We start from the raw sequence: 72,089 nt of genomic DNA on the forward strand, positions 1-72,089 counted from the left end.
CAGAATACGAACGAGGGGAGTTGTAATCTTCCAATGGATATTGATCCCATTCTACATCAAAGGTCATGATATCCTACTTTTGCTTTACTTCAAATGGACCTACAATAATGAGCCATACCTAGGTCTTATTATGTTGTTTCCTCACTCTGTCATATTCAGATGAGAGTTGTCTTGCAATCTGCAATAAGATGAACCTATCTAATGGATACCTTGGGAGTTTCTTCAGATTCACCATTGTACCAACTACCCTTAGGTAAGTGAATGTCTTGAACTAGATGTAGTAGGTGCCAATTTCTACAATCCTGGATGTTGCCTCTACTAACATCCTTTTGGCATAATCACCCTCTATGAATCAGATGATTGCAAAAATGAAGGCATCATTCACTATCTTGTATTCCTTGCTTTGGTTTGATAGCTTCTTCACCAGTTGGGGGTATACCACATAAGGCCAAGCATTAGCATCTTGCATGCTTCCCCTCTTGAACAATCCTAGATAATCAGTTGTCCTTACCACTAGTAAATACACCAAGTATGATTTCATGTAAAACTTGGGGTCAGCTTTGACTCCTACTAGTTGCTCATCTAAGTTTTCACTTAGTATTGTGGTCCAATCAATTGGCATTTTAGTTATTTTAATGGTCTCTATGAAATGTACCATCCAAATGTTGAGATGTCCCACTACTGGTAGACTCGTGACTCTTCTCAGAAGTACAATGGAGTATCTAGTATCATCCTTCATATATCCTTTAGTCATATCTACCTTGCCTACTCTTCATCCCACCGATGTTCTATCAATCAAGAATGATGATTGTATGATTTTAGTTGCCTTCTTCTCATTCTCCCTATACCATCTTTCTACTTGATGATAAGTTATCCTCACATATTGATCCACTCTTGGGAGATGAAAAACTTTCTTGATGTTCCTCAGTCTTAGGTCTAAGATGATCTCCCTTATGATACTCTTGACAACTCTTTCTTCTGACACGTAGTTTTTTGCTAATGCCATTACAAGCTCTGAAGATTGTACTAATGCTGGATGTGATGCCACATTTACCAAACCTAATTTGATAAGTTCCAAGATCATCAGGGACCTCTCATTAGGTTTATTGCATAGTACCAAGAATGTGTTCCAGTCTATGTGTCCCAACTCGGTATCTTTAATCTTTGAATGTGCATCCTAAAAGAGTGATTTCTTTGGTGCACCTTGAAACTTGAAATTTTTTAGTTTTGGAGCCATCTTCTCTACAAGTGAGGATGATGAGGAATTCATTTTATCTACACAAAACATAAAAATATTGGTCTAAAAAGTTGATAGTCAAACCCTAATTACTAAAAAATAAGACCCAAAACACCAAAACTTAGCAAAACAACTCAAAATCCCCTTTTATATCTCTAAGAAACAAATTGGCACACCTTGCGCACCTTGAAGGTGTGCTAGGTGTTCTTCATTTGTTTACTTAGCCAATTGAGTGTGCAGTATTAGACTTACGCAGGTGCACACCCTTGTGGAATGCGCACATGCACATGTGTGCTACTGCACACATTTGTTGTGTGCAAATGTGCAAAGGGGAAATGAGTTTGTCTTGTTAAGGTTGTGCACATGCACACCTTGGTGGGGTGCACATGTGTGCACCCTTACTTAGACTTAGCTTAGTGTTTTAATGGTGCACATATGTGCACCATTACTTAAGCTCTTACTTAGGTTATGAGAAAGGTGCACATGTGCACACCTTGGCAAGGTGCCCACATGGGCACCTTTCTTTGGTTTGCCTCAAGTTTTTTGCATATTAAGTTTTTTAGTTTGAATAAAGGTGCTTACATGCACACCTTTGCCTCTAACTTGTTTGTGCTTTCTGTGCAGGTTGGCGAAGTGTCACACCTTTGGAGGTGTGGTTATGCGGTCCCAAGAGCAAAAATGAAAATAATGATAAAAGTAGAGAAGGGGTCCCAAGTATTTATAGAGTTAGGACCATGCACACCCTTTGGAGGTATACACTTGCACAAGTGTGCATCTCCAAAGGGAGAAAGCGCGCACTTGCACATATAGTGCACTTGCGCACCTTGGATAGGTGTGCATGTGCACTAGGTGCGCTAGTGCACTTCTTAGCACTAAAATCACCTTTTACCTCTAAATACTCAATTCCAACATCTGGGTTTTCCCAGTCAGAGGCCAAAACATGACCCAAACCCTAGGTAGAGCCCAAAAAATGGCCCAAGCCCTGGACTAGGGGTCTAGGAGACAAAAAATTTACTAGGGGGTCCCCATTTCTAGGAGAAATGGAGCGTGCATTGTAAAATGACAACATGAGCGAGAGTAGAGTGAGAGAGTGAGAGGGGTTGGGGTTTATTTATAGACCCTGATGATGTGCCCAGTGCACATTCTTGCAGGTGCACACTTGAAGCACATATAGAGTTCAAAAACTTGATCTTTCTTCTCACTAACTTCTTGACTCATCTCGATTAGAGACCTGGGTTTGACCTAGACCTACGAGAAGGTCCAAAATGGCTAAGGCTCCATACTAGGAGCCTCATAGGGGAATTTAGAACTAGGGAGTTCCCATTTTCTATGTGAAAATGGGGTGTGTGTTGTGAAACCACAACACCACCCTTCCCAAGGATCCACTTACAACCAAGTCTAGCTATGGATTTGGATTTTTAGACATTGTTCCAAATATGAGGCCCTAAGATGATAATGTCAAAATTAAGGAAGGTTTTCAAGTTTTCAAAGTTAGTAAGATATTTCTTTTTCAACATAGCATCCCACTCTTTTTCATCTTCGTAAATTATCCAAATTTGTTTGACTAGAAGGGCCTTGTTAATAATTTTGATCTATCTAATACCTAGACCTCCTTTATTCTTAGGCTTACAAACATCTTCCCATTTGACAAGAGGAAAGTGATATTTCACTTCCATGCTCAACCATAAGAAGGTTCTTAGGATTTTTTCAATGACTTATGCATATTTTGTTGGAATAGAAAACAAACTTAAAGCATATATAGGTAAATTCTACAATGTAGCTATGAGAAGTTGAATCTTGCCTTCCTAACTAAGGAGGGCACCATTCCCGTCTACCCACTTAGCATTAAACATGTCAATTATTTTTTTCCAAAAAGAAGCATCCACTTTCACACCCAAAGGAAGCCCTATATAAGTGGAAGGAAAAGAATCAATCTTGTATTCCAGAATTCTAGACCTTCTCAATTATCTCTGCTTGAGAATGTTTAAAAAAATATAGAGCTTTTAGACCAACTGATTAATTTCCCAGTAGCTTCAATGTACTTGGAAATAACTTCTTTGAACATTTTGGCTTCTTAGATAGAAGAAACACCCATGAGGATAGTGTCATCTACAATTTTCTCACGAGAACAAGTTTTAGGATCAAAAGAGGGGTGAAACCCTTTGATTTTTCCTTAATGAACATATTAACCAATTAGTCTTCCCAACATCTCAACCCTAATTTCAAAAAAAATGGGTGAAAAGGATCAACTTGTCTGAGACCTCTAGAAGGTTAAAGAAGTTGGAGGAAGACCCATTCACTAGAATAGCATCAAATAAAGAAGATAAGTTGACATATTATTGGTAAAAAAATTTGTCACTATAAAAATGGCCCAATGGAGTGCATGTGGAAAACTATTGACAATAGTTGGATAGGCCCTTGATATGTGACCTTCCTCTGTGTTTAGAGGGGCAACTCCCTCATATGATATAGTTTTGAGGTTTTTCAAATAAAAGATGAAATCAAAATTTAAAAGATGAGAAAGCTCATGATGAAGAATGCACCACATGACTTCAAAGCTTTCCTAGACTAACTTAAAATTGCTAATAACAAAATCAAGATCTACACTTGAAAACTATTACGAGCACAATGTTGATCCAAAGACTCACAAACATCTGCACAATATCGCGAGAATGCTAACTATAAAGATAATCAACATTTATAACAATTTAGATTCAAAAGGAGAGAAGTCAAATTGCACATTCCTTTATTTTCTTGCACCAAGAACCTAAGTGGAATTCCTGATTACAAAGATAAAATTTGTACACACTTTCCAAATATCATCTTCTCATCAAAATTTTAGCATAGTGTTCCCTTTTCCTAAAATCCAAAAAAAATCCCTTACAAAGCCAAAAAGACTCTTTATATAGGCATTGAGGTTAATAACTACTCCTCTATGGTTAATAACCACTTCCTAAATACATGATTTGGGATAGGTTAATTTACCTCAACAAATTTAACCAAGAATGGTCATTTCCTGAACATAAGGAGAAAAGTGATAAAATCACCATTTTCAAACATGGCACTTTTATAGTCTTAACTTTGATGAAGAATCAAAACTATCAAAGAATTTCTTCATCTAAACTTTCATTATATATCCACCATTCTTTCGTGATGAGAAAATTACATGAATCCATTGCAGCTTTTCTGAATTTCACATGGGTAACATTGATCATTCAATTAACCATATTCCAATTATTATTTTTTTAGAGAAATATATCTATCTGTATGTGGTGATCAATTTCATTTGATCAATTATCACATGAACATCAACTTCAAACCACAAAATGTTTTCCCTCCGATGTGCCAAATAGTTTCTAACTCATCATAGAGCTCACCATTCAACCAATCATCGAAATGCATCAACCTCTAACTCCCATGTGTTTTTCTTCACAACCTGTTAAAGAATTCTTCTAAGTCTATTAGAGAAGATGCTTGATGAAATTCATCAGAGAAACATATAGTATCATAAAGCTTTCTTCTTGTGAATCCCAATATACCAATGCTAGAGAATTGGCAAGACTTTCATGATATCACTATAATGTCATAATGGAGGTCAAGAATGATAATCAGAGATGTGTGGGATTAGGATCATTTTATTTCTCAAATCTTCCAAATAGGTTTCTACAAATTCTTGTAATTACATGACATAACCACTCTTCAAGATAGTGGCTCCTCCTGTAGCTTTACAATGGAATCAAAGGATAAACTTGATGTCTGTGGTTATGGCCAAGGTGATAGTTTAGCATCCATGCTTGTATTGAACCTTTGAAGAAGTTGAGTGTGAAATTAATTTGATTAGCTCCGAGATAATTGATATGGAAAATAAGCTCCTCTAGAAGGTCTTGCTTGTTGTGCCAAATAATCCATCCAATTCCTGCATAAACAAGGCCATATTTGTGCCAACTCACATTGATGCTCCTCACCAATGGCAACCTAAAATACCACTCCACATTTGAAAAAGTTTGCAAAAATTTTAATCTCTGACTTATTTTTCTTCAATCCATGACAATCTGAACCACACATTGTTCCAGTATCCAGTTTTGAACTGGCAAGTGGGTTAATTTATTACAAATTTAAATCCATTCATTGTTGATAGCATAGGCTCTTTTGATTCATTTGTATTGTTCATCATTTGATGGTTGAGTGGAGATTAATTAACCACCTTCAAAATGTGTATTTTGGAGGATAACCTTAACCTTTCAAAAGGTTAATTTTGCAAGCATATCTTAACCTTTTTAGAAGGTTAATCTTGCAAGCTTTTCTTAGCCTATTTTTAGAAGGTTAATCTTGCAAGCTTTTCTTAACCTCTTTTTAGAAGGTTAATCTTGCAAGATTTTCTTAACCTCTTTTGTTTTAAAGAGAGGTTAATGGTTAATGATCTAATTTAAAATACACATTTTTGGTTCCTTTGTTAACCTGCGACAACGTTTGACTCAGAAGCTAGATTTCAAAAATTCAAAGTGCTAGATGGAGTTGGTGATTAGCCAGAGGATTTGAAATCATAAGACTACCAGGAATTGGATAAGTCTTCGAACACTTTTAAAAAATTGAATTTTTATGTCCTCCTACACGTTTTGATTAATTTTTTTGAAATTTGGGTATCATAAATACCAGGGCAATAGCTGGCTCTAGCTGGGGACAAGGACTGACAAGGACAAAGTGTGAATCCAAAGAAACTAGAATAGTGCCTTATGTATTGGGCTATAGAGTCACCTAAGGAACCACTTTGCAAAAGAGGGAACAAACACCAAAAATAGGACAGCAAAAAAGGAAAACCCAAAGCAACACAAACTCCTAACTAGACTATGTATAAGGTAGGTTTACCTACCTACAGTGAGTCAAGGAATAATCATGCAAATCCATTGACTAGATGGGGAAAATAAATACCGTGGCATGTTAACATGTGAAAATTTTCAGATTCTTGTGGACTAAAAAATAAGTTGGCTCCTAGAATTCCAATTCTGAGATTCATAGCATGTTTCACCTCTCTAGATAAAGGGACACATCCAAATAACCAGGCTTCATATAAATTCTCAGACTTCAAAATCAATTTTGCTTCATGTTGCATGGCATTGATAACTTCATTTTCAAAGAGTTGAAGTATAAGATTCTCAAGTTTCTGAATACATCTCTGATCTTCTCCTCTACTTGGCAATCCCTCTAGTTGAATTTCTAGTGATTGATCATCATGAAGTCTTGAACTCATTTCTGACACTAGACACTCTTGCTTTTCCATGGGCATGATCATGGTTGACTCCTCTGTAAAATTATTCCAACCTAGATGCACATCTGTGTTAGATTGAATCTTCCCATGATCCATTTCTTCTTCCTCATCTTCTAAAAGATTCTCTTGAATCTTTAGACACTTCAAAGTTACATTGATACAATCTTCAAAATTGCAGGTTAAAACTACAAGTTTCATCCCATTAATATCAAAATTCTCTATTTGGAGGATCTTTAGATGGTTAAGACGAGAAGGTCTCAAAGCTTGTGTTGGATTTATTTCATACAATGTGTGGTGTGAAGTAACCTATAGAGTTATAGCCATTGAACCTTGTCTTTGAATACCAACTTGAGAATCATCAATAGAAATGCCTTCCTCTAAGAATAAAGGATTAAAGTAAACATTTTCTTCATAGAGGAAATTAACATCCAAGGATTTTGAGCACAAGGTTGGAGCAACTACATCATAAGAATTTTCTTCACTAGATTCCTCCATGAGATCCCCTGCTAACTCATTACTTTCTTCATCATGGTTATTCTTATCATAGAAGCTCTTTAGCATAGGATTTCCTATTTGATGAAAAAACTCAAAAAGATGATTTCATTGAACTTTGAATGATCCATAGGATTTTAATTGCACTTTAGTTGGATTAGAGGAACTTGTCTTCATATCCATATAGCTTTCATCTTCAATACATTCAATGATATCTATTCCCTTTTGAATCATCATTTCTTCTCCAAGACATTTTTTATGAAATGTGAAAGTTGGCATGCATGATAGACAATGAAGGCTAGATAGTGTATCTTCTGCTCTTTGAAGCTGATTTTTAGCTTTTTCATCAACCGATCTTCTAATCACAAGTTCATCAATATCATCAAATGTAAAGGTCTCCATTTCCTAGAGAAAGTAGATATTTGTAGAAGTTCATTAGTGCTTTTATCTTTGTCAATGGTACTGGTTTTAGATTGTACCATAACATTTGAAGTATTGATGTCGTTAATAGATTCATCATCTTGAATGATCATGGAAGGATGAATGGGAAGATCTTCTTCACATAGGAAGTCATGGTCTAAAGCATCAAGGCACCAAGTAGGAATAAAAGTATTATGAAATTCACCTTGATCCACATTTCCCTCATCTTCAATTATATATTGTGTATTTTCTTGAGATTTTGATATTTGTTTTTGTTTCTCATTAGGATTGAGATGATTAAATACTTTCTCCTTTGTTTTGAATTTTTCACAGTGATAACTTGATACATTACTAGACCCTTCTTCTTCTATAGGCACCATTTCTTGACCATCTTCATTAGACATAGGATCCCCATCTTCTTTCATGCATGAAGATTTAGATGAATCCTTTCTAACATTTGGATCGAGAGATGTTCTACTACCAATAAAATAATTCTTGTATGGGTCTTCTTTCTCAAGTTTTTGTAGTGTTTGAAGTAAAGAAGGATGTACTTTGTCAGGATCTAGGCGTGCATTGTCGTAGAAGCTTTTTAAAAACTCAACCTGATTGGGATTAATGGAAGTATGATTTTGATGAGAAGTAGGTAGAAGTGTTGGGACACTTTTTATACCACCATTGTCCATCCTTGAGTCACATGAATCATTTTTCTGATCAAATTCCTCCTTATAATTATGCGTTGAACTTCTTTCTAAACATGGTTTTGGCTTGTGAGAGAAAAATTGAGTATCTTTACCATCTTCTTCATCTATCTTTTGCATGGTTTGGAGCAAAGATGGATGGATTTTTTCTAGATCTAGTTTCCCTCCACCATAGAAACTCTTCAAGAATTTAGCCTACTTAGGATCAATGAAAATCTAGTTTTGTTGAGATACAGGTGCACGAGAGACATTTTTAGTAGTCCTCATTGCTAATTTAGATGAAGCACATTTTTCGGTAGGGCCTTCTTTATCTTTATATGCTGAATCTGTTGGAAATATTCAGGATGAAATGTGTTACTGAGAGGGGAGGGGTGAATTAGTAACATATAAATTTTTATGCATTTTAACCATTTATCATTCATTCATCTAATCTACTACATAAATGAAAGATCAATCATTCATAACACATGAACACAATGATTTGGTGACCCGAAAACCTTCCAATTAGAAAGTAAAATTGGGGTGGGGATGATGGCCACAAAACTTCGTTACTGCAATATGAAGTTGGCCGGTTAAAGCTTACAATGATCACTTCTGGTGATCTGCCCTATTAGGAGCAAGTAGGACTACTAGATCCACCTTGTTAGAGGATTTACAAACATACAAAGAAGTATGCACTCTGTTAGGAGATTTACAAAAGACTGTTAAGTCTACCTTGTTATAGGATTTAAAAACTGATTCACCTATTAGGATGAAAGAGTGGATCTACTTATAACTTGTTTGTTGATAAGATCCTTTTGCATTGATCACCTGATGTGATAGATATAACTTTTCTACTCCTTATGTTGACCTTGTTTTATTCCTTTTGCTCTACTGCTGATAGCAATACCTTCTTTTCATGTGAACAATACTTTCTTATTTCATGCCCATATGTTCATATTCCAATTTTTTTTTTTTAATCTTTATTCCAAAAATGATATCATACATTACATATATACCATTCCAATATTTACAGTTACAAGGTCGGCCAAAACACAAGTGAACAAAACATTACTGAGTCGCCCCATTAGTAAACTTGAGTTCACTGAATTGACTCGGTGACCTTATGATACTCGGCATCCACTACGTTACTCGACATCGTCATGCACTCGGTAGAAGTAGAGACTCGGTTCATACTAGTCACAGAACATTGCTTGGAACTCGGTAGCCATTGGTGACTCGGTAGATGTAGTGTTACTCGGTAGAAACTATCTTCTTCGTTTACCTTGCTTAGCTCGGTAAAAACGGAATCCTTTGTTTACCTTTTTCACTCGGTAAACTCTGCTAATCTTTGATTACCTTTTTTTACTCGGTAAACTCTGTTGATCTTTGATTACCTTTTTTTCACTCGATAAACACTGCTGAACTTCCTTTACCTTTTTCACTCAGTATCTTTTGGAATGCTCGGTGAGAACTGTTTGCCTGTTGAACTTATAAGGTAACCACTGAATGCTCAGTATATACTTGAGACTAAGTGATGAGCAAGATAAGCATTCAAGATAGAATAAGTGTTTGCACTAATGACAAATATATCATAATTCCAACATAATCTTTTTCCAAAAAGGATTCTTAATTAGGAAAAAGAAAACCATAATCCTTTCCATCCTCTTCTTCAATCTTTCACAAAACCTGAAGTAAGTGGGGATGAACCATTTTAGGATCTGGCCTCCTGCAGCCATAGAAATTCTTCAAGAATTCAACTTGTAGAGGCTCATCAAGAATCTGCTTCTTGGGATATGAAAAGTATTCATCATCAATGTTACTATCATTGTAACTCTCAACTTTTCCCTTGTACCAAACCATGATTTCTGAATTGCCACCTTCAAATAGAGTCATTGATAATCAATCTTTAAAATAGAGTCACCAACCTTCATTTTAGGGAAGGTAGCTTTTAAACCATGTTACTGATTATTGTTCACTTGGTCTTGGATGTGACCAAGATTTTGCCTATTTCTTCTTGGAATAGCAACTATTCTTTCAACAACTACAACGTTTTGACCAATAGGAGCTCTTCGCAAGATTTCACCGAATTCCTCTTCTTCTAGAAATCGATTCACCTAGTGGTATTGTTGAGCACTTCATCTAGACCTCCAAGCTAGAGTGTTCAAATCTGAAATAATATCTTCTTGTGTGTCCTGGAAGCCAAGATTCGGTTGTAGAACTAGAAACACATTCTTGTGCAACAATACCATCTTGCTCCATTACAGGCGATTGAATAATCTTTCTTGTTTGATCCCTAGTATAGTAGCCAAAAATCTATTGGTAAACAAATTTGTCACTATAAAAATGGCCCAATGGAGTGTATGTGGCAAACCTTTCACAACAATTGGATAGGCCCTTGATATGCGACCTTCCTCTGCCTTTAGAGGGGCAATTCCCTCATATGATATAGTTTTGAGGTTTTTCAAATAAAAGATGAAATCAAACTTTAAAAGATGAGAAAGCTCATGATGACGAATGCACCACATGACTTCAAAGCTTTCTCGGACTAACTTAAAACCACTAATAACAACAATCAAGATCTATGCTTGAAAACTATTACTAGCACAATGTTGATCCAAAGGTTCATAAACATCTACACAATACCGTGAGAATGTTCATTGCAAAGAGAATCAATATTTCTAACAATTTAGATTCGAAAGGAGAGAAGTCAAATTGCACATTCCTTTATTTTCTTGCACCAAGAACCTAAGTGGAATTTCTGATTACAAAGATAAAATTTGTACACACTTTCCAAATATCATATTCTCATCAAAATTTTAGCATAGTGTTCCCTTTTCCTAAAATCCAAAAAAAGTCCCTTACAAAGCCAAAAAGACTCCTTATATAGGCATTAAGGTTAATAACTACTCCTCTGTGGTTAATAACCACTTCCTAGATACGTGATTTAGGATAGGTTAATTAACCTCAACAAAATTAACCAAGAATGGTCATTTCCTGAATATAAGGAGAAAAGTGATAAAATTACCATTTTCAAACATGGAACTTTTATAGTCTTAACTTTAATGAAGAATCAAAACTGTCAAAGAATTTCTTCATCTAAACTTTCATTATATATCCACCATTCTTTTGTGATGAGAAAATTATATGAATCATTGTGGCTTTTCTAAATTTCACATGGGTAACATTGATCATTCAATTAACCATATTCCAATGATTATTTTTTTAGAGAAATATATCTATCTGTATGTGGTGATCAATTATCACATGAACATCAACTTCAAACCACAAAATATTTTCCCTCTGATGTGCCAAATAGTTTCTAACTCATCATGGAGCTCACCATTCAACCAATCATCAAAATGCATCAACCTCTAACTCCCACGTGTTTTTCTTCACAACCTGTTAAAGAATTCTTCTAAGTCTATCAAAGAAGATGCTTGATGAAATTCATCTAAAACATATAGTATTAGAAAGCTTTCTTCTTGTGAATCCCAATACATCAACGCTGGAGAATTGGCAAGACTTTCATGATATTGCTATAATGTCATGATGGAGGTCAAGAATGATAATCAGAGAAGCGTGGGATTACAATCATTTTATTTCTCAAAGCTTCCAAATAGGTTTCTACAAATTATTGTAATTACATGATATAACCACTCTTCAAGACATTGGCTCCTCCTGTAGCTTTACAATGGAATCAAAGGATAAACTTGATGTTTACGGTTATGACCAAGGTGATAGTTTAACATCCATGCTTTTCTTGAACATTTGAAGAAGTTGAGTGTGAAAGTAAGTTGATCAGCTCTGAGATAATTGATATGGAAAATAAGCTCCTCTGGAAGGTCTTGCTTGTCGTGCCAAACAATCCATCCAATTCTCGCATAAATAAGGCCATATTTGTGCCATCTCATGTTGATGCTTCTCACCAATGGCAACCTAAAATCCCACTCCACATTTGAAGAAGGTTGCAAAAATTTTAATCTCTGACTTCTTTTTCTTCAATCCGTAACTATCTGAACCACACTTTGTCCCAGTATCCAATTTTGAACTGGCAGGTAGGTTAATTTATTAGAAATTTAAATCCATTCATTATTGATAGCATAGGCTCTTTTGATTCATTTGTACTATTCATCATTTGATGGTTGAGTGGAGGCTAATTAACCACCTTCAAAATACATATTTTGGAGGATAACCTTAACCTTTTAAAAGGTTAATTTTGCAAGCATATCTTAACCTTTTTAGATGTTTAATCTTGCAAGCTTTTCTTAACCTCTTTTTAGAAGGTTAATCTTGCAAACTTTTCTTAACTTCTTTTTAGAAGGTTAATCTTGCAAGATTTTCTTAACCTCTTTTTTTTTTTTTAAAGAGAGGTTAATAGTTAATGATTTAATTGAAAATATGCATTTTTGTTTCCTTCATTAACCTGCGACAACTTTTGACTCAGAAGTTGGATTTCAAAAATTCAAAGTGTTGGACGGATTAGCCAGAGGATTTTAAATCATGAGACTACCAAGAATTGGATAAGTCTTTGAACACTTTAAAAATTTTGAATTTTTATGTCCTCCTGCATGTTTTGATTGAAATTTTTGAAATTTGGGTATGATAAATACCAGGGCAACACATATGATATTGATCACTCTTTTATTGAAGACAAAAGATTTAAGAACCTTACACAAGAACAACCAATCAACTCTTTCATAGGCTTTAGATACATTCAAATTTATAATGAATCCTTCTTTATTGATTGTTTCCAAAGAGTGAATATTTTCATGTACAGTAATTATAGAATCTAGGATTTGTCTACTAAGAACAAATCCATTTTGCTAGTTAGAGATTATCCCAGGTAGAATAGAGAGAATTCTAGAAGTTAGAACCTTAGATATAATCTTGTAAAGAGAATTTCATAAACTAATGGGTCTAAAGCCATCGACAATATCAACTCCTAGAGTTTTAGGAATAAAAGCAATGAAAGTTGAATTGATCTCTTTAAGTAAAGATTGAGATCCAAATAAGTCATTAACAACATTAGAGATATCACTCGAGATAATTTTCCAGAACCTTTGAAAGAACAAAATGGGGAATCCATCTAGGCCTGAGGACTTTTCTTTATGTAGGAGCATCTTGGGCTTGCTTACAATCTTGCATGATTGGAGGGATTTTGGCTTGGAGTTGTGGACTCAGTCATTAAAGAAAGCCTAAACATACACTAGGAGCTTGAATTACCCTATGGTGCTCAACATTCACTAGGAGCTCAACAATGCTTGAGAATATACTAATGCTTGGCTTCGTCTTTTTGATGTTCGGCTTGGTCTTGGTTCCTATAGGTGTCAATTTGTTTGTGAGCCAATTTTGGGTATTTAATTTGTATTGCAGTTGACTTGTGGCTCAACATATACTTAATGTATGGGTTTTAATTTAACTTGTAATGAATTGGGCCAACTTATGGCTTAGTTGGGTATAAGTAGGGGGTTTGGTGGAGTCTTTAGGCATTATCATCCAGCTTGGAGAAGAGGATGAAGTCTAGATGCTAACTTTGAAGAGCTAGTAGTTGTGGCTTGAAAACCAGAGGATTTCTTGGTGGACTTGAGGGTACAAGTGTGGATTCTTTTTGGTGTTCTTATTGAGTTGTGGTTTTGGACTAGTTGGGATTGGGTTTGTAAGTTGGATCTTGTTGGATGTTACAAAACTATTTTATAATTGTTGTTGTATTTAGCCTTAACCAGAAGGCCTTACAGTTGGGCATATTGCATGTAAACAGTTATATCTATGAATAAAGTGTTGTGAATTGGTATTAGACCTTGCATTTGTGTTTTTGTTGTTGTGTTTCCACTGTTTGGTTATTTTTTGGGGGCTAGGACATCTCCTTTGGGGATTCTTTTGTCATGCACCGCATCATTTCCCCTTCAAAAGAGAAGGTCACCTCTTTTATCTCTTGCATGGTAGGGATTGTAGTTAGCTTTTTGTTTTGAGGATCAGAGACCCTTTTTGGAATGGATGATAGAACATGATCTCGATAGTGACAATTTAAGATAGAATCATCCTACAAAAGATTAGAGGAATAATCCACCATTTCATTTTTAATGTTCTCATCCCTGTCCACTTTTCATGATATTGTTTTGATAGAATCGATCATGCTAGCTACTTTATGTTTCAACAAAGTCATATGAATATATTTTGTGTTTATATCACCAGCTTCCAACCACAACACTCTAGATCTTTGCCTCCAGAAGGATTATTCTTTCATAATTATGTCATGGTTGTCAACCATAAAACCACTTTCAGTCTTTTTGAACTAGTCAAAGAAACTATTTTCTTGGATCCAGTGTTGACCATTCTTAAATTTTACCACAGTTTCATTTTTGTCTTTTAAAATGTCCCCAAAAACCACTTTGTTTAATTTCTTTATCATAGTGTCTAGTGGTAAAATGGAAGCACTTTAATAGGATGTAGGCCTCTGCTTTACACGACACGAAGCCATTCAAATATATGTGTGTGAGGGAAAGATGGGGATTTCCAAGTACAATTCACTTATGATCCGAATTAGATTAGCTAGGACCTAAATGAAGAAGGGTACTAATACTAAATTTGGGTTGTAAAGAGGAGTGCAATACCAAGAAATACACTCTCTTTGGCCCTTAATAGGATATTGTGAATGTGAAATTGAACTAATTGCTTAAGAAATGTAAATCTAGATGTTATGTAAAGATAATTAGCCTAATTAAGATACAAATCTAGGGTAAATATATGAAATGAAATGGAATATAAAAGACTCACCTTGAAATGTGTAGAGGAAGATATATTTTCACTTGATAACTTTTGAATCTAAATCTTTTATGAACTTCTCTCAGTGAATCTTGGAATGAAATGACAAAAGGAACAAAATCCATAAGTGTCCCTGAAGTCTGAGACTAAAGGACTGGGTCAAGATGGAAGGAAGTCCTACAAGTAAGTTGATGTAGTTTGTGGCTTCAAAACTGATGACTCCATAAATCTTGTGAGCTATAGATGCAATTCTTTTCACTCCTAACTTGCAAATCACCACGGAAAAGAAAGGTTTGGGGGTTGGGGTTTGATGAAGGCTTACTTTGGTCAAGCCCTAGGTTAAGGAATTAATTGTAAATAAAAAATATAAATGTAAATGACTATAAAGAACAAGATAAATGTTAGGATTCACCTTGCCTATGTGTATGTAATGTAGATATTGAATTAAGGATGTAGGATATCTCCACACTTTGCAATGGATCTATCATAACTTCGTCATGGTGTCATGGATATGGATATGCATAAATGAAGAGGAAGGATGCTTCAATATGGATCTCCTCCCTTGATGGCCAATAATACGCTAGATCTTGAAGAGGAAATGCTCACAAAGGATTCTCCAATGTTAGATACAATCTCCTTTCGAATGCTTAAATACTTGAACTCCTTGAATGATCAGGCTAAAAATCTTCACTAGAGAGTAGATCTTGAGAATGAGATGCTTGAGATATGAATTAGATGTGGAATAGATATGAAATGAAGCCTCTATGACTCCTTATTATGAGGTTTTGGGCAGGAAAAAAAATAGGTTGACTGGATAATGGTCATAAACTAATTAAACCCTCGAGGACTTTCAAGCTCTGAGATCAAAAACTGTTAGGGACTAGGTCAACCTGGGTTGACCTAGTCTAGGACTATGTCGACCTTGGAGGAATAGGTCAACCTAGTCCAAACTAGGTCGACTTGAGTCGACCTGGCCTAGGAGGATAGGTCTTGGGTGCCATAGAGAACTAGGGCAAATACTAGAGAGATAAGGTGGAAATATGGAAGAAAGAAGAAGAAAAGAAGGAAAAGAAGAGTGAGCACGAGCATATCCATGGTCTGAAGAGGGAATCATGAAGAGGAGGGAGCTCAATGGTCTTAAAAGCCAAGTGTGTCCATTTTTAAATGATACTTTAAGCCCCCACTTTAGCGGGAGTACGAGTTCCCTCAAACTCATGGTAAAGTAGATCAAGAGCAAAAGAGGAAATCTTATTATGAAAAACAAATCATCAAGACCTTGATAGACTTGAGTTTTATCACATCCAGAGTCAAAATGAGAGAGATAGGAGCTACAAAATAAAGAGGTGTAGTTACTTTCCCAATAAGGTTTGTATGCCTTATTGTGAACCACACAAGGAAAAGGAAAGAACTAGGGGAAAAGGTCTTTGCAAAAGGGGATGGTGCTGGTCTAGCAAGTGTGTGTGGCATGCTAGTTAGTCCATCAAGGGATTTAACTTCAAGAGGACTCCATATACTAGAAAAGAAGAATCAAAAGGAGATTCGGGCATAAGGATATGTGTGTCCTTATGGAATCAAGACCGGGCTTCCCAAACTATTAGTAGTCAAAAGAAGGGTCGAAAACAATGATCGAGCCTCCCAAACTATCAAAGTTTAGAGAGAGATCCAAAAAGAGACCAAGCCCCCAGGAATTATCAAGAGTTCCTAGAAACTAAAAAGGAAAAAGAAAAAAGAGAGAGGATAAAAAGGCATGAAATAACAATGCATATATTTGGGTATACCTTAGAAATCATACCAAGCACTAAGGTTGAAGTACTCCAAGATATACACAAAATCCATATTTATATTCCGTGGAAAAAGGATGAGTAGAGTGTATACCCCCATGTTAAAGTGATTGCAAATGCCTTAATGAGAGCAATAACTTCAATGGAAGCGCACATGCATCCACAAAATAATGTTTCCATTATGAGATGCCCCCAAGAGGATAAACATATAAAGGGAAAATGAGCACAACAAAAAGATAGAGCACAAAAAGGATCTACTAACTAAGGGGTCAATAAGATCATGTGATAATATGTAACATTGTGTCAAGTATGAAAATATCATCATTCCCTAAAGGAAGTAGAACTGTGAAACAATGGAGGAAAAGACACAAAAGAGAGATACAAAGAAGATTTTTTTTGGGCTAATAACACAAAGACCAGAAAGAATCAATGCTACCATATCATAAGTGACCAAGAAGACTAAAAAAACCATTGGAATGAACAATAGAGCATGCACACCATAACATAGAATGGCATATAGAAGAAAAGAGATACAAATAGAAGAATGCCAACAAAAAAATACAACATAGGAGAAACACAACACAAGAACATTGAAAACTACCATTATGGATGAAGTTCATGTCAAACATTCCATGTGTCCCCCCATCTCAGTTTGAAATGCTAGGGGAAGGATAGCGACTCATGAGACGAACCATATCCATAATAGTAGGAATTACAGTGAGTTCTAGGTAAGGACTTTAAAAGTCACTATTCTCTTTACTATGAGTGATTGTAAGTTGAGTATAAAACATGTTAGGTAAATCATTATCTATAATAATCAAATCATCATCACATTATCATCTAAAATATCTTCCATAACTAGATTAATAGAATCTAAAATATGAACATAATCACCATATCTATCCAAATGCATAGTGTTACCTTGTTGAAGCTCCTCCAAAGATGCACATAGGGTGTAATCAAAGGAAAGTAAAGGTTGAGATGAAGATGTATGGTGAGAAGCTAGAGGATGAGCTTGAGACTCAGCTCTAGCTTGACAATTCTTGTGATGTTGATGAGTATGTTGATTATGGCCAATTTATTAGGGATAATAGAAGGATTACGATCAACTACCACAGGTTCCATAGAAGGAACACCAACGGGTAAAGATGCAATAGCAGAAGGAACATATGCAAAAGGTGCATATGAAGTAGGAAAGATAGGTAGAGGTAAACAACCCTTGGGAAGACTGAGCTCCATAATCTTAGCTACTTTATATTGTTGATAGTTTATATAAAGATGATCAAGACAAGTAGGTGGTTCTTCAGGATGAGATGGCCAATAAAAATAAATCTCGACACAATCTCTAGGACGTGATGGTTTATAAAGAGAATGATGAATAGTAACAATGACTCATCATGATGAAATTTAAGGAATTTATGAATAGGAGAAGTAACAACTCACATGACAGAAATCCATGGACTACCAAGCTTAACTTTAAATTGATCAGAAGTAGGAATAACCACAAAGGTAGTAAATATAATTTTATCTAAAAGAATAACATATAAAGTGATAGAACCTTGAGGTTGGTAAAGAAAACCATTACAAGTTTGAATCCATATAGGAGTTGAATCACAAGTGTCTCTATGAAATCCTTTATTAAAAAGGTGTTCTTAAGTGATAACATTCACAATAGAGAAGGGATCAACCAAACTACCATGAGAAGGAATATAAGCTACTTTAACAATAATGTAAAGAGGACTATTAGGTGCCTTAAACATATTAGATTGACTAAAGCTAATAATAAGAGGTATTTGTTAAGGATCATGTGAAGAAATCAGAGGTTGAGATCTAACTCAACATGATTAACCACGTGATTCACTTCTTCTATCTTCTCATCGTAAGAAATATGGCAATAAAAAGAAGAAGGATGATTAATGACATTCACTGAGTGTGAAGACAAAGAATCAGTGTAAATATGTAAATTCTAATTAGGCAGTGCAATAGACTTATTCATATGATTAACTTGAGCATCAATAGAAATAACCTTAGAGTCAATAAGGTCTTGAATAAAGTTCTTCAAACCATAACCCTTTTGAGTATCATGACCTGGTTGATGTTGACATTGACAGAAAGCTTTAGAATTAAAAGACTTAGGCAAAGGTTTACTAGGATCAATAGGATGAACGCGAGGAAGATTAAGAACATGAGCATGAGTCAACTTAGTCATCAAATCAAACAAAGGCTCAAATAAGTTAGTATATTGATGATTACAATGAAATACATAGGAAAGTGTAGTTGTACCTTGAGATGTTGAAGCCTCTTGATCACCATCTATATGTGGAGATTTGATTTTGATAAAGTTGTTAGATTTATATGAATTTTTTGAATGTCTGGTGGCATCACTTTTATCACTAGAAATAGGAGCCATCAGAGTAGAGCTCTCAAGTTGACTCACTTGTAATTGGTAATGGTGAAACACTGCACATAGGTGTGAAAAAGAGGTATACTGAACAAAGAGAATCACTAATGTCTTTTTGTAAATTAGAAATAAAAATGTGTTGAATATCATGATCAAGCACATGAAAAGAAATTTGACCATACAATTGTTTAAATCTACCAATAAGATTAGTAACTTTCTCTTTAACATTAATTTTACAATGCATTAAATTAGTTAAAGAAACTTGTGGACCAATATTATTCTAAAATTGTTGAATTAAAACATTAGCAAGAGTTTGAAAAGAATCAGTAGAATAAGGAGGTAGAGATCAATACCATTGCAAGGCTCTATCCCTAAAGGTGTGTGGAAACAACTTAGCCATAAGCCTATAGTCATGAGCAAAATCACTACATATATTTTTGAAAGTTTTAACATGAATAATGGGATCTCCCTTACCATTTTAAGTCTCAAGATGAGGTACCTCAACATGTTGTGGGATAACAACACGAAGGATATATAAGGAAAGGGGATTCACCACATCACATGCATGAATATTGTACTTAGATTGGGTTAAATGAGCAAGTTGTTGTTGTAGAGAAGAGATAGTTTGAACCAAGGTACTAACACTAGGATCAGAAGACACACTAGTAGCCACAGGTATACCTAGGATGGATTAGGAAAGGTATAAGAAGTGGAAGGAACATGTAAGGATGTCGATGGAGGATGAGAAGGAATGGGTAAAGGGTTTGAATTAGTAAAAGGAATTGCAATATATGAAGGCAATGAAGAAGGAATTAAAGTAGGAAGAACACTAGTGGGAAGTGAAAGACTAGGAAGACTAACACTTGAAGGAGTGGAAAATTTTGTAGAAGTAGTCATAAGAGGTGGAGCATATGTAGGTATGCTAGAAAGAGTGGTAGAAATTGGGATAGAAGGTTCAACAATGGTGGAGGAAGGAGGAGAGTATCCTAACTCTTGAGCACATTCCATCAAAGACATAGCACGAGTATTGATAAGATGAGATATACCACACAAGATAAAAAGGTTATTATTATCATTATTAACAAGCTTCTTAAGAGATTCAACAAAAACAATCCTATCGGGATTCTGATTTTCTTGAGCAAGCCAAGTTTCCAATTTATCAAATTCATTAGAAAGCTTATGAACTTGTGAAGGAGGAACTCTTAAAGAATCATCCTCATCATGAGATGAGTGAGAAGAGTCATGTTCTGTGATAAGATTAAGATCATGAGAAAAAAATGTGAGAATCATCAAATGAACCCATGAGTCTATGGCTTCGCCTAACAATAATGCTATAGGTAGGGTTTCATATAATTAAGCTCATAAAAAGAATAGATCATAAAAAAGAAAATCCCAATACAAGAGGAAAAAGATATGTAAAATAATCCAACACCAAAAAGATAGGGGGTTCGTAAGGTTCACCAAAATGTTTGGTGGTAAAATGGAAGCACTTTAATAGGATGTAGGCCTCTGCTTTACATGACACCGAGCCATTCTAATATACGTGTGTGAGGGAAAGAGGGGGATGTCCAAGTATGATTCTGCTTATAATTCGAATTAGATTAGCTAGGACCCAAAGGTAGGGTGCTAATAATAAATTTGGGTTGTAAAGAGGAATGCAATACCAAGAAATACACTCTCTTAGGCCCTTAATAGGATAATGTGAATGTGAAATTGAACTAATTACTCATGAAATGTAAATCTAGATGCTATGTAAAAAAAATTAGCCAAATTAAGATGCAAATCTAGGGTAAAGATATGAAATGAAATATAAAAAACTCATCTTGAAATGTGTAGAGGAAGATATGTTTTCACTTGATAGCTTTTGGATCTGAATCTTTTTCGAACTTCCATCTACGATTCTTGGAATGAAACGACGAAAGGAACAAAACCCATAAATCTCCCTAGAATCTAAGACCGAAGGATTAGGTGGACATGGAAGGATGTCTTACAACTAGGTTGACATAGTCCATGACTCTGAAAATGACAACTCCAGAAAGATTGCTAACTGCAGGTTCCAGATCTGCAATTCTTTTTGCTCCCAACCTACAAATCACTATAGAAAAGAAAGGTTTGGGGGTTGGGGTTTGATAAGGGCTTGCCTTGGTCAATTCTTAGGTCAAGGAATTAATCATAAATGAGAAATGTAAATGTAAATGACTGTAAAGAACAAGATAAATGTTAGGATTCACCTTGTTTACATGTATGTATTGTGTATGTAATGTAGATCTTGAATTATGGATGTAGGATATCTCCTCGCTTTGCAATGGGATCTATCATAACTCTATCTTGGTGCCATGGATATGGGTACACATCAATGAAGAGGATGAATGCTTCAATGTAGATATCCTCTCTTGATGGCCAATAATATGCTATATCTTGAAGAAGAAATGCTCACAAAGGATTCTCCAATGCTAGATAAAATCTCCTTGCTTGAATGCTTGAATACCTGAACTCCTTGAATGCAAGAGGCTGGAAATCTTCACTAGAGAGCAAAGCTTGAGAATAAGATGCTTGAGATATGAATTAGATGTGGATTAGATATGAAATGAAGCCTCCAAGTCTCCTTCTATATGTTTTTTTTTGGGTAGGAAAACAATACTTGTCGATTGGATAATGGTCATAAAATAATTAAACCCTTAAGGACTTTCGAGCCCCGAGGTCAAGAATTATCAGGGACTAGGTCGAGTCAACCTAGTCGAGACTAGGTCATCAACCTGGTCCATGAGGATAGGTCCCAGGTGCCACAGAGACCTAGGGAAGATACTAGAGAGATAAGGTGGAAATATGGAAGAAAAAAGAGGAAAAGAAGGAAAAGAAGAGTGAGCATGAGCATATCCATGTCCGAAGAGGAAATCATGAAGAGGAGGGAGCTCAAAAATCTTAAAAGGAAAGTGTGTCCATTTTAAGATGGTACACTTAGTTTTGGCATTTCCAAACATTTTAGAACCCTTAACATGGCAGTTCCCTCCACATCTATATTCCACCATTCCTTGATTCTAGACTCCAGATTAGGATGTGCAAGCCACATCCTTTCAAATCTAAAAGGATGATTGGTCTTACTAGTTAGAGGATCAATGATAAAAGAAAGGGGAGACTGGTCAGAACCAATGTGAGGAAAAGAAGATAGATCAATGAGTACTAGACAACCAATCCATAGAAAGAAAATCTCTATCAAGCCTTACCTGAATTTGTTTTTCCCCACTCTCCTGTTGGACCAAGTGAAATAATTTCCTTGAATATCCAAGTCAAGAAGATAATTGTTATTAATGAACTATATGAGATCCAACCTACTATCAATGTCAGGAGCAATCCCTCCATACTTCTCCAAATCTTTCAACAGTGTATTAAAGTCCCCAATCACCAACCATTTGTCAAGAGGGAAATGATCTTTAGCATTTTCAATCTTTTTCCAAAAAGATTTTCTACCATTCTTAGAATTAGGAGCATAAATGTTAGTTGCAACCCATTCAAACTTGTCCCTTTTATGGAGAATCTTATGGATATAAGATTGTTGTCAATATGGATTGGACTACCTTCCACTTGGTTAAGATTCCAAAAAATGGTAGTTCCTCCAGAGGCCCCAACTAAGTCACTTCCTTCCACACCATAGTTTCTTAAAAAATAAAATTTTCCACTTTTTCTTTTAGCATTTTAGTTTCTTGAATCATCACTATATCTGGTTTATGATCATGCACCAAATTTCTAAGAACATCTTATTTATGAGGATTGTTCAATCTTCTTATATTCAATGAGACAATCTTCATCTTTTATTTTCTTGGCAGGCCTCCTGTATGGTAATTTGTTTCCCATCTGCTATATTTTGTTTACTTTCTAATTCCCTTTGTTTTCTAGCAGAAAATCTCCCTGCCCCTGATTTTTGATATCCCACATCAACTTTCATTTGTCTTGTTAGAATACCATGAAATTCCTAGATCCCCCCCTTCTTGCTTGTTGGTTTAGACCCTCCATTTTTCTTATTCTTGACTAGAATCCAACCCTCTTCCTTAGAATCATTATTGAGGCATTTCTCCTTTGACCACACCACAAGCTAGGTTTGATTGTTAATTTGCTGAGAAGAGATCTCCTCTATAATAAACTCCTCTTCAATATCCATTGTTAGGTGTGTGCCAATGAGTGTATTTGTATATTTTTTAAAACTTTGATACATCCCTTTTATAAAGACATGCCACCATATAGTGGTTTTACATTAAACATTGTACTCAATTTTCTCCCAATTTGGTTAATACTCATGTTTTATCTTGGTACTCAAAAACTTAAAATACTATTAATTTTTTTACTAGAGAATATGCATCCACATATGTCATTGCATATTTTCTTTATTTTTTTTATTCACTTCATATTAGCTCATAAATTATTGATCCAAATCTTCCATTTATTTATTTGTTATATGCTAAAATCTCAAATATGTATGACAATTTAATGCCCTGACAAATCTATACATAAATTGTTCACCATTGAGTCCATTATTCAAAAAGACCATTTAAAATCCTTTCGTATTGCTTTTACTAAGTCAAAAAAATGACAAAGATCACATGTATCAATAATATAACAATCAAAACATATCTATTAATTGAAAAAATAACCAAATTATTGTAAGAATATTGAAATAATGCAAACTAAACACTTATAAGCACAACAATTATATATGAGATATATTTTTTAACAATGAATATTTTATGTGATTATACATGCTCAATCACAACTACCATACAATAATGAGCATATTGAATATTCTTAGGAACCAAAACAAAATCAATAATTTAGTGTTGTAAATGTGAGTTTTTGATCTAAAGGAAGTTAAGGTAGTAAAACTTCCTAGACTAACTTCATGATGAAGGTTATGCAAAAATTTACAAATCACAAGAATAGTTATGAAAACTTAAAAAAAAAAACATAAAAAATATGCATCTAACAAAATATTTATTTACACAGGGAAAAAACCCACACTAAAAAACTCACTCAATATTATTCAAAAATTAATAATGAATTACAATATACTTGTAGAGAAAACTCTTCTCACATGAGTATCACCAATAGAGATCTAGAGTCAATTCAATACCTACTAGACTCTTGAAATATATAACAATACATAGCCATTCAAGCAAAATGCACAAAATATCCATTGTTAGATTTGTGTCATAATGATGCATTATCAAGATTTAAGATGATAAACTATCCATAAATGTGGCTTTTAGTGGTGATGCCACCTATGCTTGCAACCCTACACTCATTTATCAATAATAACATTTGACTATTGTAAGGTTGAGACAACATGTTTCATAATATTAATGTGTTGTCGGTGTTTTATTTTGGACAAATACTTATATTATTTATAGTGTTGCAATATTTCTATTGAATTGATATTCAACTCAATCAAAACATACAAAGTCTTTATATATATATAAACCCTTTTTTTTGTATAAATTTAAATCACAATAAAAATGTATTATATAAAAAAAATGATCTAAAATTGGTATTATAATTTAACAAGTGACAATGCAATGAAATGGGCAAGAGAAAAAAATTAAACATTACATAAAACAAGCCCAATTTGTATCTTATAAAGAATTGAATATAAAGTCTATAAACTACAATATAAATATAATACTACTGTTATAACACTTTGCAATAAAATGGTAGACTTATAATTACAATTTAAATCATAATTTTTTTTTTCTCATCATATATACATATATTACATTACATATATATATATATATATATATATATATATATATATATATATATATATATATATATATATATATATATATATATATGAATTTATTTCTTAATTTTATACTAGCATTTATATTTATTTCAATAAGTTATATTGTACATGTTATTTAATCTACAAAGTCAAATGACATTTGGTACAATGGTACAATCATGTTGTAAGCACCCTATTGAGTTCAAATCAACTCAATACAAAATATATGTGTAAAGGTTTCTCCAAATAAAAGGATAACTATGTTTGTAAAAATAATTGTTGATTATACAATGAATTGAACATTATTCGTTTAGATATCATAAGATCAATATTTTATAATAACAATAATACAAACTCAACTTTTGAAATCACAAAAGAAAGTGATCCAAATTAATGATATTCAAAATTTTTCATACACAATTAAATTGAAAATATAAAATAAAGATAAACAAAACAATTTAACTTCGTTTCTATAAATTTATTTTAAATAAATTCTAATTTTATTGACTAAACAACCATTTCTTAAACTAAATCAAAAACCACAATTCTTCAATTAAACAGAAATAAAATGTTGTTACCATTTAATTGCACCGTATCATACCAGAAAGGCAGAAAAGTGACCAAAAGCAAGAGTTATTTCACATATCCCCTTCTCTTCTTTCTCACACCTTCTCTTCCTCTCTTCCCTCACCCCGCCTAGCAAGGTTTGTTTCCTCCTATACCCGATCAGGGCATACGCCGGACGAAAAGTACTGCGAAATTTCTGTATTTGTTTTTTTGCATATCTTCCCTTCGTCAGATCGGGACTTTGAATCCATTGGCCTTCATATCTTATTGTTATTCCTTCTGTGAGGCTTGCTGCAGTAAAAAAAAAAGCAGGGCAAACAAGATAATGGCGGAAACAGATGAAACTACAGCTCGTTTGCAGGCAGTTACTGATTATAGAAAAAAGCTCCTGCAACACAAGGAACTTGACAGCAGAGTTCGCACCGGTATGTGATGAACATAGCATGGGACGCAATATGTTTAGGTTTTGTTCTAGGGTTTCAATTCCATGACCATTGATTGCACTTTTCTTTAGTTTGTAAGACTTTGTCTTTCTGTTTACAATCTTCGTCTTAGATGCTTTGCACAGTTGGTGCCTCTTGCCTTGAAATTCCCCACGAGTAGAGCACGATTCGTGATTTACATGGATGCTTTATTTTTCTTAATTTTGTGGTATAATGAGTTTTAATGGGATTTAAATTTCTTATGGTTTGCTACTTTTGTTCATAAATGCGTATATAGTTGGCTGATTCATTTTATGCAATTGTGGGACGTAATAGTCAGCAGAGATTAGGACTTCTTACTGCATCTGGAAGAAAAGTGCTATTATAACTTTTTATATAGCAATCTGTCGAGTCCTTGCCGTAGATGATATGTAGTTTTCCCCTCTACTATATCTGAGACTTGCAGCGGAGTTATTTCTTATCCGCATTTTACTAATTTCATCGTTTTTATCATAAAATCTGGGGTTGAGAGCGCTGGTCCGAATAAGAAGCTTATTATTTTTATCATCTGAACTCATCCAAATTGACATTGCTTGATAATGTTTGAATATAGTGTTGTTTATTTGTTCAACTTTTTTTACCTTTTTTTAAATGTCTATGAATATTTTTGAATCCCCGTGCTCAACGAGAAACTTAAAATGTTATTTAAATGAGTTTTACGCTCTACATGTTGTTACCGTAGATTCCTTCATTATGTGGGCAAATATTCTAAATCTCTATATTCTGTACTTGTTATGTAAGGACAAGTAGTTGCATTATTGAATGGGCTCAAGTAGCATTTATGAGTCTTCTTTAATGTGGTCTCTGGACTACTTGGGCCACATTATTTCTTTGTAAAGATTAATCATTAATCATCGACTCTTATGTATCCTATCTTTGTTGTGCCACAACCTTGTATATACACTGGATTCTCGGGCACTTATTTCAGTGAGGAGATTTAGACAAGTGTTACATTTCTACAAGTTTCTGCCCATCACTAGCATATGGTACATTACTACTTGTTCTATAGAGGTAGTTGGCAGGATTCACAGCGGTAAGATGTGTTATGTAGGGTTTTAGAAGCCCTTTCAATTTTGGTTTTAAATCCATCAATGCATAAATTGATAGATTGTGCCTAATTTACGGAGTATACATCCATCAAATGATAGATGCTTTGGATAGATATAGATACAAGAAGAGTGGGGAAAAAGATATGTAGGCAGCTGACATAGCTAAGCATCAGTCTCTTTATCAGGATTTTCACAAAAGCTCAGTTTTTGTGTAATGCATGGTTTGATTTTGTTTGAGTGTAAAGATTAAGTGACAATCAAGGATCCAACTCAAAAACTATATCAAGAAATCCATCCCCAATTAGTTAAGCTAAGCTTTATTGTGATAGGTCTACGCATGAAATACAGATACTGATATTGAAGCCATGATAGGTGAGTAGGTGGGACTAATACTTGGTGAAAGTGTAGTGAAAACGTACTTTGTACAAAGCTACTAGGATACTTTGAAGGCCAAGAGTGAATGGCATTGATAGTCTTGTCTAATGGTTATGCTTTAGGGGTTGCAAATTGATAAGCTCCAGATCCATAGCTTGCAATAATGACAAAGGATCCTAACTAGCTAGATTATTCTTTGGAATGAAAGAATAGCCAGTTGCCAAAATTGGAAGTATTATGCGAATCCTAGACCTGCTAAATTGAATGGGTGGAATTTAGTTCTTGGGGTCCATGCAGATGGAAGTAAATCTTGATAATTAAGGCCTGGTTTTTGACTTTGTGTTAGTTTCAATAATGAGCAAACACACCTAAAATAATACAGAAACAAAATTAGAGCCTGTCTTCTAGAAGCTCAATTAGACCCTAGCGTACCATTTCTTTTACAGTTCTTCTGTGAGACACATGGCAACTGTCAGAAAGAGAGAAAGAATTTATTCTGTGAGACACATGGCAACTGTCAGAAAGAAAGAAAGAATTTATCAATATCCCTGAATAATGAAACTGTGATGTCTATGGAACTCAAAAGTATATAGCAACAATAGCAAAAAGGAGTCAAAGCTAATGTCCCCTTTCTGCAATTAAATTTATTAAATTATAAAAATAAATAAATAGTTAATAAATTTTAATGAAAAGTCAAGAGCATGCGATGAAGAGTTGTGACTTCATAAAATGTTTGACTCCTCATCTCTCGTTGGGAGATATATATATATATATATATATATATATATATACACACACACACACAACAAATTGACCACTCCAAGAGGAATCAAGCAGGGTTAATACAAGTCTAAATAGCAGACAGCATTGAACCAAAGAAAAGAGAAAATAAGAATCTATTTAACTTATTGAATGTAGAAAACAAGAGTAGGGTTTTTGCTTTTAGAGAATCTTTTTAACTTGCTGAATTTAGTTGTGAGTTTCAGAATAATCTTGAGAAAGACCATGCCTGACCTGAACTTCTAACAGCCCCTATTGTGTTAAACACGATGTCATGTTAGTTGAGCTGATTTTCCCATCCAGGCACTGCACCATTACATCTTCCCAGTTTGTGATATTTTCTGCAATTCCTATTTGGTATGAATGCATAATCACCCTTAGTCTTCATAAATACTAAGATGGCAGGCATTTTCATTGATCTGTTTCATTATTTCCTATCTCACAAAATAAGATATTGTTACTATACACATGTGCAAATCACCTTCAATCTAAATGGAGGTAAAGATGACATCAGATGTTATTTGTGCAGACAGTTCCCAGAATGAAGACAGCCAGGAATTTTAGGGCAGAATGAGGACCTAATTAAGGTAAATCCCAAAAATGGGACATTATATAAAATTTTAGGTTAAACATATAAAAGAAATAGAGGCTATATCATAAAAGCAAAGCACAAAATTATAAGTTCTTACTATCTAGGGGGGATGGAAGGTGAACCTAATAATATCAGTAAACAGAGTGTTATGTATTACAAACCTTACAAATAATCACAGGACTATCACATGAAAAATTGATGGCAATGGATATTAGGAAATTTGAGATAATTTGCCAATACTTATTTTTGTTATCGATTATGGTTCTGGTGTGGTTTGTATATTGTTTGTGTATAATGACATCAGATGATGTCTCAAGTCTTCCACCACGTTTGATATTGTTAATTATATAATAGTTAAAATTTAATACATTGCAATATATTATATACTTGGTAGCAGTATCATTTTGGACCTATATTCTATTTATAGTATCATTTTGGACCTACATTCTATTTATAGGTTAATTTTGTTATAGTTCAATGGTGGATACAAATTTAAGGCTTCAAAGAATGTGGGAACAGTGCTATAATACAATGGCTGGTGTATAATGAATCCTGCTTTACAACTATTCATTTGCAGGAGATAGAATTGATCTTCCTCATTATAACTTTACTAACGGGAAATACACTCTTATCTGAACCTGCTCCAACTTTGTATTAATTTTGCACAAGAATCAATTGTTTTTGTGCTTAAATGATAGTGATTGCAAGTTCTATAGGCACATAATACTTGTGCATGTGGAGAGATTTTCTTCCACACACACAAGTTAATTCATTATTCTCACTGTCCTTATTCCAAATAAGTTTAATAGAATGTTTGTGACAGATGCCTTTGGTGTGAGGCCAATCAGACTCTGTTGCTGGATTTGAATAAGGAGCAGGATGACATGGCGAAGACTACTATAAAAAAAGGCCTTAGGGTTGTGGGTCGGGGCCTTTTGTTCAAACAATTCCATGTTTTTAATTTTCATTTTTATAAGTAGAAAATGAAGAAACTCGTTAAGACTTCTGAACTGGAAAGATGGGATTTTAAGTGCTCTGAAAACTTTGAATGTTAATTAGAAATCAAGTTGAAGCCCTGCAGATTGTGGTGTATAGCCCCCCAAATTACCAAATCCAGCTACAAAATGCTCTTAGTCCTAAAAAAGGTCTTGTGCAATATGCAAGGTTGCACGGGTATGTGGGTACGGGAACGGGTACGGGTACGCATATTTTTCAAAATAGGGGACGGGGGTACGTGTGTATGCCTATTTTTTCTATATTATTAATATTTTATAGAAAATATAAAAATCAAAATATATGTCATGAGTTATGACATTGAGCATTCAAAACAAGAAATTTGAAATATATATATATGCTATTGCTGAATGTTTAATGTTTAAAGTATTTTTCATAGTAGGGGATGGAGGTACTTGGGTATGTCAAACTTATTTTAAAATTATACTTTTATATTTATAAAAAATCTGAAATTATGAGTCATGACAATGGTTTTTCAAAACAAGAACAGTGATAAAGTTTGCAAATGTAATGTATTGTTTTCAGTTTCAGATTTGCTATATGTTTGAAATAATAATACATGATAAATGCTTAGATGCATAACAAAGAAGGCAGACTTTAAACATGAACAAGAGGATCCTAAATCATATAACAATGACATATTGCAAATGATAAACTTATGACTTGAACAGTGATAAAGTTTGTTGTTAATGAGTATCAAAGTCTCAAACTGATTTGGTATTGAATTAAGTTTGATAAACAACAAGCTAATACAAAAATAAAAAACCAAAATCAGAATCTTTATCAAGGTCCTTAGCTATGATGCTCTCTACCGAGTACCCGGTACGTGGGATACGTGTACCCGGTACTTGGGTACGTGGGTACTTGGTGGGTACGAGTACCCATGCAACCTTGGCAATATGAAACAGAAAGTAATTTTTTTTTCTAAAAATTTGTTCGTAAAATATTCAAACACAGAAAATGCTCTGGCTCCTTCAAAGAAATCTTGTGCAGATGTGAAAAGAAACAAAAAACATCAGTGACCAAAAAATCACCCCAACTACTTGAGTGCTCTGAAAACTTTGAATGTTAATTAGAAATCAAGTTGAAACCCTGCTGATTGTGGTGTATAGCCCCCAAAATTACCAAATCCAGCTACAAAATGCTCTTAGTCCTAAAAAATGTCTTGTGCAATATGAAACAGAAAGTAATTTACAAAAAAAAATGTTCGTAAAATATTCAAACACAGAAAATGCTCTGGCTCCTTAAAAGAAATCTTGTGCAGATGTGAAAAGAAACAAAAAACATCAGTGACCAAAAAATCACCCCAACTACTTGAATACTGGTCAAATACTGGTCAAATTCACAATTTTTGATGATTCAGAATTTCAGATGAATTTATTCTGATTTTATTGCTATTTATGGGAAAAATTCACTAAAACATTGCATTGGTGTAGTCATTTTTTAAATTGTGAACTCACTAAAGCATTGCATTGGTCAAGTTATTGTATAAATTGTGATTTAGCAAAATTGCTGGCTACAGATTTCTTATTTTTAGTTTTGAAAAACTATTGTTAATGTGAAATATAGGCTAGAAAGCATTTGTTAAGCTTGTTGAAAACACATTGTTTGTGAAGATTAATGCTGTTGGGTACTGGGTTGCCATTTTGATTTTTTCCTTCACTGCCCCTGTCTTCATACTGCAGCTTCACAAGTATGTATAAGATATATAAAGTTAGATTCCAATTAATTTAATTTTAGTGAAAAAACGAATGTATAGTTAAAATTTATAATTTTTAGAAACTTCTTTTGAGAGGCGAATTCAAGGAATCTATTATTGAGCTCTTTCCCATAACCAAAAGGATTCATATCAATTATGAAGACGAGGAGGTGAAACCTTCAATACAACTTAATCCAGCATTGCTTGAAGAAGCGAGGGACAATAAAACTACTCAAAGCTGTAAAAGACTTGCAACTGAAAAACAGTAATAATAAACTAAGAAAATGAGTGCCATCCTCTTGAGAACTTCCAGTTTCCTTTAATGGATGAGAAAATAAATTAACAAGCAAGTCAAGATAAACCTAAAAGAAAACTTCCTCAGTCTGCTGATTGCAAGCACTAATAGCATCACTTGTCATACGTTCACCATTCTCAAGTTTTAAAACTAAAGTAAGCCAGTTATATTCCCTATTTACAAGGTTTTCAAAACAAAGAATGCCAATCTTCAAATGAAAATACACCAACTGTATTCACAGATAACCATTCTCATTTTCGAATTAATGACAGCAATAATTGCGATTTCCCTAGGCAACAGATCTAACTGCTATATAGTAACAGCAGTGGGAAATCTGAATGGTAACCTGTATAGTTCAAGGTGTATAACTGGAACCAATTTATAAAAGTTCTAGGTAGAATGATGCCTATCGAGGGAATCTTTTTTTATTGTGAAGTATAACTGGAACCAATTTATAAAAGTTCTAGGTAGAATGATGCCTATCTAGGGAATCTTTTTTATTGTGATATATAAGGAAATATATTTGCGATTTTTTTGGTCAAAATTGCAGTCAAATATTATATGTTAAAATATTTTCCGGAAAATTTTGGGAACCCTGCCAAAGAAAGTTATATCAAAATAACGTGGAAATAATTTTTTTAAAAATCTTATTTATCATGCCAGTGCCTATAAGTTATAACATGTGGACAACACTAATGATTGAAGGGTGACTGTCAGCTCATGAATTGTGGTCTTACTTCTTAGATTAACTTTGTAGTTATAAAAAAACCATGCGAGTCCCTGGGCTTTAAATGAGACCTTGAAATCCTATACTTCTTCGACTTTCACTACACGACTTTGTACATCATTTGCAAAGTTTGAGCAGACATTTGAATCCCCCTATGACCATAAGATGTTTCATACGCATCATATACAAAAATTAAAACAAACTCAAACCCCTCTATACATTCTTGTGCATAGAGCATTTGTAGTCCAATTGTTAAAACTTTGCACAATTACCATAGCGATTCTACAAAAAATGAAAACATCCCTCACCATCGGACATACTTTATTCCTTCTTGCTTTTCCCATTGGGCCGTTGAACTCATAGTCCTCAGGTCCAAACTCTAACTGCTTACCTGGCTTCTTGTCAGAGTCCTTCATCTATACTTCTCCAGTTCTGGTGTCTGCAGAAGGTCCTTGAGTGCTTCCCACCAAATTCACACCTTTTCCTTGCATCCTTCCTTGTCACTTAAGCAACTAGAAAGGGTTGTAGATGTGTTTCCAAATTCCCCACATTTAGCCAGTTGCTATACTGGGCTCAAAATTCCACCCCAGGTTCTGCCATGGCTAGCAATGGTTTCATGCCAAAGCAGCACTCCTCACACATTCCTGCATCAACCATATGACTAATGGGCACTGGAGCTGGGCTTTGTTAGCAGAGGTTTGAAGCTTATAATTACTATTATAATTCTTAACCAAGGAAGTTTTAGTAAAGGCCAAATGCTAGAATATTGTTGCAATATCGACGGGAAGTACTTCTTATAGTACAATTAGACTCGTTCTATTGAATTTTCCTGGCGTATCACTTGTGCCTCTCTTGGTTGACCCACTATGCTTGATTCACAAGTCTTTTTGTTGACATTTGTGTTTTCTATTCATATATGGGTAGAGACATAAAAATGTTAATTCTGTTTGATCTTCAAGATCCCTTTATGGAATCTGCTGCAGCCTGTTATTGATGCAACTAGATTCATGCATAGTTATAAAGGGCCCATTGAGTGATTGATGCATTTGCCATATTATGATGTTGATCTTCATATGGGCAATATAGAATACTGGAGGGAAGTTCAACTCCACCAAGTGCTGTCATACTGTATACTGTTAATCACTAAAAGATGCAATGGGAGTGTGATATTACATAAGGCAAGGAAGCCATATAGGTTTGAGAATAAATCAGCTAAAATTAATACCTATGCCATTACATTTAGGTCTCTCAAAATAATTTTGTATAGGACAATCTGTTTACTGTCATAAACTGTTAATCATTACTTTGTGGATACCAATTAAGAGTATAATAATGGAGAGGCATTGCATTTCAAACATTTCTCCTATCTATGTTTGCAGATTCATCTGCACTGCTTTGCCACACATTACAAGTATATACGATGGATCTATGTATTAACTATTTTGTGGGAACTTACAATCATTTTTTTGGTAATCCATGTACAAGAAAATTGCAGAAAACACAATGATCACTATTTTCTTTGTCTGGTCTTCACGGATTTGCCTTTTTATTCTTACACTGCTTTTTAAATTTGGAGTTTATTGCCATGAATTACAATTCTCAGTCACTATTTTTGTTCCATAAGATGTGAAGCTCTACTGTTTTACATTAGTTTTTATGGTCGAATGAGCTAAACAAAATTGTTCAAGAGTTTGTAGCTTGCATCCTATATTTTCTAGATGGATTTTGTGATTCTTGTCCATGCCTACGCATGGACATATGAATTTAGAAGCTAAATGCCTTAAGCACGCATTGGAGTATAGTGAATGCATGAATGACTCGGCTAGACTAATTGTACGAGGCTTTCAGATTTATTAATATTGCAATCTTTGTCCATTATAAAGTTGCATAAATAAGATGTGAAGCTCTACTGTTTTACATTTGTCTTTATGGTAGAATGAGCTAAACAAAATTCTTCAAGAGTTTGTAGCTTGCATTCTAGATTTTCTAGTTGGATTTTATGATTCTTGTTCTGCCTATGCATGGACATATGAATTTAGACAGCTAAATGCATTAAGCAAGCATTGGAGTATCATTAATGCATGAATGAATCAGCTAGACTAAATGTATGAGGCTTTCACATTTATTAATACTGCAATCTTTGTCCATCATAAAGTTGCACAAAAATGGCATGGAAATGCAAGAAGCTTTTGTTGTGTTTATAATGTTCATTCATCAACAGTTGCTGTTCTGTGGTGTCAACTTATCATTGTTTTTCTTTAAGAAAAAAGAAATCCAACATTTTCAATATAACTTATGATGTATTGTAATATTCTTTTGCATTCCTGCTCAATTGATTGGCACATATTGTATCTTCCATATCATCCATAATATAATACTCAAATTTTGAAAGCTTTCCAGAATAAATAGGAATCTTGGTTCATTGTCTTTACTTTATATGATAGTAGATATTCTGTTGCTCAAATGATTTTCTTTTAGCTTGAAATATCAGCTTAGATCAGTTTGTTCAATTTTTTTAAACTGAAAATCTTGGTAAAAACTATAAAATGCAGTTCGTGAGGCTTTGAGGAATGCAAAGAAGGAATTTGACAAAACTGAAGATGATTTGAAATCTCTGCAGAGTGTTGGCCAAATAATTGGAGAAGTGCTTAGGCCACTTGACAACGAACGCTGTGAGTATTTTCATCCTCCTCAGAATCTCTCTGCTTGTTATGAGAATAGTGATAACTAATTGGCTGTTAGGTCACAGTCAAGTTTTTGTTAGAGTTTAGAAGGTGACAAGTCAGAGAGAATTACAAGATGACTTTTAAAAGTTTGTTTGTGTTCATGGAAACATAATTTTTGCATGTATACCACAACATGGGCAGTGTTTGCACAAACTGATTGGCTACTAGTGCTGTTTTTGAGATACTATCTGGGTGCTTCAATGGGGAAGCTCTTTTTCATGCCACGTTAATTTTGTGTGTAACATGATAAAGTTACTTAGGAATTTAATTATTAGAATTTACCAAATTCATTTTTCCCAAGAATTGTTGTCAAGAAGCTACTAGTCATGTGTAGAAGTATTTCAGTGCAGTAACTTGTTATGTATTTCTGTTGTAATATATTTAGAATGACTGTTGTGTTTGAATAGTGTGTTTATTTATTTCAATGTTAACCTGCATGTGCTGCAATAGTATTTTTAATTTGTGGATGGGTACTTTTTGCCATACATGCCGATTTAACATTCTAGCCCTTGTTGTTGAGTTCTATTCAATTCTTTCAAGGTACACATCATAATAGTCCATTTTCTTTGATCCTATTTTATGAAAGTGTGCCCTAGTCCTTTAGTTTATGTATGTGCTTATTATCTATATGAGTTTCAATATAGCTCTGAGCTTGTTATTTATTCATTTTTGATGTTGTAATAAGTGTGGGATAAATTTGCTGGGTTTTACTGTTCATCATGTCATAAAGTTGGCAGTTTAATGGTATGGATGTGGGTTTAATTGAGGATTTGTCAATTTCCTTGATTTTGGTATGGCTTGGGTATTTGTCCAGTTATAATAATTATAAAAAATGTAAGCAGAGCAAACCAAATTAATCACAATGCACATTAAAAAAATACAGAACACTACTGAAATTGACGATCCGAATTTTAAGTGAGGCATGCCATAAGGTCTATCGCTTTTGATAATGCTGTTTGTTCAAAATAGGAAAATATTAAATACTCAACGGACAGGTTCAAATAAAATAAATATTTGAACGAATTTGTATTGCTCTTTGTTGAGAGTGTCCAATTTAGCAATTGGTTTACTAGAACTAGATGCTGTAGGAGTAACAGCCAAGCCACTCCCTCTGCTCTTCTGTGCAGCTTTTGCTTACAGCTCTTTATGGTTGTTTAATTGTGTGCATGGATTGTAATGTGTTGTAACTGCTTTTCTTAAATTTTTATCTTGTTTTTTTGTAGTATTATTATGAAAGTTCAGCTCTACCTGGGTGCTTGGCACGTGTAACATTTCTGTAGCTGGGAGTTGCCTTGTCTGGCCCTGTGATAATGGAGCAACCTGATAGGTACATTCTAGGTACTTTGACAAGTATTAGTGCCAAATTATTCTGGCATGGATTATGGGGGTCTTCACTGCAGTACTTTGTAATGTAGAGTCAAAGTTTGACATGGAGATTTTAGTAGTATCCCGCAACATGCAAAGTGGCATTTGCCTTGCCCCTCTTCGTGTGGTCTGTGTCCCAATTTAAAAGGTAGCCATATGTTTGTTAGGACTAGGGAACTAGGACTTGATCATCGTTGGAGTCCTAATTGTAGATGAATTATTTGATATATGTATAAAATATATTAAACAATGTGCTCACATGGAAATTTGTGCTCCATTTAGATGGAATCTTACAATTCCATTTTTGGTGCTTTGTATTATGTAACAGTTGTAAGAAGACATTAGATAGGGAGTTAGTAGGTGGACTATGACTAACATTTAGATCAGCAATTTATAGCTTCAATTGTAAGAGGTAGCTAAAAGATACCATGCACCCCTATGTGGCACTTCGGAGTTAAATTGGACACTTTTAGTTGTAAGTGTGAATTAACTATTTTCCAAGTTGGGAGGAGTTAACTCTTGTATGAAGTGCATGAATTGGACATGGACCATTTGCGATTTGTAAGATATTATTGCACCCACATGGAGCATTTGGAAGTTATATTGCACCCCTTTGTATATACGAGTCAATCAGTCAATTGGGGAGATACTTTCTATGTTGCAAGGAGACACTTTTGGAGGTGGGTGCAGAAGGATTTGTCAATTTCCTCGATTTTGGTATGGCTTGGGTATGTGTCCAGTTATAATAATTATAAAAAATGTAAGCATAGCAAACCAAATTAATCACAATGCACATTAAAAAAATACAGAACACTACTGAAATTGATGATCCAAATTTTAAGTGAGGCATGCCATAAGGTCTATCGCTTTTGATAATGCTGTTTGTTCAAAATAGGAAAATATTAAATACTCGACGGACAGGTTCAAATAAAATAAATATTTGAACGAATTTGTATTGCTCTTTGTTGAGAGTGTCCAATTTAGCAATTGGTTTACTAGAACTAGATGCTGTAGAAGTAACAGCCAAGCCACTCCCTCTGCTCTTCTGTGCAGCTTTTGGTTACAGTTCTTCATGTTTGTTTAATTGTGTGCATGGATTGTAATGTGTTGTAACTGCTTTTCTTAAATTTTTATCTTGTTTTTTTGTAGTATTATTATGAAAGTTCAGCTCTACCTGGGTGCTTGGCACGTGTAACATTTCTGTAGCTGGGAGTTGCCTTATCTGGCCCTGTGATAATGGAGCAACCTGATAGGTACATTCCAGGTACTTTGACAAGTATTAGTGCCAAATTATTCTGGCATGGATTATGGGGGTCTTCAGTGCAGTACTTTGTAATGTAGTCAAAGTTTGACATGGAGATTTTAGTAGTGTCCTGCAACATGCAAAGTGGCATTTGCCTTGCCCCTCTTCGTGTGGTCTGTGACCCAATTTAAAAGGTAGCCATATTTTTGTTAGGACTAGGGAACTAGGACTTGATCGTCGTCTGAGTCCTAATTGTAGATGAATTATTTGATATATGTATAAAATATAGTAAACAATGTGCTCACATGGAAATTCATGCTCCATTTAGATGGAATCTTACAATTCCATTTTTGGTGCTTTGTATTATGTAACAGTTGTAAGAAGACATTAGATAGGGAGTTAGTAGGTGGACTATGACTAGCATTTAGATCAGCAATTTACAGCTTCAATTGTAAGAGGTAGCTAAAAGATACTATGCACCCCTACGTGGCACTTCGGAGTTACATTGGACCCCGTTAGTTGTAAGTGTGAACTAACTACTTTCCAAGTTGGGAGGAGTTAACTCTCGTATGAAGTGCATGAATTGGACATGGACCATTTGCAATTTGTAAGATATTATTGCACCCACATGGAGCGTTTGGGAGTTATATTGCACCCCTTTGCATATACGAGTCATTTAGTCAATTGGGGAGATACTTTCTATTTTGCAAGGAGACACTTTTGAAGGTGGGTGCATAAATTGTAGTTGGACCCAGCTAGTGTGTTATAGTTCGGAAAATCAGAGTTTCTTTGGCCTTCTTTCTCCTATATATTGAAGGCTTGAGATGAAATATGTTCAGTTTTATTCAGGGCATGTTGCTTGGATTCCTCTATTTTCAGACAGTAAATCTTTTGTGAAAAATGAAGTATCTGCTATTTTATTGGAAGACTTGTTGCTGGATAATACCTGGTTCTGTGCTTTTTAATTATTAATCTGTTTGTGTATTGTTCTCCTAATTGGATTAGGTAGGAGTTTTACAGACTTTCTTTCACCTTTGAGTGCAACATGTCTGTTCGAGCATCCTTCTTCTGGTCTACTGCCTCATAATACATGATTATATTATTTAATTACTTGTCAAGTTTTTGATGACTTCACCAATATGTCTGTTCGAGCATCCTTCTTCTGGTCTACTGCCTGATAATACATGATTATATTATTTAATTACTTGTCAAGTTTTCGATAACTTCACCAATGCAAAATATTATAAGTTTTTTTAAGTGGCTGAGTGCTTTTGGGAATCTAGTTCTACACTCGACTGTTGAATCCTTCCAATTTTATTGTATATATTTTCCACAATTGCTGCCAAGCTGGTGGAGAGAGTATCTCCTCTTTGTAGCTAATGACCTTAGCGTCAGGGTTGTCTATGTTACAGTTAAAGACAAAACATTCCCATGCTATACTAGATGATGAAACTTGCTTTTGGAAAAATTTAGAATATTTCAGGTCAATATTTCAAAACAGAGAGTAGACATTTTTATTCTAAAGCTTGTTTTATCATATGCTACAGTTGCTCTGCATGTATAACTCATTATCTTCTTATTTGCATTCAAGTGACATTTGTCTCCAGGCATAGCATCTGAAACCACCAAAAAGTGTGGTGATTGTGATGAATTGCAAACTAGCTTCAGTGTCATATTTGACTGTAAAAATCATTAGTTTTTTCCCTTGACATGGCTGGCATGATATTTTGCTGTTATTTAACTAAGGATTACAAAATGGGAAAAAAAAAACCTGGAATAAACATGTTTGAATTGTGATTAATTGAGTTTGATAGATTTATTGACATTTTTCACTTTTTATTGGCGAATTGGCTGATATTTTTAGCAGAAAATAGATTTAAAAAAAAACTCTTTGATCTTTCTAGTTTTTTCCGGTGAAACCTGGGGACTTGTATGGATACTTACTATTTTTAGTAAGTAAACAGAGCTCAGAATTCTTGGTATATCAATGTTGGTTTGGAAGTTTCTCGTCGAGAGCTTTCCAACGAGCTATTGCACGTGCTTATTTGGGTTCATTTGGTCAGTTATTTTGAGGCCTGATGATTATATGGTTTACTAACTAAGTGACTTTTAAAGTTCATTTAACTTGTCACTTTATTTTAAAAAGGTACTATGTTCATTTAAGTGAGTAAAGGACAAAAAATGTGCTTTATCCCACATTGCTTAAAAGAGTGTGCATCACATTGGGAAAAGTGATAAAGGTACAACAGGGTCCACACGGGGAGTTATGAAGATTATAATATTTAAAACAAATATTAATCTGGGAACTGGAAATAGTTACTTGTTATCTCTTCAAGGACGCAAACCCTTGAAGACGCTTTGGAGGTTGGACGCAAACCTAGCCTTCCCGCAGGTTTTATCTACATTTGCCAATCTGATTGTTATTTCTTTTTATAAGATTGGATTACTTGGATTGTTGCATGTTATTGTATTGCTGTTATATAATACAGTAACGTATTTTGGTAGATTGTTGTGTTAATTCCTGGTTTATGTATGTACTTCCGAATATTGGAGGAATAAAACAAACTTTTTTGAGTTTTTTTGTATGCAAATCTGCGGGTTGCAAATCAATTAAAGTTTTGGAATTTATATCAAATATTGGCTTTCTGTTCGGTTTTAAATCTGCACATTTATACCAAGGGTTTTTAGTAAAATATTCGGAAAGGGATATTACAGTGGTATCAGAGCGAAGAGTCCTGCCATCCTGTGGAATCACACAACACAAAATTTTATGAAGTCAAATATCAGTTCTCACTGTTTGCATAAATGTGATTGGAAATACCAAGGATGAAAACCCTTGGAATGTGTGTGCAAGGAGCCTGGACGTAGCCCCAACTCCATTCAGTAATGTTAGTTACATTTTGCAAGATTTCCAACAGTGGCAGATTTCTAAGTTCCTAGTATCTTGAGCTTCTGCGGTTTTAGGAGTTACAGGTATTGGGAAGCTCACGTGGGTAGTACTTTATTATTTCAAGCATGCCTCAAGATCATTATAGAGGAGAAACCCAGCTTGAGAAGGTAGAGTTTATTGACACCATGAGTACCAACGGCTAGTATAAGCATTGGGAGAGCAAGCCAAGTTTGGGTAACTGGAACGTGCAGAATGGACGAGTAATACCCAACATACTCTGTAAAAACATAACCAGTAGGTTGTGGAACTAGTAAGTAGTCGACATCCAGTCCATGGAGCTGAGTGAGCCAACCCTTCCTAGCATCATGCCAAACAGCCAAGACACTAGTTTGGTCAGGTGGACAATTGCGGATTTATTCCTGTGAGGAATTTCAGTTCGGGTGCACTCAGCAGTGGATGGAAGCAATTACTTTTGCCAAGACTGTGGTTGCCTGCATTACCTATCCGCAGGTCTGTATGTGACACAGATTTACCTAGTAAAGCTAGGACTTTGTCGTGGATGCTCATGTGACTTGGCCAAAGTTACAAGAATCAGAATCATATCGGAATCGGCACGGCCGAATTGAATCGTGAATCGGCAAATTTGAATAAACCCTTTAAATGTAGAGATTTTAACAATTTAAGACTTAAACACACTATAACATCATCAAATAGAAGTTAAAACTTAACATACATAAACATGGAAGTTTGTGTTTACTGCATGGGGTAAAGAGTTCTTATAAGATAGCTGCCTTAGTTATTATAAGACAGGTTCACATCCAACACCTACTCCAAGTGCTTCAAAGTGTATCACCCCTCTCGAAAGGCTTGCTCTGTTGTTCTCTCCACCACAGACACTCCATGCCTGCAATAGCTTCAGGTCTCATCAACTGGTGAGACTTCCCACGACTGATAATCGCAGCGACTGGGGGTCTAGGGGGCAATGCCCGCCCCCACGGGGTCTATGCGCGCTCGTTGTCGCGATACAGGGTGTGGGGTCGAGGGGCAACGCCTCTGCTGCCAAGACCAAATTAGCACTTCGAAACCCACACAAAATTGCATGGAACACAGTATTTTTGTGATTTTTTTCTGATCCCACACTCTTTCTGGGAATTGCTGATGTTTTACTACCTGATTATGTCTTTACCTTCCCTTGGGCATCGTCCGTTATGCATTCTAAACATTTTTTATTTGTCATCGTTTTTTTTATAAAAAAAACCTATGGTTCTTTTCTCTTCTTCTCTCTCACTTTTCCTCTCTTCTACTCATGCTTAACAATTAGAAGGCCCTTTAGGGTTATAACAAAGAGGAAAGGTAAAAAAGAAAGCAAAAAAAGAAGTGATTTTTTAATTATTTCCAACTAAACATAGCAAAAAAAATAATGATTTTTTATTATTTCCAACTAAACATGCTTGCTACCGCCAGCCGATTCACGTCGATTCATGTGGCCGATTTTGGTGATTTTTGGAGTGAATCGCCGATACTGGCGATTTAGGCAATTCAGCCGATGAAATTGCTGATCACGATTTCTGACACCAAAAAAATCGGGGTGCATGAATTTGATCGCCGAATCGGTGATTCACGCAATTTCAACGCGATTCTCGGAACTATGGACTTGGCATAACGTGGCGACCCACTTCCACTATTTTTGTCCATCGTTACATTCTTCTCCTTGGGAGTTACATTGTAACCTAGTGGTCACGTTGGCATGCTTTCTCCTGTAACATCTCCTCTCTACATATGTTGAGGATGGTATTTGAAGCAACAGGAGAATAGTAGGAGGATTCATTCATTCATTCAACAAGTTGTTTGAGCAAGGCTGGGCATAGGAAAGGAACCTAAATTAAAGAATTGGAGATGCTTAGGTGCTAGTAAATATCATAAGGAGGATCGAAATTGTTATAGCTTAGTTTGGTTTTAATGTGGGTGAATTTTGGAGTTGGAACGCATTGACCAACCGCATTGGATTCCTTATTAGCGAGAGCCAACACAGTTGCTTAGTGCAGATGTTGTTTTGCATGAACGAATGGTGAATACTCTACCGTGGGTGATATTGAGCGGGTGCACATAGCAACTGTCGTGTTATAAGTAGTTGGGTGAATTCCAATATCAATCACGCGACTTCTCAAGTCATTGAATGAGTATTTTACATCCTATAGGACCAGTTGGATTAGTATTAGTGATTCTTGACATTTGATTAGTTGTGTTGCATCGGATATTTTGGCGTATATAGAAACTCTCATCACACACATGCATGCATGGAGGTAAATTTGGATGCTTATCTGGTGATCTGTTCCAGTATGGAGGAGTTACAAATCAAGTATGATATAAATTACTGGAATTTGAACCTCTAATATAGAAACCTTATACAATTGTATATTTTTAATTGGCAGGAGCTTTGCAATTGCAGCCTGGAACTTCTAATAGAGAAACCTTATACAATTGTATATTTTTAATTGGCAGGAGCTTTGCAATTGCAGCCTGATTTAGGATGGATGAAGCGTTTGGAGCAAATACTTGGTTGGAAGCATGAGCGCAATTTGCATGCTATTTATTGTCTCCATCCAACCTTGGGTTGTAAGCCAACTGTTTGACCAATTACCCAGTTACAGATTAGAACTCTGTGATTAGAATTGACCAAGTATTATTACAGTGGTCAGTTGGGAGTCTAAGTTTGGAATAAGGAATGAGTAGACTTTAAAGCAGCAAGATCATAAATTTTTGTTGGTCGATTCAGTTCTTATACGCTTCCAGACGAGATTCCAACACCCAACATAGTTGGGCCATAACAATAGTGACTGTTGAGATGAATGTTATCTGCAAGTTCTATTTCATATAAAATGTGATTAACACATCAAGATAGACAGTTGCAAGTTCACCAGTTACCATGGTCTTGAACTATTTAATCAGAACAGTTGGAGATCATTACAGCATTTGAATCGATAAGTAGTGGTATTGGGATAACTATTTGAGAAGCAGAGTTGAAGATTCCACTTACAACAGATACGCAAATATAGTAGCTTGGCATGTTGGAAAGATATATCCGTAATGATGAAAGAAGTGAAGAGCCCAGGGCAATTCTAAGATCCTTATGAATGTATAAGTGAAGTAAGGAGACTGTACGATGATTATAACAAATTCTCGTCAAAGTTTCAAAAAGAATTTCCTTTCATTAATTATGTGGACTTTCAGCTAGAGCTGCAAAACAAGACGGATATGATAAGAAACAAATACTATGAATTGGCTTGAGATCTCCTTGCAGAGGACAATTACACAAATTTGCATAGGGCAGATATCAATCAACTTGATAGTAGTACTAATAATGGCACAAGTATACTAGCAGGTAATTGGGAGACAAAAGTATCTTATGAAGTTGTTTACACTAATCCTTTTGATGAGCATATTGATGGCCCAGGTAGAAGAGTTGACCAAACCGCCAACGTTGGCAACTCCCTATCTTATTTAGACATGGAAAACACCAACATCTTATTTGGTGACATGGAAATCAACTAGGATGAATTTTATGGTGATGCTAGGCTAGAAATTATGTCAAACTTTGAGGAGGAGCAAATGGACCACAATGTTGGCAGGACAGATGATCTGGCTCACGTTGAGTTAGAGGATATATTTGAAAATGTTGTTTCCCTAGGTGATGAAAATTCAAAAAGTTCTATGGAGAACAACCCACTTGTGTTCGAAGCAGATGATCAAAAACCTTTATCACTCTTCGAGTTATTGGATATGCTTTTGGTCAAAGAGGACAAGATTGTCCAAGTGTTGACGAGGATGGATGATTCTTCTAATTTGATTGAGGATCTTATGCGGAAGATTGTGATAGAAGAGAGGCAAGGGAATGTATGTGGTGTCACAAGTCCTCTTTTACATACTATTTTTGAAATTTTGAAAATGATGAAATATGAGTACTTGCAACTATTAATGGATAGAGATCTAGCAATAAAATTTGGGAGGGACAAGAAGAGTGAGGTAGATGCGCTATACCTTTAATTGAGCTTAACACATTACTCCATCCACAATGCTGAAAATCAAACGAGTGGGGGAGCCACTTATGAAGAAGATAACCGTGGTTCAAGGGCACAAGAAATCTCACAAATCATTGAAGAAATTCATAAAGTGGCTAGATGTGAAAGCAAACAATGTAAGTCAATCACATGTTCCTCGTCTGAGACTTTCTATGATGAGAAAAATTCTAGGGATCAACAAATTGATTAGTCTGGAAATTCTGATTTTTATGACAGCAGCGGTACATCATCACATGAGCACGTGGTTAGTGATAGAACAAGTGAGGGTAATTCAAAGATTTCATTTAATGGTGAACCATCTTTTTACAAAGACTTTGACATAAGCAAGGCTACTTATTGTGGAGTAGGGAGTTCAGATTTATCCTTAGCATGCTCTAAGGGATTTTTCAGCTTACCCAGAGATTTATTGGTCAACTCTTATGAGATGGCCACGACCTACTTGTTGATTGTTGATTTTTCTTGTTGGTATATTCCGACTATTAGTGATTTGCCTGTGTATGTTAGTAGTACATTCGCTGATTCTATTTGGCCTTTAGGAGTCAATGAGTTATTTGCAGATGAGTGGGGAGAACATGCACTACCCTACGTTCCACATGAGGTGTCTACATTTTTTATCCAGCAGTATATTGAAGACAATGTGAGCATTCATGATGTTGGTGATTCACCAACCACTCCTTCCTTTATCCAGGATCATGTTGATTGGATGTTCAAGAATTCAAGTGTTAGTAGTATTTTTCATTTGGCGGATTATGCTGTGTTGTTACACAGTCACAGGATTATGATCTGTGTGTTTCAACCTTCTGACACATCAGAGTTGTAGAGATTAGGATTACTTCGTTTTCACCGGGGTGATATGGTGGTGGAGTCAGATTAGTCGGATCTGTCATTGTTATCAGTATAGTTATTGCAGGAATGGTAGTGGTATAGTGGTATAGATATTACAGGAGCTGGTCAATGATATCTTAGAGAGCGCACAGGTTCTCAATTGGGATCCATGGGGAGCATCCCTATGTATTACCTTTTATTGGAGAGCTAGGAGGAGAGTTTGGTTGTTATCATCTTGGGGTGGATATTGGTATATTGGCGAGCTCCCATCATCACTTGATAGTAGAGACTTGTAGGGTCATGGAGTGAGGCATTCATTTTGACTGAGGGTATTGGTACATAGGGCAGCAACACATGGCAGTTGGTGTCCCTTAATGGTGAGCCTTGGGATCCTGGCATTCATTTATTTGGCACATCGATTCCTATTGTACTGTTTCACCATTTTGAGTTTGGGAAGATGCATGCTGGGGTACATGGGCTAAGGTGTAGAACCTCTTTTTAGAGGCAAGTATGGGATCCTGGCATTTGGCTTTTGTAGGTATGAGTGGATTGCTTGAGGGCAAGCAATCTTTGAGAAGTGAGGCATTGTAATGTCCCCTTTTTCTGGGACATTATAATTTGGTGTTGCCGACTCACTTCGCCTTGGTTTCAAGGGTGAAAAGAGTTCCTTATGGGTTCAGTTTGAGATTTGGCCTAGACATTTCTAGTTTCAGATCCATTAGAGCAGTTTTGGCAGGTTGTCTAGATACTTACTATTTTTAGTAAGTAAACAAAGCTCAGAATTCTTGGTATCTTAGTGTTGGTTTGGATGTGTCTCGCTGAGAGCTTTCCAACGAGCTATTGCACATGCTTATTGGGGTTCATTTGGTCAGTTATTTTGATGCCTAATGATTATATGGTTTACTGACTAAGTGACTTTTAAATTATTTTAAAAAGATACTATGTTCACTTAAGTGACTAGAGGATAAAAAAGGTGCTTTATCCCACATTGCTTAAAAGAGTGTGCATCACATTGGAAAAAGTGATAAAGGTACAACAGGGTCCACATGGGAAGATATGAAGATTATAATATTTAAAACAAATATTAATTTGGGCACTAGAAACAGTTACTGGTTATTGCTTCGAGGATGCAAACGCTTGAAGAAGCTTTGGAGGTTGGACGCAAAATTATAGCCTTCGTACGGGTTTTATCCACATTTGCCAATTTGATTGTTATTTCTATTTATAAGATTAGATTTCTTGGATTGTTGCATGTTATCATATTACTGTTATATAATACAGTAACATATTTTGGCAGATTGTTGTGTTAATTCCTGGTTTATGTATGTACTTCTGAATATTGGAGGAATAAAACAAACTTTTTTGAGTTTTTTTGTATGCAAATCTGCGGGTTGCAAATCAATTAAAGCTCTGGAATTTATATCAAATATTGGCTTTTTGTTTGGTTTTAAATCTGCACCTTTATATCAAGGGTTTTTAGTAAAATATCCGGAAAGGGATATTACATCCTGCACCAGGTTCTTGGAGTATCTAAGTACCCCTACCTCTGCAACTGTGTTGCCGCTGGGATGGGTACTTGAATTTGATTTTTTAATGTTACTATTCGATATGTATTGTGTTGAATGTTGAATGGTTTTGGTTCATGTTGCAATTTGCTATGTTTTAAGTATTTCAGTTTGGTATGTTATACTGAAACATCATTTCATAACTAGCATTTTGAGTTCTATATGCATAGTATACAACCCTTTGCCCCCCTGATATGCCCTCACCTTCCTGGAATTTAGGTGCTTTGTCTTCCTGTCCCGGCTTAGTTACCTGTTCAAGTTTGAAGAACTGATTTGCTGGTATGGCAAAGTTTTGGAAAGGGATTTGGGTTCATTCGTACAAAAACATGTAAAAGTTATATATATATACATATATATGAAGCCTAGAAGTATATGTTAAAATTAAAATGTCACAGTATCATACATTCATATGATTTAATCATTTAAACAACAAAAAAGCCATAAGCATAATCTTTAAACTTGTAATCATGGCATCATGATTTGTGATCAAACCATCATATATTTGAAGTTCAACATCAAATATTCAGAACAGTAAAATTAAATCATGATTCATGAATCATAACAAGTAGTTCAATTATCATTGTTTCAAGTTCAAGTTTCAGCTAATGGATTAAAAATCTATTAATATTCATCTTCTTCATCTTCTCCTCCTCCTGTTTCTTTGGCATTTGTTGACTCAGCAACAGAGCTAAGGGCAAGCTATTTGCTCTTGCTCAAGACAAAATGACCTATTTGCACACCACAAATGAGTGTTAGAAGCCAACATAAATTATTTACGTTCACTTTTTAGGGTTTAGGAACTTCAAAAATTATTAAATGTCCAGAAAAATGACTTAAACGCCATCCGTGGGGCCTAGTTTGATGCGGTTTGCTGCAAATTTGATCTGTTTGCAACCAATTCACCTGTATTTGTTTTTACTCATGACTGGTTCGAATCATGTTGCCAAAAATTGAACCTTGGTTGAATTTTTGGTGAATTGGACCTGAACCCTGTCCTGGTCCGGAGGCCATACCAGCGAACCAGGATAACTAAGCGTCTCGGAAGCTGTCTTGACATACCCAAGTGAACTAGTGTTATACTAGTTTTTTTCTTAAGAACATTGATCCTAGTCCCTGTTTTTTTGTTCCTCCAGAAACCCTATACAATTACCCAATTTCTTTCTGATTAAATCTGTCTTTTGGGTTCTCGATTACTTATTTTGCTCCAATGTGTCCCAAGCTTGATGTTTGTTTTCCAACTTATCAGAGTTTTTGATTGAAAGAGAAGTGTTGGCTTCTGTGCATCTCAAACTTGGTTTTCTCAGGCTAGTGAAATCTTTGGATGGGCGGTATCTGAATTAATGTTAGGAGTGACATAGTAGTTTTCAAATCATAGGAATGAATTTGTTTGAACCGAGGACAACCCATCAGGCAAAAGGAGTTATTACAGTTGGTTCAGTTGAGTCAAGGAGCTTGATCAGCAGGGTCCCCTGGAATAGGCCTTGCCATTGATATTGCACAAGTAGTTATGCAAAAGAGAATAACAAAGATCAAGTTTTGAAGGAAAAATAGATAGTTGAAGAAAAAACAAATGGTCCAATGAACCTTTTAAATTTTAAGCTTTGCCATGTAACATTTTCCATTTATTATTACTTCCAAAGAACAACTGAAGTGTAATTATGTCCTATAGATACACGTTTTTTTTCCATAATAGAGCAATATATATTCCATGCTTAATCTCTCGTTTTATTTTATGTACTGGTGTGTATGGGTAGTTTATTTTCCTTTGAAGGTGACAATGTTCATAGACAAACATACTAGCATACTGGTTTATTACTTAATAGTTTCCATAAATTTAATCTCTAATTTTATTTTATGTACTGGTGTGTATGGGTAGTTTATATCTTCCTTTGAAGGTGACAAAGTTCATAGACAAACACACTAGCATACTGGTTTATTACTTACAGTTTCCTTAAATTTGTACTCGGTTTGCTGTCATGATTTAAAATGGTTAGACTCAGAAAGTTGGTCATTCACCATTAGATAGTTTTTCCTCGATTGTCATTTTTTGTCTCAATAGTCCTGACATTTACATATTTGACGTGCAATCAACTGTTTAAATAGTTTTGGAAAGGTGGCTGGATGATATAGTATAGTAAGTATATGTTTTAACATGGGTATAATCTGAAAAGTAATTGAGGTCCACTAGATAGTTTTTCCTTGATTGCTTAATATCAATATCACACATTCAGTATCCATGATATTTACAAATTTGACATGCAATCAAATGCACAATTATTGTTGGAAAGGTGACCGAATGATATGATATTGTAAAAATGACATCTTTTGGCATGGCTACGGTTGGAAAATTAATCAAGGACCATTAGATAGTTATTTCTTTATTACTTTGCATCAATATCATACATTCTTCTATATGATATTTACATGTTCAACAGGCAATCAAATGCATAAATGTAGTTGGAAATGTGACTAAAAGATATAATTTAATAAATATGCTCTCATATTTATTTTCCAGGTTCCTTGTCGCCCATTTGGAGATATCCTCATCTCTTGCTCCTATCCTTGATCCTTGTTATTTCCATTTTGAAATATTGTTCCCATAATTTTTAGTGTACTTAAAAAAATCCCCTTCAAACATTCTTACATTTCTCAGATTTTCCCAATAGGGGAATGTGGATGTGGTAGGAACATACTTTATTTCACTGTCCTAATAAATGTATCACCTATGAATCTATGATTCTATCTCCAGTGGATGTTTGATTTTGAACAAATTAATATTTAACTGTTCATGCTTGTACTATTGAAGTAAATTAGTTTTTCTAATTTTGCGATTATGAATTTTTCTTTGTACAGTAATTGTGAAAGCTAGCAGTGGACCAAGATATGTTGTTGGGTGCCGGAATAAGGTAGATAAAGATAAGCTCACTGCAGGCACACGTGTTGTTCTTGACATGACAACACTTACAATAATGAGGGCTCTTCCTCGTGAGGTACCTAGCATTAGAATCTCACATCAGCAAGCTGTTAATGAGCACAAAATATATTAGAATCTTTGAAGGGATTTTCAGGAAAAAGGCTAATCATTTTGTTTGTGTATATTGGATGCAGGTGGACCCTGTTGTTTATAATATGCTTCATGAGGATCCTGGCAACGTGAGCTACTCAGCAGTAGGAGGGTTAGCAGATCAAATCAGGGAGCTGAGAGAGTCTATTGAACTTCCTTTGATGAATCCTGAACTCTTTCTTAGGGTTGGAATCAAACCTCCCAAGGTAAAATTTGTGTAGGGTGCAAATCAATCATGGTAATTAATTGTTTAAGTGAAGTTCAACTTGCATGTTTTATTTATTCTTGTTGGAATTCTTTCATAGAGGTTGATTGTTTTTTCTCCAATTTCAGGGAGTACTTCTATATGGCCCTCCTGGAACGGGAAAGACACTATTAGCAAGAGCTATTGCTAGTAACATTGATGCCAATTTCCTTAAGGTTGTAGCTTAGCTTTTTTGATATCCATCTTACTTTTATGCAATCCAACTTTCTTATTTCTTGTAGCTGAGGTTTGATTTATGCCTTCTTTTTATAATACTATTTTCAGGTGGTTTCAAGTGCTATAATAGATAAATATATTGGTGAAAGTGCAAGGTTGATTAGGGAGATGTTTGGTTATGCACGGGATCACCAGGTATGACTTCTTATTCATTTGAACATCAAAAAACTAATTTTTGGTGTTTGTTAATATAATTACAAATGCAAATATTTTATTTACATATAATAATAGTTTATTTTTTATTTCAAAACATTTTGTATGTTGAATTATTAGCTCATCACATCTAAGAATTTGAAGGTATTAACATTAAAAAGTATTTCTCTATATGCCTGCAACCCTATTCCTTCTAGTAATTGCATTGCAATCTACTAACAAGTATTCTGATTAATATAAATGAAATGATAAATGTTATAATGGGGGCTTTGTTGCAGCCATGCATCATATTTATGGATGAAATTGATGCAATCGGTGGACGCCGTTTTAGTGAAGGAACAAGTGCCGATCGAGAAATTCAAAGAACTTTAATGGAATTGCTTAACCAACTAGACGGTTTTGATCAATTAGGAAAGGTATTGCGTTTTAAGGTGCTCAAGCTGCTGTAATTGTCAATCAACTGCATTAAACAAGAAACTATGTTATTTAACTTATTTAAGATTCTTCAAGGTAGTGTATTTTTCATTGTCACCTGAAAATCTTGTTAATTTTAACATTAAATGTAGGTAAAAATGATCATGGCAACAAATCGTCCTGATGTTCTGGACCCAGCCCTGCTTAGACCTGGCCGTTTGGATAGAAAGATTGAGATACCACTTCCAAATGAACAAGCAAGAATGGAAGTACTGAAAATACATGCTGCAGGGATTGCAAAACACGGAGACATAGATTATGAAGCTGTTGTAAAGCTTGCGGAGGTCTTGTTCTGTTTCTTTAATAATTTGAAATTTATCCAAAATATTTGAGTTTTTATCCTGTACTACACTGTTATGTTCTGGAGTTGGTAATTGTTGTTTGATTGATTACTGTAGAACTGAGATTATTTCAACTTTTATCAGGGCTTCAATGGAGCAGATCTTCGCAACATTTGTACAGAAGCTGGTATGGCAGCCATCCGTGCAGAGCGTGATTATGTAATCCAAGAAGATTTTATGAAGGCGAGTTCTCTTTTCCTTTCTGTTTAGCATTTTATAAAATTGGAGTTGCTTGTGCTCTCTGGCCTGTAACTTGTACTTATCTTTGCCATTCAGGCTGTTCGCAAGTTGAATGAAGCAAAGAAACTGGAGTCAAGTTCACACTATAATGCAGACTTTGGAAAAGACTAGAAAAATGTTGTAAAGATAGCAAGCAGACAAGACTGTGACTGCAAACTTCTGTCCATACAGGGCATTTTACCTTTCAACTCGATCAGTTTTCATGACAACGGATGGATTACAGGATGTTGTGCCTGTTTATGTTTTATGATCTTTTGTTGCCCTCTTCTAATGCTAATTCTTTGCATGTTCTACAAAATTTCAATGTGGAAAAATATGCAGACGCTGCTGCTTTTTCTTGGCAGAATGTCAACCATTGCAATATGCTGGCTTCTGGTTCAAACAACCGTTTATGTAATCCAGATCAGAGGGAATTATTTTACTTAAATTTATTGGATTATTATCAGCATTTTGGTCCCAATCAAAGTTTAAATATTCGAGGGAACCTGTATTTAAGAAATAAGTTTAACTTGCATTATTTGAAATATCGTTTTATGATGTTTTTCAATACATTTACATGTATTGTTTAGCTTAAAGCAAGTCTTTTGTTTGGGTATTCATATTTTCCTTCCCCTTCTAGCTATCAGGCATTGATGAATTAACTTGCATAACATATACTAAGCTCATAGGCCTCAGGTTACTGTCAGCTAAATGCATTTTTCTGGGCAACATGTTGCATATTTGCTTAAAACCTCTTTAAACATTGTAAAAGTTTTTGGGTTTTCATGACTTCGTAAATTCTGGTCCTCTGGTCTGCTTGAGACAATACTAGAACAGAAATATGGTTCGGCAAGATTCAATTTTTTGCAAGCTGGTATTGAAGCTTTTCCATAGTTTTTAATACATAAATATCACGAGAAAGTTCCTTGTGATATTGTACGTAATTGGAAATTTTTAAGCTTAGAATGTCTGAGCTATATCTGTTGTTTTTGTTTGCATGGTTCAAGTGGTCCACAAGCCATGACCCAGTGATTCCCAAGACTTAAAATACAAAGGCTGACTATTTTTACCATCCAATTGTACACAGTAAAAATCATAATACTTGCAATCCTGTTAAATATTTTCTTATTATGAAGTCATTTCTGTCAATATGATGCTTGCTCATATGCCAGTACCATCCGATATAATGTAATAGTAAATAATAATGTCAGTGCAGACGGTGAAAGTCCCAAGTTGCTAGCTAGGCACTAATCTCATAGCCAATTTTATTATTTTGAAGGAGCCAGATAAACTTTTCCTTTGATACTTTGTTCTACTACCCTGTCAAACTCAAGAGAACCTGCGACCTGTCACAACTCATATTCTATTCCCCCGAATTTTTAATCATTTTATTGCCATGAGGATTAGTGAATCCAGTGCTTGCAACTGTTATGATTTCTTAACGATTTAGAGGGGAGAAACAAACGTAATTTTAAAAAATGTTTTCCTTGGTGTTGGGGATTCAGTTACCAGGAATGTGGCAGTTAAAAGTGCCTTGGAAAAATGAATTTTACGAAGGAGGGGGCACCGTCAAACCATACTGGGGAATTGGGGAAATGCAGAAGAAAAGGGAGGGTTCTGTTAGACATTGGGGGATTCTATTTTTTTTGAAAAACAGAAAAAAACAGAGCTGAAAGAAGCACGAAGTGATTGGGACAAGAAAAGAGGGAGCCGAAAACCAGAGAAGAATACAATGCACTTGAGAGTAGAAGAAAAAATGGAGACATGGCAAGGAATTGATGGAGAAAACAATCTTCAATGAAGGAGGGAGTGCCATATACCAGGTTCCTTTATTCATTCCATACACGAAATTGTATGCTTCAAATCTTATTAAGTACAAAAGTGTATTGTTAGGTATACTAGAGATGATTTTATCTTATCAAATTCAAGACATGTGGCCTGCTAAACATTGTCTCCTTATGTGTGACCCTCCTGATTGATATTGCCCTTTAGATTCTTTAACCTATTATGAATCTTTTAACCGAAGCATAGGAATTACATTTACATACCCTTGGCATTGTAGTTAAACAACCCAGCTACGAATGAAAGCACTATCTGAACTTGAAGGCTATGCAGAAATCTTTTGTCATTTACACGTGTGTGTGCATCTGGAGTAACTAAATCATCACAAGTATGGTTATGACTGTAAATGTATGTTTCTTTTTATACATGAGCAACCAAATCATTTCTGACAAGCCATCGTTAGAGTCGGGAGAACATTTGTCATCATAAGAGCATTTTTTTGTTGTTGTTCCATTTGTAAATGGATCCCCAAATCGTAAGCATGCCATACAGAGGTGTTAGTCAGGAAACATCGTGGTCTTCTAGACACTGTCTTAAGTGAAGGGCTCAAGTTGAAAAGATTTATTTTTTCATTGCTCCTTGCTAATTGTAGAAAATATTCTTCTATTCTTCAGAATTATGATCTTTGTTACCTTACTCGTATACCGAGTCACAAGTTTGTTGATGAGCATTCATGCCTGATTATTTTAGTGAGTTATATACAAATGGGACCATAAATGCATGTCATGAACTATGCATCACAGTCCCCTATCTCATTAAGTGAATCATTTTCACCAATTCTTACAAACTTAATCCGCCAAGTAGATGGTACTATTTATTGATTGGCATTTTATTTATACATTCTGGATAGATGGGTTGCTATTCCAAATTAATTGCATTCTCATTCTTGCTGGTTTGACAATAGAACTACGTTTTGAATAACTAATGACATAGAAGTGATGTATTTAACTTTTCATTGTTAAAACAGTTTGATATCTAGAGCTATTGTGTTGAGAATTGGAGAAATGAAGATATGTTGCACCCTTGCATCGTGAATGATATCTTTCTGCATCATTAATTGGAGTTATTATTTTCTTTAAATTTAAGTGAGGTTCATGGTTCGAATGAATCCGTGGTATTTGTATTCAATGTGCATTCTGAAGGATTTAATGAATGTTCACTATCACTAGATAAATTTATGGAAACTATAAACTTTGGGATGCCCAATTGATTATATTGTGGGTATTGTTAAACATTAGGAAGATGACAATGGGTAAGATTAGTAATGGTAAGGGAAATAGCTTGTTTGGTAAACTATTTTTTTGGTTCACTAATTGGATATCGCCACCATAGACTAGCATATTGAAAAGTTGTTCTTTTATTTGAACAATCGAGATATTATGTACTAGACCAAAAGAGGACTATTGGTTAAATTGGGTGGGACTTGAACTCCATTGATACGCTGTGATTGAATATAGAGTTAGGACATCACATGAATAATTGAAATGATTGGCTATGAGGACACATTAAAAGAAAAACTATATGCATATGAGGAACATGATCTATATGATTGGTGCGTGTGTAGGAGGTTTCCTTCCACTAATTTCCTTCTATGGATAATGAATGCTACATTTGGAAGTGTCTTGGTAAAGTGTCATTTTGTGACTCTAGAGATGAAAAAGCCTATGTTCTTACAAATTAAGATTTTATGCGTCTCCATTGTTCAATAATTTCATTGTGTCAAAATATTGTTTTGAAATACTAAATTTAAGGGAAGATAGACACGAGTTACCTTATTTCTATGGCATACATGACTAATTTCTAGATAAATAGGTTATTTTATGTGGGACGTAATTGGTATTTTATCATTTCCCTAAATGCTCTAGAATGATGGGTCATTTGGATAAACACATTTCTCCTTGCTCCATGAGTAATTACATATGTTGAAATAGAATCTAATTCTTGTGATGCTTCTTATGAGTGGAAAGGGCATTGATTTGGTTTCTTTAAAACACACCCTGTCCAACTCTATCTTATGAGATGAGCGTTGATTATGGTAGAAGTTTCTTGATATTGAGCATGACTTTTATTTATAAAGAGATTAGATTTGCATAAACATATATTTTCTTGGGTGGTACACAATTCCATTCCTTCTCTTGGTTTTACCTGGTTAGTCTTCCTCATTGTCAGGTTGGGTGTCTTTCATTTCAAGAAGGATTCTCGGGAAGCTTAAGAACTTAGTGGTAGGGTGGTAAAGCACTCCTACAATATTCTTGCCCTTCTGTTCTTAGATAGGTTTTGGAGCCTTTGTCAAAATCAACGACATAATCAGTACATCTTGGTATTCTGGTAACTGAATTATGGTATCTTTTTAGATTTGAGCATATATGTATATGTTTCGTTTTGTTAAATTTAATGATTATTAATCAACTAATGTTGACTGGTCAATTTTCAAATGACTTTGACTTTCGTTGAATATTCTGCATTATATGGAGATTGTTGATGTGACATTGGTTTTGTAGGGGCAGTCCTTACACAACTTGCCTGGGTTTGAGACTTCAGATCTTCTGCTTGGCAATATTGTTAATAAAAGTGTTAAGCAAGCTAAAATTGTTCTGGCGATGCATATAAAAGTTAAGGATCTCCTCCCTTGTCCCTTCCACCAAATTCAATTGTTATCGAGTCTCTTTTAGCAATTCCTTGACACTCAGTCTACTAGGTGAATGTACTTTCTTTGTCTGTGCCCCTTCACCCTCTCGATATTCGTCGGCAATCTGCTAAAGCTTCTGTTTGTGCTCCGCTTGTTGTGCCAAAATTAAAACTTCTTGTGTTGTGTGTATTTCATCCTTATCTTTTATTTTATTTCTATCCTTGTTAAGCAAATTAGGCATTAATCTTCATCACACTCCCTTCGTTCCAGGTTCAATTGGCAACGACGCAAAATGTTTATTGTAGAGGGTAAAAGGATACTTAACGCATGTAGTATAGTAAGATATAACACATAACATTTACTTTATTCATATACGCAATACACACATTACAATTATTCCAATGATGATAATTATGGTAATTATTCCAATGATGATAATGATGATAATTTCGATGATTATCCAAAGTCCCTTTCAAACAGTGTGCATATACTTTCCTGAAGGGGTGACTCAACTGTCATGCACCCTTTTGGGTACAATTCTACCTATTAGCTACAATTTAGAATTTACCGACAACAATTGAGAGATACTAAGCCATGGTGTAGACTATCACATTAATGTGTCTTTGCCAACTTCTGTAGATGGTGTCTCTGACACTGTTACTATCGTTGTTGTTGGTGCCTCAACTGAAGGTGTGACTTCATCCTTAATTTGTGGACTTTTTTTTTAAATTTGTATAACTTGTTCTTTTAAACTAGAATAATGATATTATGGTAAATTAAAAGCCATCCAAATGTGTAGTGCTCAATTATGAATGGTTGATTGAATTAAAAAACAAGCTACTTGATAAGATAAGCTAATATTAATGTCCAATAAGAGACCACAACACGACTCTATGGGACTAGGAGCTTACAACCAAGAAAATAGCACAAAATAGTACACCAAACAGTGCCGATAAAAGAGCAAGCATAAAATTTAAAATAGAGATGAAGAAGAGAGCAAGAGTCACCTTGAACAAGATTAGGGTTTAGGGATCCTTCCTCAAAGGAAAGGACAACAATGAATGAGAAGGACAGGGAGTATTCAAAATAAAATAGTGATGATAGAGCATTCAAAACAAGGACTTGTAACTTACTTCCATCACAAATGCCTTGGGTAGACTAGCTGCAATATTTTTGGAAGGCTAAAAGAATCCCATGACATCTTATTAAACAATGCAAATCTCTTCTATGCTTGGGCTAGATTGGTTTGTGCGGTGGGTGCAAATGAGATTAAGATTTGCATATGTTGTCCTATAAAGCTGTTTATATAGCTTTTGGTCTGTTCTCAATAATATTTTATTTTTGCTTGAGAAGCACTTATTTTGGGCTATATGTCAGCTTAGAAGGTCATTAAGATGATGTATGGCTAGGTTTGGTGTGGTAATATCTCTATTGGAAGCATCCCTTATATGATATATGTTACAACCACATTGTTGAAAGAGGGAGCCAATTTCAAAGTTGGTTTTGTAATCATAATTAACAGAGTAACAATCTTTCGAATATCGGGACCTTCATTTTGTTGTAATAGATGGTCGATTCTAATTTGCTTGAGTGTAATGTCATATTCCTCTAGCCATCCAATAATCTTTGTGGCTTTGTTTTGTCACAACTAATATAATTTACCAATGTTGCAATAATTGTGTAAAATAGAGATTGTAGGCAAAAACTTATCAGCTTAGAGGTTAAAAATGCTGATAGAAACTTAAAATTTTTTAAATGCATGCATAACAAACAAGACCTCTACAGAGCTAGAGTCTCTACCTTTTGTTTAAAACAAAACATTGGGTTGTGCTTTGAACATAACTACAAACATTTTGTGCCATGTTTAGTCACAATAGGATTATAGGTAACTACATGGTTAAAAAATCAATATTAGTTTCTTGAACAACAACTATTCAGATACTTTGAGGATTGTTAGATGCCCTTATTGCGATAGCGGTGGTTATTATCATCACTTCAATGATACAAGATTCATTACTATGATGTCAATATTTAAAAAAAAACTTAAATAGATTCAACTTTTAAATATTATAATTTAATTACTAGATATATGTAACTTGGTTATTATTTATAGTTTTTTATTCATATTTTATATTTAGTATTATAGATTTTATTTTATAGTTTTAAAATTGATGTATTAATTAATATCATAACAATATTTAAAGTTGTAAAAATGTATAATGAAAATAATAATAATAATTTATATTTACGCTCTTCATATTAATATAGTTAAATATACAATTAATTTGAAAATTATATACGTATGAATTAATGACAAACTTTTTAAATGTGAACTAAATAGATATAATATATTTTAATAGTAGATAGATTTTGATAAGGGAATTTCAATGTCTTTGAAGACACTAGAATCTAGAATGAGTAGGATTGAACGAACGCTTCGCTTGATTCACACTTGATTCACACGTGAGAACTAGAAAAATAAGCAAAAGAGTCATAAGAAGAGCCATAGGCTAGGGTAGCAGTTCGAACACCAATAGCAGAGTAGTAGGTAGTACTACTGGAAGACATACAAATACCATTAGCCAACGAGCCCAATTGCTTAGCCTCTCTCAGTTTGTGTGATAAAAGCAAGCAGGAGGAGAAACCTCTCTCGTCCTCAGCCGGAGCCATTCCTCGGGTTTCAAATCGTTAGAGTTAGGGTTTAAAGTGGCGTTGCTATGTATTTAAAGTTTCGTATGTTGTCTTGAGCTCTTATAACAAGGACGACATGAATTGGCAAAGAGATTGACAAAATTAAAATATCGATTAGTGGCAGCCGCAGCAGTTGTAGTAAGTCTCTTGGAAACTTTCAGTGTTGTCGTCTCCGGGGCAAATAGGGTTTTCATCTCTACACTTCCGTATTTGCCTTTGGTGATCTCGTCAAATTTGGCCATGTCGATGTCCATTACATCTTTTAAAAGTTTAACGACTGCTGTTAGTTTCTCGTCCTCAGTGGCTCTAATGGTGGCGAATGAGCCCTCTGCTTCCGCCTCCATTTTCTTCATCACTTCTTCAACGGTCACGGGGGTCGAAACCCTCCTCGAATGCCCTCCTCGCTACCAAAAAAATTTCAGTGATGAGGCCATCTAGTGAAGCTAGATCGCCAGGGATTGCGTTTGTGCTGCAACTTAGCACTGTCAAGAAGTCTTTAGCAGAAGAGGGGTGTGCCAATAGAGTTGGGCTAGATGTCCGGTCGAGGGCACAGAACTTGGGAGGAAGCAAACTGGACGCTGGGTGGCGGATCTCCACACTTTTTTTTAGGTTGGTGCCACAAATTGTGCCGCTCAAATGCGATGATGATTACAGTGTTTTTAAGGCGCAATTGATGGTTTTACCCAGTTTTTCTGTGGTTTCAAGGGGTATGCATACTATTTCTGCACAAATTTTACTTCAAACCTGGGCATGGGCTGATTACGTGACAGAAAGAAAGATTAATGAAGTTAAAAAGCAACAAACCAGGACGAGAATCCTCTTATAAGAAAGCGCACTGTTGATTTTAATATTAATATATTTTGATTGCTGATTGCTATTGGGGGTTTCGGAGTAGTACTGCTGGAGATTGACATGGCAAACAGGCAGGTCGGTAGGGCACTTCTGCATAGATTTTGTTTCAAATCTGGATGAGCATGGGGTGGCTAATCTTAGATTGTGTTATCTTTGCAAGAACGGAAAGTTCTCTCGAGAAGAAACATTTTTTTTTTCCAATTTCTAATGTCAATAAATTATTTTAATCCCTAGCATAATTGCCCTCAGCCAATAAAAAAATAGAAAATTTTGTCACAAAATTAATTAAAAATAAACTGTCTTTTTTAACTCTAGGACTTCATTGAATTAATTTTAGTTATGAAAATTAATTATAGCCAGCACAAAAAACATTAGTACCCTACCTTATGCAAGGCAAGGATTAACAATGATTAACTTTTCATCGATATTAATTTGTTAAGATTTGATATTTTGATGAACTATTTTTTACCTTCGTTTTAATTTTTTTTTCTAATGCATTACGGGGTAAAATTTAGGCCCAGCCAACTGTTGGTCACAATTTGATCACCTACCTAGTGTTGGGCTGGAAGATCTAAAGCGATGGATGCGAGGTGCCATTGGCATAGGTTCAACACCCATTTGTTGGTGAAATCAAGGGTTCTTGCTTAAGAGTGACTTGGAGCTTAGATAAATAACATAGTTTAAAAATAATAAATTTTAATTAATTAAAGTTTAAGCTTTGTACCTCTTTATTTTGCCAACAATGATAAAATATGATGCAAGAAGGCTACGAAGCATATAATTTTAGATCTACCAAATTGATACTTTATAGGTATATAACCTTACAACTATGCCTTTTGAGAAACTATGCCTTTTGACACTTGTTCAAAATGGCAAAACAAATTCTATTATCAATATATTGTCATTATAAAAATAAGGGTGTTTATGGGCTTTCTAAATTCAACCGAGGTTCTGTATAGAGCTTCTGTTGGGTTTTTTGAATTCAATGGTATGGCCTACATTGTTCTAAAATGCAGTCGAAAAAATCTTTGATCTAATTATCTCTTCGATTAAAGAATAAGATTAGAGATTTGAAGCTTTGATACCATATTAAAGTCATCAATGGACTCATGGAAACCGAAAGACACCTCCCATAATAAAGAGTCAAATGTTATTAATTATGCGAACTTTAGATTATTTCAAGATCAAATTGTCAAGGATAACAATGATAAGAATGTACATATAATGCCTTGTTTATAAATGCAAGGTTGTCAGATAGGATAAGACAAGATTTTTATAAATGCAAGGTTGTGAGATAGGATAAGACAAGATTGTGGTTGTTGTCTTAATCCTATGTAGCTAGCCAACCAATGCTAAGATAAAATAAGATTAATGACTACTATAGACTTCTTTAAAGATACAAGAATCTTTAAGTGAAAATGCAATAGCTAGTGAGAATGCCTAACTAGGAGCTTGTTAGATAATGTGTCTTGTTCACACTAGTAACACTAGTGAAACAATGAATCATGAATTGCATACAAACTAATAAGCCTACCCCTAAACTAATTGGTGAAAGATATTTTTGTTTAGTTTATGGTGGGTTATAAAATTATAGACTTAGATCCTTAATTGTGGGCTATATAGCTACAATCAATAGAGAAGAACACGCTATTAATATAACAAATAGAGAGATGATATAAAACAATTGGACATATTTAATAATTCCCCCTTAAAATTTAAAATTCCACATGTAATGCAAATAAATCATTATAAAAAATCTACAATGAATTAAAGAGTTGCAACACTCTTCAAATTCTCATTATAATCACACCAAAAAATGTAGTGAGAGAAAACCTTAGGCTAGAATGATTTCACTACTCATCATCGACATGTGTTTATGTTGGTCTCAGATTGGTTTTGACAATTGAGTGTTAACACACTTAACCAAATTTTCAAGATGATGCAGAGTATAATACAGAAGCCGAGCTATAGTGTGTGTCGAGCCAGAGAATTCTATAGGTGCTAAGTGAACTTCAGGTGCCAAGTGAACTTTAGGTGTGGAGCGAAGTTCAAGTGCCGAGTGATAAGTGATGCAGAGTCACTATAGGTGTTGAGCAGAGTATAGATGCTGAGTGAAACGTAATTGCTATAGGATTCGAGTAAGACATAATTCCTATATGTGCCAAGCATTAGAAACTAGTAAGTGCCAAGTAACACATAATCAACATACAAGTTTTTGCCTTCACAAACTTAGATGTAAACCATTTTTGAGTTGACATAGGATGAATCTCGAAGGATCTTGAAGATAAGATCGAAATCTTTTGCATTACCTATGCAATCAATATGCATCTAATAAGAAAAATGGAGAAGGCATGCAACCAATAGGAAAAGTGCAAGAATTGAGTGGGAAATGAAGAGTAAATATTGATCATAGATTCATACCTAACCTTAAGTCTTCGAAGCCTTTAAAAGGAGGATGAAACCCCATTGTATGTGCGCATGTAAGAAGTGTATGGGTGAATTATAGCAAAGTGTAGAGAGTTGTAAAGACTTAGAAAGAGCAGAAAAACATTGCAGAATTTAGTTGATCAAGAACAGAGTATCAAAGTCACAAAGAGTGACATATCAGATCAAGCAAGGATTAGAACATATAGAGTAGAACGAGGATCTAGAATCAACAATTAAGGATTGCAAGTCATCAGGTCAAGACTTTCTAATACTCTCTAACAATTGTATTAGGGATGAAAATCCTATGATGATAGGTTGGTTTAATAGCCATGTTGTAAGCCTTTAGACAAAGTGCTAAATCCTTTAACAAGGTAACATTCCAAGTGAGTGTTTGTAAATCCTTTAACCAGGTCATTTTTATTAGGGTGTAAAGTCTTTAACATGATAGGCATTTCACAGTTGAGACCATTGGAAGTGGTCAAACTTTGTAACCTTGAACAGTTACATATTGTTGCAGTGATACTTTGTGGGTGTCATCCCCACCCCAATTTTACCTTTTCATTTTGGAGGGCTTTTGGGTTACCAAATTCTTGTGTTATCTTTTTTCATGCATGTCTTTACTGTTATGTTTATTAGATGAATTAGATACATGTGAATGATTTCAGCTAAAAGGTTTTGAAATGGTTAAAGTTAGTTATTTCTGATTCACCCCCCAAGAAGTAAATCTTTGCACTTGTAAATTCCAACAATTAGTATTAGAGACAAGTTCTCACAAGGAGGAGCCTTATAGCTTGGAGAAAAGATCTGAAATGGAAGTCTACAAACTTGGGAAGATCCTAGAGAATTAGGCAATTGATATACAACTTGCTTTACATGCTTTGGAAGAAGGGCTAGGGATGAACTTAGGAAATCCTTAAAGAGAAGAAGAGAGATTGCCATAGTTGAGAATGATACACAATACAAGGAGATTGACACCTCAAAATTGTTTACAAATGGAGATTCCAAAGAGTTTGATGTAGCAATAGCAGACCTAATGGAGAAGAATAGAGCTCAAGTAGAAGAAATCCAAACACTCAAGCTTGAACAAGAATCAAAAGCCATGATGCTTTGTGAGGTGACTGAATAGAAGAAAAGAGCCATTGAAGAGAAGGCTATGCTAGAAGAAGACAAGAGAAACCTTGCCAACAGACTGGAAGAAAAATCAATCGAGTTTGCAAGAATTTTAAACATGCAGCTAGACACCCTAAGTCAGATCAAGAATGCACACCATGAACTAAATGTCAAAGACATTGAGATTTCTACACTAAAGACGCAAAATGAACAACTGCAAAATGACCTGAAAAGAGAGAAGGAGATTGCAGAGAGCTTCAACAAACCCAATGAGGCCATCAAGTAATTTGAGCAGCTACTAAAATCACCAAGGGCTAGCAATGATACTTCAGGACTAGGATACACCAGCATTGAACAAGGAGAGTCATCCAAGACTATAGAAGAAAGAAGTAGTAAATGTAAGAACACTAAACCTACTTGTCATTTTTGTGGTAAAAAGAGATATACCTCTAATGTATGCAGAGCAAGAATGCTCATCAGCATGACAAACCCAAGAATGTGAGTCATTGTCATAAGTGTGACAAGCAAGAACATCAAACACATGACTGCAGAGCTAGGACTGTCAGAACACCAAGATTTGAAGGTCATTGCTACAATTGCAAGAAGTATGGACATAAAGTTTTTGAGTGCAGATCAAAGCCTATGTGGACACCTAATTAGCCAGCAAGAGGAAACAACTGTGGACATCACTACAATTGGGACTACAACACTAGGTATAGCTGTCATCATTGTCAGGAATATGGACACATTCCTGAAAATTGCATAAGAACACATTTCAGTGGAAACTACAGTAGATGGTTGAGTCAAATCACATGTTTTAGTTTCTTAAAGACTTGTCATATTAGTAGGAATTTCCTAACAAGGTCAAGGGCACCCAATTCAAGGAACAACAAAAGTAAAGAGAAGGTGGATGTTGAACACATTAGAGGAGAAATGAATAAGACATGAAAGAAGAAAGATGGAAGAAACACATCAAATGAAGGGATCACTTCACCTAATAGATCAAGTGGTCATACTTCATCAAACTAAGCAAAGAGAAGGTATGAGGGACTGATTTACAAAGCTTTATCATACATCAGTTCATAAATAAGCAAGTACTGAAAAGAAGAGATAAGCATGAATAAAGATGCAAAATTTCAAGATTTCATAAGTGTTGCCGAGTTGTCCTTAGAAGCCGAGTAAAATTCTAGTACAAGCCGAGCTGATTGTGAAAAATAGTAGAAGTCGAATAATTGGTAGCAGCCAAGTTAGTAGTGGAAGCCAAGTGAAGAATAAATTTCAATAGAAGCTGAGTGAAGGATACTCGTGTGGAAGCCGAGTGATGAAAAGGAAATGGAAGCCGAGTAATGCAGAAATCCTTAAGAAGCCGAGTAGACAGCTGTAAATGCACTAAGCATTAAATGTAATGAAAATAGGGTATATTATCGTGTTTTCAATCATTTTTCTTCATCGCGAACAAAGAGTAAAGACGAAAGAGTGTAGAGCGACTTCACAGTAGAGAATCTAGTGTTTGAGTAGATTTTAGCGACGATTTCATCAATTTTGAGGTATTTACATGTGTCAAGCTACATAGTTTCATATTTTCTTCGTGTTCAAACCCTAGATCGTATAAATGGCTTCTAGTTCTAAGAAAACTCAGGAGAAAGAGCCTTTTGAGGTCCAACTAGTGTCCAATGAAGTAAACAACCTAATTTCTAGCCAATTCCAGAAGTAGCATATAAAAGCAACCTAGTTGGAGCCCTATCTGTCATACCCACTAAGGTAGTTATGGTTCAAGACGTTAGGAGATGTTACAATTGCAAGATTGGAGCCATAGGAGACATGGAGATGAGGGTAGCTTATGAAAAATTGTGTGAAAATGGATTGTTGAAAAGAAGGGTTTGACACGTGCCCTAGAATTCCCCACAATATTCAAGACTGAATGGATCAGGCTAATTCTTAGTAGAATGCATGATGGAAGATTATAGTTGGAGGATGGCCCAGTGAAAATCGCAAAGATAATTGTACATAGAGTGATAGGGTACCCAACCCTAGATCAGCCAAAGACTCTTAGAAGTGATTCTAAGGAGGCAATAAAGAAGAACACTGGTGCTAAATGGAACAAGAGAGGGATGACAATTGACACCATTCAAGACCCTCTTGTTGATTTTTCTACTAGGGTTATTGCACACAAATTCTACCAATCCAACAAACATAACAATGTGCCTTGCATTGCAGTGGATGTGGGCTACAAATTGGTGAAAAAAGATCATACTTATGATCTTGTAGAACTGCAACTGCAACAAATTAATGAAAATTTAGTAGCTATAAGGAGAACCAAGGGAGCCCAATGAAATTTTGGTGCTATTTTGATTTGTATATTCTTTTATGTACATAATGAGTTTCCTTCTTTTGGTAAAGTAGTCTGGAAAGAAAATAGGTCCATCATAGCTCAAGTTAATGAATATATAGAACAAATGGGAGCTAATTTTGAGACCCTTATGACTAGCTATTTTGAAGACTTCAAGAAGGCCATGAAGTAAAGGCTAAGAATTCCAGTTTCTTTGGTAGAGAAACATGTAAATGATGTATGTTTTCTTGTAGATATTGACTATACATACATTCAAGCTTCCATACCAAGGGTTAGATGGTTAAGACCTTTTGGCTATGAAATAAATATAGATGAGGCATCAACAACAATAACTATACTACTAGCAGAAGAAGTGGACAAAAGTGCATCACATTTTGGAACCTATGATGTGGTAAGGTCAAAGGTGGACATTGAACTAAAGACTACCTCCACACTGAAGAAGAAAGATAAACTTGTTAAGAAGTTAAAGGCCAAATTTGGTGAAGGTACGACAAAAGAAGAAGAAGAAGGTGAAGAAGTAGAAGATGATGAAGAGGAACTAGGTTAGGAAACACTTGCTTTAACCCAAGGAATGAGGGAGGATGCAAAAGAAGAGGAAGGTGTCGAGCAAGAAGCACCAAAGCTAGAGCCAAAGAAAAGAAAAGCACAAAAACAACTAGTTGCACAACCAAAGAGGAAGAAGAAGGCAACAAAGCCAAGCCCAGCCAAGCCAACTACAAGGGCAGATACCAGGGCAACAACCCAAGTTGGAAAAGAACAAGGGAAACAAAAATAAACAAAACAAGGAGATCCTGCAAAGCAAAAGAAGAGAAGAAAATATGTTGCACCCCCAAAATCAGACGAAGAAAAGATAGAGTCTAATGATGAACAATTCAGATTGGTAAGGCATTCTACCAAGTCTAAATTGAAAAATGTTTGTAATAACATTAGAGAAAATGTAGATTTAACTAGTTTAAAGACCATAGATTTTAATAAGTTGTCAAGGGAATAACAAAACACAGTGGAAGAGTCCATCTACACTATGATGGCTAAGTTCAAAACCACCCCACTTGAACTAGACAATTCAATGCCTAAGGAGTTAAGCTCCACTGTAGAGAATAAGTGGCATTACTGTCTTAAAATGGAAAAGGAAATACGGGAGTCTACACTAGCTCATGTAATGCCAGACCTTACAAAAGGTCAAATAAGCAAGGATAACAAGAAACATGGGAGAAAATTTGCACCTAAATATAGAGCCTTTAGAATTTTGAAAAATTGAATTGAAGATGTTGTGCAAAAGTCCACATAGATGTGGAAATTAATTTATGAATTAACTACTATTAAAGAAGGGCAAGAAGATCCCTTTGAGGGAAGGAACAATGAGGAAGATGAGAATGAAAAAGATGAAGAGGGAGAGAAAGAGAAAGAAGAGGCAATAGTGGAGAAGACACAAGGTGAAGAGGCAATAGATGAAGAGTAGCAACTAGAACAGAGTGTCCAAGGCACCCAATTGCCACCACCAAGTCCTCCACCTTTAGCACTTGAAGAAACAATAATTGTTAAGGATGTTCCTAACACCTAAAGTTAGAACATCAATCCTATGACTGTAGAGGATCTCAAAAAGATCCTTCACCAAACTACATTGCAATCACAACTATGCACAAATCCTATTTTGGTGAGTGCGAAAGAATTACAAAAGGCTATAGCAGAGATCACTAGGGAAAAGGTGAACACACAAGAACCACCTTCACAATCTCCCATAGCTACAGAGGATCAACCTAAAGAACAAGAAGCACAAGATACAACTACTAAGGTTGATCATACAGTCACAACAACAACAACTAACGAGGAGCCAACAAAGGAACAAATAGGACAAGATCATCTCATAACAACAACAGCTCTGAAGGATTTTTCTAAGAATAATAAATGAAGATCATCTAATGGAACATTAGGGGCCTAAATGGTGCCCGTAAACAGGAAATTATTAGGAATCTGATTAGAGACCAGAGACCTGACATTTTGATGATCCAAGAAACAAAAATGAAAAAGGATTCTTTGAGAAATATCAAGTTCAGTAACCTGATGAGCAGGGAGGCTTTAGACTCTGATGGGTCCTCTGGGGGTCTGCTGACATTATTCAAGACAAAAATTTTCAAGGTGGAATCAGTCTTCAATGAAGGTAACATTCTTTTCTGTAAAGTGTTCCATATCCATTCCAATGAATTTTGGTTTTTGCTCAACATTTATGCTCCCAATAACAAGAGAGATAGAAAGTCGTACTGGTCTAGAGCAAAAGGGCTGGTTCATAATAGTAACATGAAGAAAGGAATCATTATGGGAGACTTCAATACCCCTCTTCTGGAGAAGGAGAAGAAGGGTGGTCTGCCTTAGGACTGGGATAGCAAGCATGACCTTTCTAACTACATCAATGGACTGGCTTTTCTGGATCTGGACCTAATGGGAGGTGACTTCACTTGGTCCAATAAACACATAGGCAAGGATTGTATTCAGGTTAGACTGGATAGAGCTCTCATTTCTCCTAATTGGCTGCAGTCTTCCTCTTGCAAGTTAGCTCTTTTGCCTAGAGTTGGGTTTGACCACTCCCCCATCTCCCTTTCGATTGTTCCTTTTGATCCCTTTAGACCTCCTCCCTTCCATTTTGAGAAAATGTGGACTTCCCACCCTGATCTTTTAGAAAGAATAAAGGTCTAGTGAAGCATAGATGTGGAAGGCACTGCAATGTTTAGGGTGGCTAGGAAACTCAGGAATGTAAAAAGGATGGTAAAAGCTTGGAATAAGTTGGATTTTGGCCATTTATTTTCTCTTAAAGAGGATCTCTCTGCAAATCTCTCTTCTATCCAAGCCTCCATTCAAGAAAATGGGTATGATGCCTCGAATAGGGAAAAAGAGCTGTCCATCCTGTCTGATTTACATGACATCATTAGCAAAGAGGAAAAGTTCTGGAGGCAAAGATTTAGAATCAACTGGCTCAAGGAAGGAGACCAAAACACAGAGTTCTTCCATTTATCTACTCTTAAACATAGAGCCAATAACAAAATTTTTGGCTTGAAGAAAGATCAGGGTGTGCTGACAAAGGAAGAAGATATATCTAATGAAGCTATTTCTTTTTTCTCCTCCCTACTGTCTTGGGATCTTTTGCTTTCTAAAGTGGACTAGGATGACATTGTTTCTTGTATTCCTCAGATCCTCAAACTGCACCATAATAATCTGCTCCGGGCCATTCCTTCTGATTTTGAAGTTAGAGAAGCTCTTTTTTCTCTTCTAGCGGATAAATCGCCTAGACCTGATGGTTTTCCCACCTTCTTTTTCTAATTGTACTGGCCCATCATTATGAAGGATGTGGTAAAGGTGGTTCAGGAATTCTTTGGAGCTAGAAGTATTCTGAAGGAAATCAACTCTACATTCTTAGTTCTTATTCCCAAAGTGCCAGGAGCTGACACTCTGGATAAGTTCAGACCCATCAATTTATGCAACTCATTTTATAAGATCATCTCAAAGGTGCTCACTTCGAGGCTGCTTAAGCTTCTCCCCCTAATTATTTCTCAGTAACAATTTGGTTTTGTCTCGGGTAGACAAATTTTAGATTCGATTATTATGGTGCATGAAGTGATCCACTCTATGGTAGCTGGAAAGAGAGAAGGGATGTTACTCAAACTAGACATGTCCAAAGCTTACGATCAGGTGGATTGGTCTTTTTTGGAATTGGTGTTGAAGGCTTTTGTCTTTGATGTCAAATTGTGTAAGCTAATCTCCCAGTTGGTCACCACCCTCTCTCTAGCTATTTTAGTGAATGGATCCCCCTCTGATTTCTTCAAACCTACTAGAGGCCTACATCAGGGGGATCCTCTATCACCCTTACTCTTCATTATCCTGTCGGAATGCATTAGCAGACTCATGGAGAAGAAAAAGAAAGATGGGAAGATCAAAGGTTTTAAACCTTCTTCCAAATGCACCCCCTTTATGCATCAACAATTTGTTGATGACACTATTATGGGTTGAGAGGCCTCGGTCAAGGAGGAAAAGGCTATGAAAGACACTTTGGACACCTATTCTAAAGGGTTGGGGTAGCTCATCAATTGGGACAAAAGCTCTATTTTCTTTATCAATACTCCAGAAGAAAGACAAAAGAGAATTTCCAGAATCCTGGGATGTCAAGTGGGGAAGCTTCCTTCTAACTACCTTGGTCTCCCCTTGGGAATGACCCCATCTAACTACTTCTAGAATGGCATCATGGAAAGGTTCAGTAAGAAGCTGGTAGGCTGGAAAGGAGCCATTCTTAAAAAAGTTGGAAAATTTCAACTTGTTAAATCCATCCTCCAAAACTTGCCGATATATGCTCTGAGCCTTTTTACCATTCTGGTGAAATATGCCGAGAGGATGGAGAAAATCCAAAGGGATTTTTTATGGACAGAAGATGAAAGGAATAAAAGGTACCCCCTTATTGCATGGGACAAAAAATGCCTCCCTAAGAAGAAAGGAGGTCTGGGAATTAGGAAGCTCATTCACCTCAATAAGACCCTCTTGGCTAAGCAAATCTGGCGCATCTTTAGTAGCACGGGGGAATGGAGAGACACTATGGTAAATAAGTATTTAAAAAGGCCCTCTATTCAATTCACCCTATTTAGTGAGGATATCCTAAGAGGTTTTGTTGTTTGGAATGGTTTCTTAAAAGCCAGGAACTTGGCTAACTCAAAAGTCTCTTGGAAGCTGGGTAATTGTTATCATTTTTTACGCCCCGCCAAGATTCAAATTTCAAATGTTTTACCTGCCAATGGCTAGTGTGCAGAGTTAATATTATTTTAAATACCCTATCAACCCTTATAATATGTTCTACGGCACGCAAGTCTTCAATCGTTAGATCTAAAGAATATCTACGGTTGGCGCTATCTCACCATGGGAAGTTGCACGATGGATACGTTAGCGACATAGCACCCTTCTGTCGCATGTCCGGTGGGTCCCCTTTTTCTCAATTGTTTCTCCAGTGCTAGGTTTTTCCAGTTCCACGGTGGGCGCCATGGCGCTATCAAAAAATTTGAGCTTCTTGCCATTAGCGACATAGCGCCCTTCTGCTGCGTGTTGGTGGGTCCCAGGTATGCAGTCCTACAAAGGGTTTGAGAATCGTAGATGTGAATTTGATCCATGGTTGGCATCATGTCGCTATTGAGAGTTGCACGATAGATACCCATAGCGAAATAATGCCTCGATGACGTGTGGCATAGATGACGTAATGGGCTCGCCCTTCTTCAAAGTGATAGTACATCTCATCCTTAGTGGTAGTTGTCAGACGGGTCATAATACAGTGGCATTTTTTCATTGGTCCATTTAGCCAGCTCAAGACATAGTTGTATAATTTTTTGGACCATCGTAGATCTAAGGTAGATCGACGGCAGGCGCTATCTCGCTATGGAGAACTACGAGAATTTTAACCATAGTGACATAGCACCCTTTTGCCACATGGATCAGGGGGCCAGGTCTCGCCAAGGTATGTGTGCCAAGGATTGCCAGGTGTCATTCAAGTGTGGTGCAGTTGTTGAGATGGTGCTAGGTATGATGGGCCTGGATAAGAACAAGCATAGTATTACGACGAGTCTTCACGATCGTCAGATTTTAGGAAGACCGATGGTTGGCGTTATTGCGCTATTGAAAGTTGCACACTATATACCATAGCGACATGGTACCTCAGTGACACATGCGAGGTGGGCTCGTGTTATCTCATGAACCTCAAGGATGATGCCAAGTTGTGCCAGGTAGATACCAGGTGTGCTGACATCATTTTGCGAGCCCAGAAGTTGAAAAGAAAAGTGCGAAACATGACGAGTCTCCACGATTGTCAGATTAAGAAAGATCAATGATGGGCGCTATCTCGCTATGGAGAACTGCAAGAATTTTAACCATAGCGACATAGCGCCTTGGTGACACGTGTCTCGCAGGCCCAGCCAAGGTTGACAGTTAACGACTGGCAGTTAGTGTAACCGTCGCAGCTGGAGTTTGAGGAGTTGGCGCGGTTAGTGATGAAGAGATGGTCAACTATGTAGAACTTCCGTGAGGTGGCAAAATAAAAAGAGGCTGTTGGTCCACGTGGTCCATCCTGCTTACAAAAATAGGTTGACTCGCTGACTCTGCTAATTCACAACCCAAAAAATGAAGGTAATCGGTTTTGTTGTGCGATCTGATCTTCATGATCGATTCCAACTACCATGAAATGAATGTAGAATGGGAAGAACACTCCACCACCCATCTTTTGATCCATCTACTGGGTCAGAGTGTAGTTATGGCGCCGTTTCTGTCTTCTTAGCGCCCTGTTCCAAATCATTGTGTCTGGATCTGCATCCAGATCAAATATCCCCTTGATTGTTCTCTGCAAAACTTAA

At 35.5% G+C, this 72,089-nt stretch overlaps 1 protein-coding gene across 1 annotated transcript; it reads left to right on the forward strand.

Annotated features, from left to right (window-relative positions):
- The first annotated feature begins 25,476 nt into the window (after positions 1–25,476).
- LOC149535447 (26S proteasome regulatory subunit 10B homolog A) lies at positions 25,477–52,286 on the forward strand. Its single transcript, XM_089807166.1, has 10 exons — positions 25,477–25,804; positions 34,945–35,064; positions 49,939–50,075; positions 50,194–50,355; positions 50,483–50,569; positions 50,679–50,765; positions 51,062–51,199; positions 51,350–51,541; positions 51,683–51,781; positions 51,875–52,286. Exons 1-10 carry the CDS (start codon positions 25,705–25,707, stop codon positions 51,947–51,949), a joined length of 1,197 nt encoding a protein of 398 aa, XP_089663292.1. The 5' UTR covers positions 25,477–25,704; the 3' UTR covers positions 51,950–52,286.
- The last annotated feature ends 19,803 nt before the right edge of the window (positions 52,287–72,089 follow it).

This window comes from Cupressus sempervirens, chromosome 10 (assembly GCF_028749045.1).
Source record: "Cupressus sempervirens isolate cs-2001-9-10 chromosome 10, ASM2874904v1, whole genome shotgun sequence".
Classification (NCBI taxonomy): Eukaryota; Viridiplantae; Streptophyta; class Pinopsida; order Cupressales; family Cupressaceae; genus Cupressus; species Cupressus sempervirens.

Bases quoted from the DNA above. Each gene is read 5' to 3' on its own strand.
- LOC149535447 (XM_089807166.1), top strand. From the start codon at position 25,705: ATGGCGGAAACAGATGAAACTACAGCTCGTTTGCAGGCAGTTACTGAT. The intron at 50,356-50,482 runs GTAAAATTTGTG...CTCCAATTTCAG, and splicing joins TTGGAATCAAACCTCCCAAG to GGAGTACTTCTATATGGCCC. The intron at 50,570-50,678 runs GTTGTAGCTTAG...TACTATTTTCAG, and splicing joins TTGATGCCAATTTCCTTAAG to GTGGTTTCAAGTGCTATAAT.